The 57,476-nt window shown below is 38.3% G+C and overlaps 1 protein-coding gene and 1 pseudogene across 1 annotated transcript; one reads left to right on the top strand and one right to left on the bottom strand.

Annotated features, from left to right (window-relative positions):
- Positions 1–16,474: 16,474 nt before the first annotated feature.
- Positions 16,475–31,049, bottom strand: LOC140169276 (uncharacterized; annotated as a pseudogene).
- A 15,316-nt stretch (positions 31,050–46,365) lies between these two features.
- LOC140169275 (von Willebrand factor A domain-containing protein 7-like) lies at positions 46,366–54,831 on the top strand. The gene is made up of 3 exons (XM_072192531.1): positions 46,366–46,375; positions 50,681–50,902; positions 54,623–54,831. The coding sequence occupies exons 1-3, from the start codon at positions 46,366–46,368 to the stop codon at positions 54,829–54,831; spliced, it is 441 nt and encodes a 146-aa protein (XP_072048632.1).
- Positions 54,832–57,476: the final 2,645 nt, after the last annotated feature.

The following is a 57,476-nucleotide window of genomic DNA, read 5'->3' as shown; positions in this document are numbered from 1 at the left end:
ATTACTTCAGTCAATAGGGACAGTCTATTTTGTCAAAAGAGTCATCAGCCAGGAAAGGGTGAATAGATTAATTTAGGGTTAGTGTAGGAATATGGTTAGGCTAAGGTTAGAATCAATGATATGTTTAGCAATAGGATTATGTTTAGGGTTATGATAAGTGTTAGTGTGAAATAGGGCTTATAACAACTCTTATTGGATGATTTTTGTACCCTTGGGACTGTCGACCCATGACCAGTCGATATGTGAAGTCATGTATGTTACTTTTACTCAGAATTGTGTATTTGAAGAGCTTTGTTTCAAAACACCTTACATCCACTTGCCCAATTTTGAGAACACATCAGAAAATCATCAAAATAATCACTGATATAAGGTGTTTAAAAAAAAAGCAGTTTATGGCGGGATGCTCATCCTACCTAAGCATCTCGCCAAAAACTGCTTTTGTAGCAAACCCCCATATATCAGTGATTTTTTTGATGATTTTTTGACGTGTTCTCAAAAATGGATGTAAGGGGTTTTGAAACAAAGCTCTTCAATTGTAATCTAGCATGGAAAAAAATGGTTTTGTATTGTTATATCTATCATGTTTTGAAAATCAAGAAAAAAAGTGCAGCACTATTTTATGTTGTCAATTAAGATATCAGCTTAATGTTTAAACAAAAAGATAATATCCCCATAATACTGTGATTTGAAAAAGAACTCGATATTATATATTACTTTTTACTCAGAATTGTATATTTGTAATCTGAAGAAATTTCAATTGGTTTTATATTGTTGTATCTATGCATGGTTGAAATTTAGGAAACAAAACAGTACTTATTTGCTTTCATTTATGTTGCAGTCAAATTAAATTGTGAGCTCAATGTTTACACAAAAATGGTGTTCATCATAATGATATGTTTTACTTTTAACTCAGCATTGTATATTTGTATCCTGCAAAGAAAATAGAGTTGGTTTTATATGGTTGTATCTATTATGTTTTGAAATTTAGGGAAAAGAGTACTTTACACAAAAATATAAGTCTTCATTGCTGACTTGTTTGAAAATGTGAACTGAAAATTATATGTTACTTTTTACTCAGAATTGTGCATTTGTATTTTGTATTTTGAATTGGAAATTGAAATGATTTTATATTGTTGTATTTATGATGTTTTGAAAATCAACAACGTCAGTACTATCTTAGGCCAAAAAAAATAATAAATTGTTTGCTTGTCCATAGACTACTTTCAGAAGTTGGGTTGGCCGGTCGGGATTTTTTTTTCTTTTTCAAATTCAAGGTAGACCCTAGTTTATTTGACATGTACATGCATGTCTGACAGACTGAAAATACTGATTTTTTAAGTTCAACAATGTTTACTTGTGTAGATGATGATGATTTTACGATATATCGGAACCCTCAACCAGTTGTTCAGTTTTTCAGCCAAAAAGTTCATGACCTTTTTTAGCAAAATTGTAGAAAAATATCAAATATTTTCAACCAAAAAAGTTCAACGGTCAGGACTACCGAGACGATCGGTCGGACGAAGGCAAACAAACAATTTTTTTGGCCTTACTTGGAGTCATGATGATACTGTCAAATTAAAGTGGGAGTGCCATGTTTACAAAACAAACTATTCCATATTCCTCTATAATGCTGTGATATGAACGACAACAGTCATTCATATTGTACATGTATATGGTCGAATCCAACCAAAAGTGTCCACGACTAGATTTTCTGGGCCCAGTTTCAAAATGCTTTGATGTCTTATTCATTTTTCCCATTCAAAGTCAACATGTCATCAAACTTGTCTGGGACAAAAGTGCCATCACTAATCTCTCCAATTGACCACGTGGCGGAACGATTAAGTTGAAGGTATATTTCGTAATATTACCTACGAATACCAGTACCATATTTTGTTAAAGTGATGATTATGCCACCTATTTTACATATTTCATTTAATTTTGTGATTTTATTGTATTCAGAAGATACTAAATGCTGATAGAAAGTGAAAACATTTGTCCAGATCCTCTACGTTTTTTACATTTCAGATTCGCACATTTAAAAGCATGTTCAGGCTCTCAAGACTTTGAAACATGGGGGTGTGTCACTTTGTGTACTTTCACTAAGATGACGTTACTGAACAAGAGGGGGAATTACTCTTTCTGGAAAATTTAAAATTTTGAGCATGCGCCCAAAACTTAAGTACATAGTGCATAGTTGGTATTCGGGGGGGGGTTGCTTTTGGGGCGCCAGCCCCCGGGGTAAAAGCAGGGGGCGGCCAAAACGAAAGGGCGGCGGAAGAAGAAGGGCGAAACAAACGAAGGGACGGTGGAAGAAGAAGGGGCGACAAAAAGAATTAGTAAAGAAAAAAGGGCGGGAAGAATTTGAAAAGTATAAAAAATTTTGAAAAAATTGTACTATGTGTGTTGCTTTTAGGGCGCTAGCGCTTATAATCCTTTTTTTTTTTTTTTTTTTTGCTCTTCACTTTTTCAAACCACCGAAAAAAATTGGGTCAACCTTTTAGGGCTGTTGAGGAAGGGGCGGCAAAATTGAATTTTCTTCAGCTCCTCGGAGTAGGAGCGGCCACGGTACGCCACTGTATTCATAGTTCATGTATACGTAGGTAAGAGAAGTATACTGTAATAAATTAATGCTGCACTTGAATTATGTTACATTTTTATGATGAAATGATCATGCAGGGTTGTTAACAATATTTTATTTAAATAAACATGTAAGTTAAATTAAATTGATACTAGAATATTGTGATGTGCCATGAGTGATTTAATTTAATTATTTAACTTTGTTTACAAGTTGAAAGTATTTCATGAGCTGGGAAACCCCTTGTACGTGCAAGATAATGGTGTGGAAAGTCATTTTGGACCCCCCCCCCCAATTAATCTTGTGAAATCCCAAGCTTGCATCATCTGTGAAGATGTGAATGAAGTGATGGTTTATTAATAGATGATGGGTTCTGCAGGAGTACTGGTATAAAAAGCTGGAGGCTTGAGTTTGGACTTTACAGAATATCATGCGAGATTGTGAAACTCCACATGTGTGTGATGGTCTTCGTGCTTCAAAAAAGAAGTACATTTTAACCAGTTTACATAGCCAATTATTGAGCTAATTTAATACAGCAACGAAGGAGATGGCGAGCATACAAATGTGCTCTAATCCTCATCATAAAGGAGTGTTAACATTTTATAGTTTATAGTTGTAGTTGTAGCTTATAGTTGTAGTTATAGTTGTAGTTGTAGCTTATAGTTGTAGTTATAGTTGTAGTTGTAGTTATAGTTGGAATTATAGTTGAGTTTATAGTTGTAGTTGGAATTATAGTTGAGTTTATAGTTGTAGTTGGAATTATAGTTGAGTTTATAGTTGTAGTTGGAATTATAGTTGAGTTTATAGTTGTAGTTGGAATTATAGTTGAGTTTATAGTTGGCTAGATCGAGTATAACTAAAGACATTCTCTGTACCATTGTTGAAATTATGCCATAGCTTCCGATAATGCATTGTTGAAACTATGCTATGTACCTATACTCTGTAGCGGAATGTCTTCCCATAATGTATTGCTGTACATTGTATTGTAATGCTTTTCCCATAATGCATTGTTGGAATTCTTGCCCATAATGCATTTTTAAAACCATGTTATTGTCATGTTTTACATGTACACTATGTATTCTTCCCAGAATGCATCAGCTGTACCTTATATTCCCATACAAAGTATTGATGAAATTATGCCATAGCTTCCCATAATGCATTGTGCATACTACATGTATGCTATACCTGTAGTCAATTGCCGTAGCTTCCCATAATGCCATAGCTTCCCATAAAATTATGAAATTATTTCATTCCCATGAAATTATACCATAGCTTCCCATAATGCATTGTTGATACTATGCTATACCTGTAGTCAAATGCCTTCCCATAATGCATTGATGTACCCTCTATTCGAATCCCTTGTTGAAATGGTAAGTCACAATACATCAATACATCCTGGTAATATAGATTGTGAAATTTGGTGAAAAAAACCAACTTATTGTCATTTTATGGTCATATGGGGTCGAAACGCCATAGATTGTTGCAGAATTTTGGGAAAGACCAAAGAAATGAGACAAAAATCCTGGATTGTACAGGGCAAAATATCCTTCTCCATCAGCATGTTGATCGTGTATGTCAATCAATCATAGGCGTAGATCGGGGGGAGGGGGGTGTCTCCCAATATTTTGGCAGGGGGATGGTCCATACAATGCCCCAATTTCAAAACCCACATATAGAATCTCACACTTCAAAAGTCACCAAGCAGGCACTGAATCTTGGAAGGTTGTCCACAAATAGAATCCCGTGCTTCAGAAGGCACAAATTGGGCACTGAATTTTGTAATTTGTCCACTTTGTCGTCGTCATATACTATCTTGATGTAAATGTGAAGATCCTTACTACAGGACCGCAACTAGAACAATATCAGAACACCAGTAGATGATATGCTAAATTCTTTAAATTGAATTAAACTTTGTGATAGATGGTCTAATCACATGATTATTCTTACCTTTAAATGTATCAAAAATATTTGTCCTGAATATTTATGTAATCAATTTGAATTTGTTCATAATGCTCATGATCACAATACAAGGAGTCATTCTTCTAAAACATTAATCTTGCCAAAATACAATTCTCATAGTGGTAAACGTACATTTATTGTAAGAGCTGCGAACTTATGGAATAACTTATCACCATCATATCGTGTAAACCTTGAAACTCTGTCTTTGCATCAATTCAAGACATGCATCATAATCATTTATTTTTATATTGTATGTATTTTTAGATTTATATTGTTCATGTACTTGGGATGCATTTATTTTCTTTCATACTTATTATTGATGTTTTTGTATACATTTTAAATATCATGTTAGTTTGTAAATATTCTGTAATAATGTTGTAAATATCATTGTATGAGGGCCTGCTTGGAAATCAGTGCTTGCCACTGCAGTAGTTTAAATCCCTCAATAAAGATTTCACAAATCAAAAAATGGTGTCCTTTGATACCTGTATACCATGTATACAGGTCTAACCAACCAATTATAACAATTAGCCTCAAATCCCTTTGGCATTGTTCATAATTCTGCATTTTTTTCAATATGATGAAGCCCTTCCTGGGTTCACTGTGAAATGTTACATGAATCCTTTTTGTCAAGGTAAGCAAAGATACTAAACTGGGGTCCTGGGAGTTCTATAACTTCATGCTTGGAGTTGAGACACACAGTGAGGGATCAATGTGTTGATGATGTTAAGCAGGAAATGAAAGCCTCTGGGTGGTCAAATCATGGCCAAAACTACGGTGTCTGATCTCCGCCAAACTCCCCCTTTTATAATTCATCTCCCCAAATTTTCAGTTTTCCCCCTTTTTGCGAAATGCTTTCCCCTTTTTCAAATATTTCCCCTTTTAACTTTCCCCTTTTCAAATAGTTCCCCCCTTTTCGACTTTCTCCCTTTTCAAATAGTTCCCCCTTTTCGACTTTCCCCCTTTTCAAATAGTTCCCCCTTTTCGAATTTCCCCTTTTCATATAGTTTCCCCCTTTTCAATTTCCCCCTTTTCATATAGTTCCCCTTTTCGAATTTCCCCTTTTCATATAGTTTCCCCCTTTTCGAATTTCCCCCTTTTCATATAGTTCCCCTTTTCGAATTTCCCCCTTTTCATATAGTTTCCCCCCTTTTCGAATTTCCCCCTTTTCATATAGTTTCCCCTTTTCATATAGTTTCCCCCTTTTCATATAGTTTCCCCCTTTTCGAATTCCCCCTTTTCCATATAGTTTCCCCCTTTTCGAATTTCCCCCTTTTCATATAGTTTCCCCCTTTTCATATAGTTTCCCCTTTTCATATAGTTTCCCCCTTTTCGAATTTTCTTTTCACCTTTTACATAATACCATTTTACAGATTTTTCCCCATTAAAACAGTTTCTCCCTTATTTTTTTATTCCTTTTTTTACTCCCTTTTTTTATTCCCTTTTCACGCGTAGGCTTTACCAGTAGGCACGGACCATCTATAGTACCGTGCATTCACGTCCCATGTACTTCGATATTGAAATAGGTCCGGCCTACACGTTGAAAGCACGTGATTGTCTGATACAAATTCTTGAGCTAAATAAAATGAATAAAATGATACTTATTATGTAATTTATGAATTCTATCGGATATAGATCTACATTTAAGAAAAATCATAATCTGAATTATATCATGCAACTAAATAAAGACCCAGGAAAAGGCCAGGAGATTGGAATTCGAATCAATTAGATTGGCTTATTAATCGTTATTATTTTGGACTTGTCTCGACTTTTAAAAATACTAAGCTTAGGGGTACTACACCCTGTCCAATTTTGCGCCTATTTTTGCAATTTTCTCAAAATTATAGCACATTGGTGACAAGTAAGATATGTATATTATAGGGGCAAGGACTACAACTACTGTACTGAAAATACAGCAACACAAAGCAAGTAGTTATTGATTTATTGATCAAATATTGATTTTCCCTCATTTTTGACTGTAACTCCACAACTGTTGGCTGTGCTGAAATAAAATTTCCAGTGCAGTAGTTGTAGTCCTTGCCCCTATATACATATCTTCTTGTCCCCTAATGCGCCATAATTTTGAGAAAATGCAAAAATAAACAAAATGGCGAAGGTGTAGTACCCCTTAATTGCTACTAAATTCTTCATCTAACATACAGGGCCTACTAATTCTTTTTGGATTTTTGAGGCGTGCACCACTGACCGAAGTCCCTGGTTCATTTGTCTGGTCAATTGAATATACGCCATAGAGCCTTTGATTAGAAAGCACATTTTTATTGTTAACGGGATTGTTGACAAACAAAGAATAGCGAAAATTACTTGGAACTGGCTTAAAGGTGAACCTCATTGAAAATAAAGTTATATATCAATGGAAAGCTTATGATGTCAGGAAGCAGAAAAGAATATTTTTTATTTGCATAGCGTACCAGGCTAGACATAAATTCCATGCAAAAATTGGATTTTGACACCCCCCCTAAATTACAAAACGAAATCGTTCAAATTGGGCGCTTTCGTTGATGACGTCAGCCCAGGGACACATAGTTACTTCCGGGTTTGATTGTAAACACAATGTCCGTGTATTACTGTGGCATGCATCGGGCCAATGCACGAATTCAGTCATTGTCAACTTACTTTACATGAAAAATATCTTCAATAAAATAAGAATAATATGAAGGAAATATCATGATCAAATTAAGAATGAAGTTCCTGAATAAAGTGTGTGGATTTAAAAATGGGAAAAGTGCTGGCCGGGGTGATTTGGGATAGGCCAAGCCGGCCACGATATGCATAGGGAATATTACAGTAAAGCACGAAGAGCGAAGATTCGCCGAAGAACCGGAATGAAAACAGATTACAAAAAAATAACTGCTGGTGCTACCAGTTCAGATCGTCACACCAAGTTGAGATGAACTTATCACAATGAGAAAATGAAGGAATAGAATAAGGTACATGTACAGGATTTTTTAATTATTTCTTAGCTTTACAACCGGTCATGTATGATAGGCGAACTCGTATATAGATAGGCCCTACATACGGGATGAGCTCAGTGACTGACTTCTTCTGACTCACCGAGTCTCACTACGCCGAGTGTTCAGTATCCGCGACTGTACTGTACTTGCAGACAAAATGACCAATTTGATATTCACATTCTGATATTTCCAACTTATTGCTACTTCATCAGCAAAATTTATTCCTGTAAATGTTCCAAATATAAGGGAACGATTGATCAAATTTGCTGAAACACCCCATGAAACACAGAGGGCGAAGCCTCGAAGCGAGTCGCTGTGTTTGTGCATATCCGTCCCTGCACTTCAGCAGCAATTTACGCATCGTGTTCGGTAATCCATAAAACATGAATGTTTCACTTTTTCAGTACCGTACACTGATTGTACTATCATTAAAGAATCATGACACAAGTGACAATATTTTAATTTGATTCAGATTTCAGAATTCCATCAAATAACGGTCTACTAAGCCTAAATTGTATTTATTTTATAATAAAGTATCTGCCTGAGTATCTGTTTCTTTCAATCGCGATTGTGTGGAAAGAATGTATTACCGCAATACGCTAAATATGAAAACCTTTATATGGGCTGGATTTGATGAAATCGGCGTTTTTTATTAATTTTGGATTACTGCAAGACGATATTTTTTAATCAGACATTTTACAATGAATCAAGAATATATAGGGAATGTCACAAACAAGTATTTAATTTGTTATTCGATCATGTTTATTCAGTCCATGACATCGGTAGCAGCAAGCATTTGCGCATGGGATTGATCCCAGCGCGAAATTCAAACTCAATTACCCAGTTATACCCAGCCAGTTATGACTAATTTTGTCAAAAATTTACGGAAAATTTATGTGTTGACAATAATTCTATTATTTCTAATATATATAGAAGGAACCAGCAACTTGAAGATTCCTCTAATTTCAAGCTTTATTGTGAAAATCAGACTTGCCGGGCAGCTTGCAAAGTACAGGAAGCAAGTCTTGTTTACACGTTTCCGAGTAAGATCACGTGACTGCGAACCCTGAGCTTACGTCACGAGCATTCCCAAGGTCATAGACGATTGATTTGGGTGCTTTTGGGCGCCTTAAAAAGACCAAAAATTCAATCATTTTTTAATTTTTCAGCTTTATTGGCCATCAAAAAATCGGAAAAATAATTTTAATATGCTGACATCATAAGCTTTCCATTGATATATAACTTTATTTTCAATGAGGTTCACCTTTAAAAATAAAGTTGCATAAAATCACACAGCCACACTTGTCATAAATATGCAATGCCCATTTTGTCCAGGCCCGTTTTATAAATGTATGCTTTTATTGTCATTTCACTGTTAAGACCGCTTGTTTTAAACTTTGGTGCTAACTTTAAAAAAACACTTTTGAATAATTATATAGCACAAACAATTCTTATTATCTAGGCTTCTGTAACAATGGCAGCCAGTTGTGTGTTGTCTCTGACATATCCCTGTTTATAGACAAGTTCTTCACAGACTTTCAAACATCATTGCTATGAATTTGACCAGCATAAATATTTATGCATGCCATTTCACCCGTTTAACATTCTGAACATCATTTGGTTTATCAATCATATCGGATTTGCTCTTTGTTCATGTACAACCCCTCTATAAACGTGCATAAAAGTTGACGGATCCCTAACCCATTGAATTTAGCGGCGCTTGCACAACAGGCTATAAATCTACCTACGTTGGTATCCAAATTCATGTAGAACGCCTTTCCAATAATGGATGTATCGAAATGAGCTCTAGTGAGTGCACGGTACTCTCCAGGGTCCAGGCTTACTGGTAAAGCCTACGCACGGAAAACGGGGAGTACCCAAACAAAAAGGGAGTATTAAAAACAAAAAGGAGTATTATTTAAAAAGGAGAAACTATTTAAAATGGGAACCTATTTGTGAAAAGGGAGGAAAGTTAAAAGGGGATTATTTGTAAAAGGGGAACTATTAATTTTACAAAATGGGTGAAAATAAAAAGGGTATTATTTGTAAAGGGGTAATTCGAAAACGGGGAAACTATTTGAAAAGGGAAATTAAAAAGGGGAAACTATTTGAAAAGGGTGATTCGAAAAGGGGGAAACTATTTGAAAGGGGAAAGTCGAAAAGGAGAAACTATTTGAAAAGGGGCAAGTCGAAAAGGGGGAAACTATTTGAAAAGGGGAAAGTCGAAAAGGGGGACACTATTTGAAAGGGGTAAGTCGAAAAGGGGAAAGTCGAAAAGGGGAAACTATTTGAAAACGGGGAAAGTTAAAAGGGGAAATATTTGAAAAAGGGGAAAGCATTTCGCAAAAGGGGAAAACTAAAAATTTGGGGATATGAATTATAAAAGGGGGAGTTTGGCGGAGATCAGACACCGTACAAAACAGCAACCCATTATGCAATTTATAAATAGCTCATGTCACTTCATGACTTAATTAATTTTTATAGCATGATCCTTAAGGGATCTAAAATGAGCGTTTATTGTGTTTCGACAGTATTTTTTGTGGGACATCAGAGTACCTCAGACCTATCGAATTGCATTCTGAATACGAAGCATGTCTTTCTGATATCAAATAATTTTCATTTTTTGAAAATCACAATATAATACAAATTTTAGGACAAATTATAAAAATTTGATATTTTTCAAATTTTTGATATACAGGCTGAGTCAAAAGAAGTAAACTCTTGTTTGAAGGGCTGTAACTAGAGATCTGTAAAGAATCTGCTGAAAATGAAAATATCATTGGAAAGAGCAAACTCTACACGTCTAAATAAAAAAAACAATTGTTGTAATTGCGAACAGCAAACTAAAGTTATACTCATTTGAATACAACCACCCATTTTTGTAGCTGCACACGGCCGATTGATTTTCATCCATTTCAATTTCGAATCAACAAAGTACTAACAGGATTTATTGTTGAATTGGTAACTTTTGCTTTTAATTAATTACTAACGGCGTCCCCAGGATGAAGTCCATGACGGTACTGTAGTTTGTATGGATACCAATTCAAGTCTTTACGAACGATCTGGCAGAAGCTTGACTGGGGAATGTTGGGTAAAGGATTGTGTCTTGAACTGATCTTTGGGTCTTGCTGTAACGCATGTCTAACTCTAGCAATCTTCACTTGTGATCTAGCAGTTCGTGGTCTGCGTGAAGCTTCCGGATGTCTGTTTTTTAGTGTCCCATGCACATTGTGCTTGTTCACATTCTTATATACTGCTCCCTTACATAGAATCCGATTAGCTGTGGGAGACTGGAGACGAAAAAGACGCTGTACTTCAGTAGGACTCGTAGTTTCATGATATTTCGTCGAGAGAACGTGCGATCCCGTGCGGTAAATTGTAGTGCCATGTTGTCATTTGGCCCGTTTCATAATAATGTAGTGCAATGAGGTAAGATTCATATTGAAAAGAACCCAAACATGAGAGAATTATTGATCGAATCCACACCTGCCACAGAACTTTATTTGCATTTGAATATCGGGCCTTATCAAACAATGTAATAGGTACTTGGGAAGTGAAACCGTGTGCAGCTACAAAAATGGGTGGTTGTATTCAAATGAGTATAACTTGAGTTTGCTGTGAGCAATTCCAACAATTCTTTTTTTAAATTAGATGTATAGAATGTGCTCTTTCCAATGATATTTTCATTTTTAGCAGATTCCTTACAGATCTCTATTTACAGCCCTTCAAACAAGAGTTTACTTCTTTTTGACTCAGCCTGTATAACAGTCCTCGAAGTAAACTATATAAATCTAATGATATATTCTTAAAGTGTATGTAGCAGGGAGGAAAAGCCGACGGTCAATTGAAAATTTTGACCTTTCATATTGAAGATATGGATTTTTTCCCCAAAAGACCTAATTTTATTTGGTGTTTTGGGAAAAAAATCCATATCTTCAATACGAAAGGTCAACATTTTCAATTGATCGTCGGCTTTTCATCCCACCTACATACACTTTTAAGTATAAATCATCAGATTTATAAAGTTTACTTCAAGTACTGTTAAATATCAAAATATCAATTTTAATGATTTGCCATAAAATGTGTATTAAATTGCGAATTTCAAAAATCAAAATTATTTGATATCAGAATGACATTCTTCGTATTCAGAATGCAATTCGATATGTCTGATGTGCTCTAATGTCCCACAATAAATACACGTTCATACCCCAGCCCTTAATCAATTCAAAGACCCAGAAGAGCAGAGGCATACCAGCATCAGCAGTAATGGGGAGTGGGAGAGGCTGGTCCGGGGTGGGGTAGACTTCTCCGTAGTCCACTTGCCAATTGTGCATACCCTGGCTATTACATTTTAGCTTAAAACTCTGATTTAATTAATGCGTGCACAATTGATAGATTTCAGTCACCGTACGCCCTCTGTTTGTTAGCTTCCCAAGTTTTCGGATAATAAACTGGCAGATTCTAAAATTAGAATTGTTCAGTATTGAAGTGTCATTATAATTATGCCATTATGATATGTTGCAAATAAGCCTACATAGGGCCTATACTTTACTTTTACTGTCACAAATATAATTATATAAACTTTTTCATAACCATTTTATACTAGTATTTTGATGTAATAAATAGCAGTATAATTTCGAGTTCAACTGATGTGCGTTCATCATGATTAATAACATTTTTATTTATCAAAAATCGACTATGGCATAGTCTAGGGGGGGGGGGCACTCAACACAAATGACCACGGGTATGCTCCCCGGAGAGACCCCCCTTTTTGGATTTCGCAGCTCCTGAAAGACCCCCTATATTTGACCAAAATAGAACTCCGAAAGACCCTTGATTTTGATAATTTCAGCTCTGAAAGGTTTTTTTCAGGCGATTTTCAACCAGAAAGCCAAGATAGACCCTTGATTTGGACTGTTCTCAGCTCCAAAAGTCCCTATTTTACTTGTTCGCAGCTCCAAAAGATCCCCTTTTATCGGTACGCAGTCAGCTCCCAAAGACCCACCACCTCAAAATTTCGGGGGAGCATAGCCACCAAAATTTTTGATGTGCCCCCCTCCCCCGGACTGGTCGAAGGGGCGGCAAAAAGAATTAGTAAATATCTTCTTTTGTCCTGGTTAGACCACCATTTTTAAACATTCTAATTATGACCCAAAATTTCTCAGTGAATATCAACAATATTTTAGTAGAGGGACAGCAGGAAGATTTGGAAATTTTTCACCTCTTGGCCCCTTCTTAATTCTCCCACTCCTGTAGAAGAGTTTATACGCCCGGTTTATACGCTGTCTTTTGGAGGTGAAAATAAATAGGGTTCTATGTACAGGCCTGTCAGTGGTTTTACTTTTGGCTCCATCACCCAAACACCCCTCATTTTGGACTGTGCACTAATTATGAGCTGTGGGGATTTGGCTCTTTAAAAGAGGGGCAGTACCCCAGGCAGTACAGAAATGTGTGCAAAATGTCATGCTTGCTATGCTCGCAAATAAACTATTTAGGGACCGTTCACAAACACTTGTAAGGGGGGCCTGATGCAAAAAAAGGGGCACCATTATGTATCATTGGCCCCTGTGCACCACAACCCCTGAACTACACCACTAAACACTAATTAAACTAATAGAGTGTAATTTGCACTAATTATGTTATGCTAAATAGTACTAAATGGCACAATTGTTTTTAAGTACCGCATTGTTACTCCCACCCCACTATCATGACTATTTTAGCAGTATAGGCATGGTAGGTGATCAGATCTATACCAAGTCATAGCACAGATCCTGGAATTTATTTCCAGGGTCTGTTTTCACAACTACTAATCATGCTAATAGTCTCCCACAGTGAAAACATTTAATATGGCCATAAAACTAATTTCCCGTTGTTGTGCCCTCAAGTAATTTACCCAGGTCTTCCAGAAAAAAGAGTATCTGATGTTGGAGTATAGTCTAAGAAGATTAGAATCTATAGACCTAGGTTTTGAATTTACTAGGTTTAATACCTGATCATCATGAAAGATTTCTTACTTCTGTGATCATATGTAGCATAAGTGAAATATTCAACCCTAACTCTAAACCTACAACTACTATAAAGTAACTATAAACTCAACTATAACGCTAGACTCAACTATATATAACTCTCTAATTATAACTCTCAATCCAGCTACAATTCTAACTGCAACTATAAATGCAACTATAATCCAACTACAATTATAAATGATTATAAAAATGTGATTACAACTATAACTACAACTATAACTACAATGTCAATGATAAAAATACGTTTAGTCATCATGAAGGATTAAAGTTCTTCTGTCGAATTGCTGGAGTTTGCTGGGTTTATGAAGACCACACATCTGTCAAGTACAGCGGAGCTGTGTTAAAGAAACCTGTTCCCTGGAAAAAGAGTGATTAGTGAAAGAAACACCATTTTTGCAGAAAGCAGCGCAAGGAGATAAATACGTGGAGAAAGCAGCACAAGGAGATATATTTTGTAGAAAGCAGCGCAAAGTGATTGGAGAAAGCAGCATCATTTTCGTGTGAGGATTTCATACGCAAGGATATTTATAAACGCAAGTGTAAATTAGACTTCACTGATTTTTGCAGGACAAGTGAATAAGGATTTAGTACACCAGTCATCCAGAACATTGCAAGAACTCTAGGATCACCAACAAGAAAATCGCTGGTTAAGTACGGATAGAATAAAACTGTGATTGTGTGATTTTAATGTTTTCAATTAAAGCCTTAGATTTTGTTAGCTTAATCAAACAGTGTATTTGTGTTGTGCATTCGTGTGAGTTCGGGTAAAAGGTGATTTTGGCCTTGAGTCAAGTAAGACTCGTAACAATATCAATTTAGTGTTGAAAAAATATACGATATCTAATTGTCAGTTGTAATATTGAATAGGTTTATTCAGAACAAGAGATATCAGGTAACATTTTTAAACATCATCATAAGAGAAAAACATGTTAAAAGTTAAAGCACGCTAGTTAACATTACAATAATCAATGTATCCGTAGGTAACATAGTTGTTCTCAACTTCAACTTCGTCGATTAAGAACGGTCGGAGTCTTTGATTTAACATGTGTTTGAAAGCGATATTGTACTCGACGTAGTTTTTATGCCCTCAGTCGCTTGTGACGGTGAATGTCGAACAGCAAAATAAAAATGGTGTCTTGCTTGACTTAAAGTAGATAACGTGCCCTCAGCAATGCTTTTACAAAACAATTGACCAAATAAACATGAAAGTAATATAGACAGTATAGAACCATGTTCTTATTTCTAAGATATAAAAGAAAATATCCTAAATTTCATATGATCATCTAATTTGGTTAAAAGGCACGTTAACTGAAATTAACTTATGATATTACGTTGGCATAATAAAACATTTTCTGCCGTGTCTGATCATCCTATTTTCTTCAGAGTTTTCGGGCTTGACGTTCAATTATTAACTTCTACAAAACAAAGTTGACATCTGATTACAGGCAAGATGTTGACAAAATAAATTGAGTACCGTGTTAAAACTTCGTAAAGGTACAGTTAAACATAAATTAACTCACAAGTATAATGCAGGTTACTACGGAAGCATATTAGTGCCAAAAAAAAAAAAAAAAAATTGCGAATATTCGCAATAACATTGCGAATATTCGCAATAACATTGCGAATATTCGCAATAATTTTTGCGAATATTCGCATGTTATTGCGAATATTTATTGCGAATATTCGCAATAATTATTGAGTATAAAACTATCGACAGTAGATAGCTGGTGCAAAGTGTGAACATAAAACTATCTAGAGTAGATAGTGTGTGAGTAAAAACCTTTCTAAAGTAGATAGCAAAGTGTGAATAAAACTATCAACAGTAGATATCAGGTTATGAGTATGACAGTAGGCCTATATATAGCAGATATCAGTGTGTGGGAATAAAAGTATCTTCAGTAGATAGTAGGTGTGATTATAAAACTATCTAGAGTAGATAGCAAAGTGTGAGTATAAAAGTATATTCAGAAGATAGCAGGGTATGAGTGTAAAACGAGCTAAAGTAGATGGCAGGGTGTGCGTATAAAAAGAATCTTAAGTAGATGACAAGGTGTCCGTGTAAATATATCTACAGTAGACAGCAAAGCATGAGTATAAAAATATGTAGAGTAGATAGCAGGGTGTGAGTAAAAAACGTTCTAAAGTAGATTTCAAAGGGTGAATAAAACTCCCAAGAAGTAAAAATCGGGGTGTGAGTATTTATAGTAGATATTAGAGTTTGAGAATAAAAGTATCTTCAGTAGTAGGCTGTGAGTATAAAAGTATCTTCAGTAGATTAGAGGGCGTAATTATAAAACTATCTAGAGTAGATAGCAAAGTTTGAGTATAAATGTATCTTCAGTAGATAGCAGGGTATGAGTGTAAAACGAGCTAAAGTAGATGACAGGGTATGCGTATTAAAGAATCTGATGTAGATGACATATCTAGAGTAGATATCAGGGTTTGAGAATAAAAGTATCTTCAGTAGATTGCAACATGCAAGTATAAAACTATCTTCAGTAGGTAATAAAGTGTGAGTATCAAACTATCTATAAAGTTATAGAACCGTGACGCCGAAGCATGAAACACCGATGCATTAATAAGTAGGCCTACATAATCAAACTGGTGGTGTTCGAATATTCAATAATATTGCGAATATTAATAATTATTGCGAATATTCGCAATAATATTGCGAATATTCGCAATAATTATTGCGAATATTCGCAATAACATTGCGAATATTCGCAATACCATTGCGAATATTCGCAATAATTATTGCGAATATTCGCAATAATATTTCTAATTTTTTTTTGGCACTAATATGCTTCCGTAGGTTACTGATGTAAAAACACCAACATAATAAATGCATAGGCATATAGAAACAGTTAATTTATTTAAGATGCATCTGATCATCCAGCCCAGTAATCTCTACTTAAAAAGTTTAGTTGTTCTTGCTATAGTCTTTACAGAAAGAAGTCTCCATTCTCATCATACCCAGTGATCTTTGCTACATACCATCTACTTCCACACACTGCTACTATGTAGTCACCCACGCCCATATTGTCCAAATTATCATCCCAAATGGGAGGTTGGTCTCCGAGTTGTTTCTACGTCTTTGTCCGTGACGGCGTTGTGGATCCAGTTTTGGATGCGGGGTTCTGCTGACACGACGTTGTCTGCCCCGTGTCTGTCGCCGCTGCGTCTGTGTCCTGTAGGGTCTCGATGACTTTAACTTTAGTGCGCGTCCATCATGGACACAAAGGATGATATTTTCCTCCATAACTGTAGCAACAGTCTTCGAAGCATGACGTCTCTCGTATCATAATTCTTCCTACAAGCCACAGAGCGTGCGCGGTTCCTATCCCATCGCAAGATATGATATTGTGGCGGAATTGTATTTGCAATAATCCAACCCTTGTCATCAATAACATATTACCTGATATCAACTATCACGGCTGTTTGTTTACATCTGGCAGTTTGTTGACATTCGACAATCACAGCCCGTGGGCTATCAATTATTTTTGCTCAGACAGCTCGTCGCGGATTTGTTTGTTTTTCGCATTACTGGGAGAGTCTCGTTATGTAGATGTATGCGTACATGAGCAGCGGTCTGTGTTACAGTATTAATGAACCAATGTACCGTGTGAACTTATGCCTAAGGGATCGTGGTTATTTTTACATGCGACTGTGTTGAACTATGTGACCTTCGAGAGGGAATTCCTTCGAGAGATTTAAATTGGGAGATGGCAGGATGAATTCTGGAGGAAGATTTTCTTCGATAAATTGAACATTTTGCGCAGTCATTTAGAGAGATTTGTCGTCTTCGCTGCATTTATATTGGTCATGAAAGTCATCAATCGCTGTGTGTGACCTTTGCCATGGATCTAGACTAGAAGTGGATAGATTTTTGCTGACAAGATTCACAGATTTTCTTCGCTAAATGGAACATTTTGCGCAGTCATTGAGAGAGAGTTGTCGTTCTTCGCTGCAATTATACTGATCACGAAAGTCATCAATCGCTGTGTGTTGTAGGTCATGTTGGTAAAACGCATATTATAAATAAATACATGAAAGATGGGCCCATCTCCTAGTAAGCATACGGAGGGGAAATTATGAAATATGAAACTTGAGTGACAAATTTGTGTCCACTAGATCTAGTGAAAGTTAAGGTGCACCTTCAGGTAAACAGAAACGTAAACTTAATGGCCATATAAAACGCATACATACCCGGGTTTACACACATATTTCCATCTGATACAACATTGGTTCCAAAATATTGTGTATGTTTTTTTAATATTTTATTATGTGCCCCAGTGATTCTATTTTACTGATTTTTCTCTAGGCTGGAACCAATCAAGTCCCCATATTATGAATACTGGTTGATGGATTACAGGTGATCCTTTATACAGTAATAACAGGATGTTGTGAGATATTTATTATGTTTTATTGATATATTTATTGATATTATTGACCATCGGCACACCTGCGGAGTCAAGTTCCCCCTTTCGATGCCTTTTCGGTACCAGTTTACATAAAAGAAACCAGGTTTTCACTTTGAGATTGTGCACATTGCAGAAAATTCATACCAAATCTATTTTTGATCTGAGGCTTGACTCTTTTGTGTCAATGATAACATGTGTGCTGTTATTTATTATGTCTTATTGATATTTTATTATGTAACCCGACCCTTTTATTGGTTTCAGTGATTCATTGGCCCACCTGCTGAGTCAAGGCCCTACCTTTATTTTGGCTTTTCGGTACCACATTGTAAGAAACTCAGTAGGATTTCAATTTGAGATTAATTTCATTACACAATTTACACATACCAAAATTATTTGGATCCAAGGCTTGGCACCCCATCAGTATCAGTGATAACATGTTGTGCATTATTTATTATGTTTTATTGATATTTTATTATGTGACCTTGACCTTTTACGGATTTTATTGATTCACTGACCCACTCATTGAGGCAAGCCATACCTTTCAGTGCATTTGTCAAATAATAAGAACCCAGGCCTTTAAAACCAATCAGTACCATAACATTTGTTCACATTGAAGTTGATTTAATATATTTGCTATCCAAGGTGTAAACAAAATGTGTCTTGTGTGATTTTCTTTCTAAAAAGTAGTATTAATCAGTAATAAGTAAGCAAGCATCCTTTTTCGCATTGTTTCAAGGTGCGTATTGGCCCCGCTTCAATTATTCAAATTAAGTAGCCCAATTTTGGCACATTCACTTTGGTACACGCGCTCGCTTTTGGTACGCCCATCCCGTTTTGATACGCACATGTAAATATTATCCATTCATTGCGCTAGCTCTGCGCACTCACTCTGGATTGGCCAGGTTTCTGTACCTGACCCTAACCCCGCCTGCCAGACCGCATCGGACCAAATTCCGTTACATTGGTGTCAGAAGTGGGATCTTCCGGTGTGAGTCCAGGTCTAGGTTATCGTCATCATATTTGTCTAAGTCAACATGTGGTCTGACGACGAGAACGCTTGTCTGCTGGAAGACCACCAGCCACACCATTCGCCGGCGGACTCTTTTGTCACGAGGTCAAATGTGGAGAGTGAGTCGCCGTCTGCAGTGGATCCATTCGTATTAAGTCATGCTCAATCGTCGCCGTCTGCAGTGGATCCATTCGTATTAAGTCATGCTCAATCGTCGCCGTCTGCAGTGAATCCATTCTTAACACATTCACAATCGGTACCTGCTGCGGTTGTGAACAATCCATTCATGGCAGCGCCAGCGCCAGTAGTCCCCGTTGCCCATAGTCATAGAAAAACAAAGGAACCAGACCGTTTTGACGGCAGCAAACCTTGGAGGGAGTATGAATCGCATTTAAGAGCCTGCTGGCAACTTAATGCCTGGACGGATGACGAGGCGGGAGCTTATTTGGCAGCAAGTCTGCGAGATTCCACATGCAAAGTACTACAGCCAGTCCCTGTTGACTATTACACGGGGCTCAGGAGATCACTTACCGTAGAAGAACTACTACAACGGTTAGAAAAGCGGTACGGCCCTGGAAGATTGGCGGACTCGTTTCTATTGCAGCTTAAGAGCAGGCGGAGACGACCGAAGGAAACACTGAGGGAGCTTGGGGAGGCGGTGTCGGAGTTGGTGGACCAGGCATATATCCGGAGGCGCCACCTCACATGCGAGAAAGACTGGCTAAAGATCAGTTCAAGGAGGCAGTAGATGATGGGGAAATGCGATACGCTATACACCGGGCCCACTGCCAGACATTGGACGACGCAGTGGAGGCGGCCTTAGAGGCCGAATCATTTATCGCCATGGAAGGGCGCCGCAAGCGAAGTGCGGTCCATCAAGTCAGCCAACCTGTACCAATGACCACACCTGCGCCAGAGCCAGAACTGCCACAGGAGCAGCCGCCATGGACACAAGCCCAACCTGTACAGTGTTGCCAGTGTGGCCATGAAAGTCATGAGAGGTCACAAGCTCCACAGCAAGGTCCGCCAAACCAACAGCCACCGTGGATCCGAAGAGCACCGCGACCACCAATGGTGCAGAGTTACCAGTGTGGCCATGAAAGTCATGAGATGTCACCAGCTCCACAGCAAGGTCCGTCAAACCAACAGCCACCGTGGATCCGAAGAGCACCGCGACCACCTATGGTGCAGAGTTACCAGTATGGCCATGAAGGTTATGAGAGATCACAAGCTCCACAGCGAGGTCCACCAAGTCAACAGCCACCGTGGATCCGAAGAGCACCGCGATCGTCTATGGTGCAGTGTTACCAGTGTGGTCAGGACGGCCATATCAGACCAAACTGTCCGCAGCGGCGGTGTCACGTGTGCGGCAAAGAAGGACATGTAGGCCGTCGCTGTCCACAGCGTGGACCATGCTTTTGTGTGGTAATTATGGACATCTGCAGCCTGAATGTAATGAAACACAAATGCAGGGAAACCTGCCACAGCCGAATCAGGAGCCCGGGAGGAGGCTGTAGGGAGTGAAGGGCGAAAGAAACCAATCAAAGTCAATACAACAATAAATTTGGGGGCCGGGATTCTCGTAAAGGGCTTTATTCGGGGGGTGAGTGGGGATTTTCTGGTAGACTCTGGGTCAGAGCGCACAGTGATCACGCCAGAGATGTATCACTCACTCCCCAAATCCTGCAGACCGGAACTCACCACGGACTGGGAGATTGTGCAAGCAGATGGGTCACCTTTGCAACACTTGGGATGTGCCCGGATGGATATACAAATAGGGCCAGTATGGAGGTGTGTCCTGGTAGTGGTGGCCAAACTGGAAGGTCCAGCACTCCTGGGAATGGATTTTCTACGGGCCACCAATGCCGGGATTGATGTCTGCAAAGCACAGCTGATGCTTGATGGTATAAAGATGCAGGGGAGATTCTCCCAGCGTTCTTTCTGTGGCAGAGTGGTCGTAAAGCAAACCACCCAAATACCCCCCGGAAGTGAAGCGATTGTGTGGGGAACATTGATCAAGCAGTCTGAAGAGGAGCCCAAAGGTCCTGCAGTAATAGAACCAAATCCTGTATTAAAGAAAGAAGTACTGGCTGCAGCATCTTTAGTCAACGCTGCTGATGCCACTTGGCCCATCCGAGTTTGTAACCTGAGCACTGAAGTGAGAGTGGTGAAGGAAGGAGTGGTGATAGGGAAGGTTGCAGCCGTGAAGGAAGAAGAGATTGGTCATGCTGATGGTGAAGGGTCTGGTAAGGATGAGTGCAGTAATGCAGTACCAGAGTATTTACAGGATCTTTGGGCAAGAAGTATTGTAGACCTGCCAAGGAAAGATCAGCAGCAGAAAGTGGCAAGACTGCTAAATGAATACCAAGATGTCTTCTCCAAGGACGAATATGATATTGGCCGGAATAAGATGGTGAAGCATCGTATTGACACAAGAGGTGCCCAGCCAATCAGACAACCATTGCGACGATCTTCGCCACAACAAAGAGCAGAGACTGAAAGACAAGTGAAGAAGTTGCTGGACAGGAAGTTGATTCAACCCTCAGACAGCCCATGGAGTAGCCCAGTAGTACTTGTAAAGAAGAAAGATGGCACCCAGCGCCTGTGTTTGGATTATCGTAAATTAAACGAATGCACCGTCAAGGATGCGTATCCACTTCCCCGAATCGATGATTCGCTTGACGCCTTAGGTGGAGCACGATTCTTTTCAACGCTGGATTTAGCAAGTGGCTACTGGCAAGTGGAGTTAGACCCAGACGCTAGAGCAAAGTCAGCCTTCTCTACTCCTAGTGGCTTGTATGAGTGGAACGTCCTTCCATTTGGTTTATGCAACGCACCATCAACATTCGAGAGACTGATGGAGAGAGTCCTTGCAGGACTCAGATGGGAAACATTGCTGGTGTACCTCGATGACATTATTGTGGTGGGCACCACTCTGGACGAATCAGTAGTGCGTCTGGCCACCGTGTTGCAGAGATTACGAGGAGCTAACCTGAAATTAAAACCCTCCAAGTGTCATCTCTTCCAGGAAGAAGTACATTATCTGGGTCATGTGGTCTCCGCAGCAGGAATACATACTGATCCTACAAAGACAGCAGCAATCAGAGAGTGGCCTACACCGGTTACGACTACTGAAGTACGAAGTTTCCTAGGGACAGCGTCATACTATAGACGATTTGTACGTGGGTTTGCAGATATCGCCAGACCATTGCACCGGCTGATAGAGAAGAGTTCAAAGTTTATATGGTCAGAAGATAGTGAGGAAGCATTTCAGAAGCTGAAGCAAGCTCTCATTAGTGCCCCAATCTTAGCGTATCCACGGGACGAAGGACAGATGATACTTGACACCGATGCTAGTGCATTCGCCATTGGTAGTGTGCTTTCGCAGGTCCAGGATGGACAAGAAAAAGTTATAGCATATGCTAGCCAGGCCCTGAAGAAAGAAGAGCAGAACTACTGCGTAACTCGTAAGGAGTTGCTGGCCATCGTGGACTCCGTGAAGAAATTCCGTCATTACTTAGCAGGGCGGAAGGTGAAAGTACGAACTGATCATGGGTCGCTCCGATGGTTACTTCACTTCAAAAACCCAGAAGGACAGCTGGCTAGATGGTTAGAGTTTTTGTCCAACTTTGACATAGAACTAGAGTACAGACCAGGACGTCAACACCAGAATGCAGACGGACTATCAAGACGTCCCTGTCGCCAGTGTGCCAGATGGGAAGCACAGCATGCAGCGGAAGAAGAAGAGGCGAAAAAGATGGAGCTGCAAGATGATGAACAGAAACAAAACCCGTCAACTAGAGAAGCAAAGGTGATGACGAGCGAGATAGGGGTACAGACAGAAGACACTCTGCAAGCAAAGGATGCAGATGAACTTATGTATCTTGGGAGAATAAACATGATAGTAATCGGTCAGGAAGATACAAACCATATCAATGAAGAAGATGATAATGAGTCTATGGGGTTTAGCCCACAGTTAACTGATGAGTGGAGCCTGCAAGATATGCGCAGGGTAGATGCCACAGTGAAGAAAACAAAGGCTTGTGACCGGTCCAAAGCAAACAACAGTAAACCTGCCCAAGAAGCAGTATGTCCAAGAAGTGTCTGCAAAGAAGACAGTATAAATGTAGAGACAGGAAGTGCAAGAGTGAATGTTGTCACCGTGGAAGCAGAAATCAACCCAAATGACATCCGGGAAGCTCAGCTAAGAGATGAAACCATGGCTGATATTCTGAGATGGAAGGAGCAGAACGCACCACGACCAGTATGGGAAGATGTCGCACCAGCTTCACCAGTCCTGAAAACCTACTGGGCACAATGGGACCTGTTAGAGGTCAAAGGCGGCATACTTACCCGTCGATGGGAAGCAGATGATGGTAAATCAGCACAATGGCTGACTGTTCTACCTGTGGGACTCCGACCAACTGTTCTTCAAGAGTTACACATGTCCAACACAGCAGCACACTTCGGAGTGACCAAAACATTAGCCAGAGTAAAGACCAGATTCTACTGGAATGGCATGGCTAAAGATGTAAGATCCTGCATCAGACAATGCAAGACCTGTGCCCAGAAGAAGCAACCTGTGAGGAAAAAGAAGGCACCGTTACAACAGTACCATGTTGGGGGCCCAATGGAACGCATCGCACTTGATATACTAGGTCCACTCCCTGAAACTGACAATGGTAATGTGTACATTTTGGTCGTAGGGGACTACTTTACCAAATTTGTGGAGGCCTATGCGATCCCTGACCAGACAGCGGAGACCGTAGCTGATAAGTTGGTGCAAGAGTTTTGCCTGCGATATGGGTTTCCCATGGAAATTCATAGTGATCAAGGGAGAAACTTCGAAAGTAAGGTCTTTCAGGAAGTGTGCAGATTAGGAGGTATGAAGAAAACTAGAACGACACCGTATAATCCCAAGTCGGATGGCTACATTGAGCGATTTAACCGGACCATGGTGAATGCGTTGGCAATGATGATCCAACCTCTGCAGCGACAAAGAGATTGGGACACCTACCTTCCTTATTTCGGCTTTGCCTACAGATCTTGTGTGCAGGAGACTACTCAGGAATCACCAAATATGATGATGTTTGGTAGGGAGTTGAAGTGCCCACTAGACCTGATGTTTGATGGACCACCACATGAACAAGAATGTCAGACAGACTATGCTGAAGATTTGCGTGAGAAACTGAGAGAAGCCTATGAACGTGTCCGTCATGCCATACAGCTTGGGGCTCGGCGGCAAAAGAGGAATTATGACCGCAGTACGAAGCAACCAGAGTACGAAGTAGGCCAGTTTGTTTGGCTCCATGAACCCCAACGGAAGCCGGGTATCTCCAAGAAGCTTAGCCTGCCATGGCAGGGCCCATACCAGATAGTCAGCGTTCTAGCAGATGTAGTACGGCGAATTCAGAAGACTCCCCGTTCCAAGCCCAAAGTAGTGCATGTGGACAGATTAAAGCCATACCTAGGGCCACCACTCCAGCCTTGGAAATATGAGTCTAAGGAACAGTGGGAGGATCCGAGAAAAACACAACCAGCTGAGGCACAGGAAGAGCGCAGTAAAGAACCAGAAACTAGTGAAGACAGACTAGAAAACCAAGAAAATGAAGTTGTAGATACCCCCAGCAAAGAACCAGATTCTGATGAGCTTATCGGAAGTGCAGATAGCCAAACAGAGCTGAAGAATGCTCAAAGGAGCAAAACCAAGAAGACTAGAAAAGAAAGTCCGTGTCAGAAGGCGTCAAGTAGCAGCCAGCAAGAAGTAGTAAAACTGGCAGAACCAAGTCGCCGCAACCCAGAGAGGACAAGGAAGCCACCAGTTCGGTACCTGTAACCAAACTGTGTATCACCAATCAGATGTAAATATGAAGTAATTCTGATCAAGGAGCATCCACTGTGAACTAGTCGGTACCCCCTCTTGCCTGGTAGATGGGAAGTCATGCACTTTTCAAGGGTACAGAGCAGGGACATACAAGAAGAGAAATCTAGGCACATCTGACATATAACTGCGGGACTGTAGAGTGATGTGAAGAGGACAATGTCTAACCTTGTCTAATGGATCCTTTTGGCCAGCCATTGCAAGATGATCCCAGTTTTATTAGACAAGCACTATCTGACATATTAACTCCTATTGTAATAGCCTCAGCAGAGACAATATAATGTCAACAGTACTATGTGTGCTGGCATTTTCTTACTAGACATAGGAATGTATTACTGTGGATGACTCCAGATGTTTTGTGAACCAATAAGATCATCGTATGCCAGCAGAGTAGGTTGCAACCAGAGCACTATCCAGAAGTCGACAGAGGGAAGTCCAAATGACTATGTGTACAGAGTACCTGTGAAGAAGTAATCTCCCGAAGAGATTGTGACAGAGGTTCAACGAAGGATTCTGATGGATCTGTGTGATGGATATACATATATTACCCTGAAGACTCCCAAGGATGGATACTGTGAGTACTGGACAGAATTTGCAATTACCAGCTGCACTAATTTTGTATATATGTAGTGTAGGAAAACATACATGTAACTGAACCAAGTCAAGAAGAAAAAAATAGCAAGCCAGCCAGTGACAACAAAGCAAGCCAAGATGAGATCACCCTGATAGCCTCCTGTGTGGTGCCAATCTCGGTTGGATCGGAAGACAGGTCTGCTGACTTCGTAGGTAGACCCTGTTTTCTTGTAGGTTGGGACCTTTCCGGGCCGTTGCTACTGCGTGCCACATGGGAGTGTTATTGTGCTGAGAATGAGAAAAAAAAAAACCCTGCAGAAGCGGAGTTTACCATATGTTACAAAGCACTGATGTTAGGATTTTGAGAGAAATTAAAATACATGTATGGGCAGTAATTACAGAGACAGAAATTCAAGAGGCAGTAATTCAAGCGGAAGTAATTCAACAGTTCAAGTAATTTATGACAGGCTCGTGCTGACCAGGAAGGACCATTTTGCTCCCTGGCTCCGGTAGTCCCAGTACGACCCTGGAGAGTGATTATATATAGAGAGAGTAAATCATGTGACTAATATCAAGAGAAGTAGCAGACAAGTATAATCATGAGAGAAATCAGATGTAACAATCAGAAGAAATGGATCAAGTGTGAGTCAGTGAGAAATTTTGATGCCCATGACAGCAGCTGCAGTATGCTAATTTATATACATGTAGAGGAATCAGTCAGTGTGCAATTCAGCAGAAGAGGGTGATGATGATGAATATTGCTGTAGAGAGTCATCAATGAACTAAAGAAAACATGATGTGACTTCCAAAGTTAAGAATGGTGTAGATGCATATATAGACATTTACCTGAAGATTACAAAGACATGAAGAATTTACTTTCACCTATGTTTACAAGTTGTGGATGTGATATTTCTTCGACAGAACTTTCGGTGTGATGATTTGGAAGTGCATTATTCTCAAATTTGCTGTTGACATGAGTTGTATCTACAGTGGAGGATAACTGGTGTCCAACTTGGCTATTTTCAGAGTGCGGTGTGCAGCGCTGGCTTGCGATTGTTATGCTCTGCGTGTTATTCGCGTAATTTCAAGTTTTATTAGTTTCCTTGTTCTATCTTCGCATTCTCATTTAGTTTACACCTTGGATAATCAGTGTTAATGTGTATTTTTGATCTATGCAATAATATTGATTCTTGAGATTGTGCATTCCAGGTCATGTTCATTCATTCATTCATACATTCATTCATTCATCCATTCATCATTCATACATCCGTCCATTCATTCATTCATTCATTCATTCATTCATTCATTTTTCCATTCCACTCGTGCCTTCATTTCATTCATTTCGCCTGACATGAATATGTGCCTTTTGCTGTTATAACTAAAGTATCCAATGAAAAAGATAATAATTTTGTATGCCATTATATACATGTTGTGTGCTATGCAGGTGGAAGGTGCTACATGTAATTATCTACATTCCATGTAATGTTAACCAAATTTGCCAGTGTCGTGATGTATAGAAGGCAAAGGCTGTTCAAGTCTATAATTATGAGTCAAAAGGAAAACTTTTGTGCCAACAGTGAACGTTGTGTGCTGATCTTTACACTGAAAATAAATGCCACTGTTATGGACACATACCAAGGAGCGCTGTAAAGCAGCTATTAATTAATCTATGTACACTTGCATACATGTTACCTTTTTGTGCTTGCAGCGAACATTCAGTCTCCGAACTAACACATGAATATAATGCTACTGCTATGGACACATACAAAAAGAGCAATGTGGAACAGTTATATGTGTACACCCATTATGCCTGACAATTTGTCAGCGCTGGGACAGCGCTTCGAGGGAGACGGGGGTTGTGTGGCGGAATTGTATTTGCAATAATCCAACCCTTGTCATCAATAACATATTACCTGATATCAACTATCACGGCTGTTTGTTTACATCTGGCAGTTTGTTGACATTCGACAATCACAGCCCGTGGGCTATCAATTATTTTTGCTCAGACAGCTCGTCGCGGATTTGTTTGTTTTTCGCATTACTGGGAGAGTCTCGTTATGTAGATGTATGCGTACATGAGCAGCGGTCTGTGTTACAGTATTAATGAACCAATGTACCGTGTGAACTTATGCCTAAGGGATCGTGGTTATTTTTACATGCGGCTGTGTTGAACTATGTGACCTTCGAGAGGAATTCCTTCGAGAGATTTAAATTGGGAGATGGCAGGATGAATTCTGGAGGAAGATTTTCTTCGATAAATTGAACATTTTGCGCAGTCATTTAGAGATTTGTCGTCTTCGCTGCATTTATATTGGTCATGAAAGTCATCAATCGCTGTGTGTGACCTTTGCCATGGATCTAGACTAGAAGTGGATAGATTTTTGCTGACAAGATTCACAGATTTTCTTCGCTAAATGGAACATTTTGCGCAGTCATTGAGAGAGAGTTGTCGTTCTTCGCTGCAATTATACTGATCACGAAAGTCATCAATCGCTGTGTGTTGTAGGTCATGTTGGTAAAACGCATATTATAAATAAATACATGAAAGATGGGCCCATCTCCTAGTAAGCATACGGAGGGGAAATTATGAAATATGAAACTTGAGTGACAAATTTGTGTCCACTAGATCTAGTGAAAGTTAAGGTGCACCTTCATGTAAACAGAAACGTAAACTTAATGGCCATATAAAACGCATACATACCCGGGTTTACACACATATTTCCATCTGATACAACATTGGTTCCAAAATATTGTGTATGTTTTTTTTTAATATTTTATTATGTGCCCCAGTGATTCTATTTTACTGATTTTTCTCTAGGCTGGAACCAATCAAGTCCCCATATTATGAATACTGGTTGATGGATTACAGGTGATCCTTTATACAGTAATAACAGGATGTTGTGAGATATTTATTATGTTTTATTGATATATTTATTGATATTATTGACCATCGGCACACCTGCGGAGTCAAGTTCCCCCTTTCGATGCCTTTTCGGTACCAGTTTACATAAAAGAAACCAGGTTTTCACTTTGAGATTGTGCACATTGCAGAAAATTCATACCAAATCTATTTTTGATCTGAGGCTTGACTCTTTTGTGTCAATGATAACATGTGTGCTGTTATTTATTATGTCTTATTGATATTTTATTATGTAACCCTACCCTTTTATTGGTTGCAGTGATTCATTGGCCCACCTGCTGAGTCAAGGCCCTACCTTTATTTTGGCTTTTCGGTACCACATTGTAAGAAACTCAGTAGGATTTCAATTTGAGATTAATTTCATTACACAATTTACACATACCAAAATTATTTGGATCCAAGGCTTGGCACCCCATCAGTATCAGTGATAACATGTTGTGCATTATTTATTATGTTTTATTGATATTTTATTATGTGACCTTGACCTTTTACGGATTTTATTGATTCACTGACCCACTCATTGAGGCAAGCCATACCTTTCAGTGCATTTGTCAAATAATAAGAACCCAGGCCTTTAAAACCAATCAGTACCATAACATTTGTTCACATTGAAGTTGATTTAATATATTTGCTATCCAAGGTATAAACAAAATGTGTCTTGTGTGATTTTCTTTCTAAAAAGTAGTATTAATCAGTAATAAGTAAGCAAGCATCCTTTTTCGCATTGTTTCAAGGTGCGTATTGGCCCCGCTTCAATTATTCAAATTAAGTAGCCCAATTTTGGCACATTCACTTTGGTACACGCGCTCGCTTTTGGTACGCCCATCCCGTTTTGATACGCACATGTAAATATTATCCATTCATTGCGCTAGCTCTGCGCACTCACTCTGGATTGGCCAGGTTTCTGTACCTGACCCTAACCCCGCCTGCCAGACCGCATCGGACCAAATTCCGTTACAATATCCCAGGAAGCAATCTCGTCTCGGGTCTTCTGTAAATCTTCAGATGATACTCTAATTAAGGTCATTTTGCTTTCTTTCTCGCCAATAACCTGGTGGAATTCTTCCACATTAGTAATGGTTTCACCTTTCTTCACAGCGTTGTCTGCCATTTCTTTATGGCTCCGCCAACTCCATCGCAAGGACCTTTTCCGTGCACACTTTCTAGATAAGTCCACGAGGCTTTAACATTGAACATCACGGAATGGCGTGAGACGACAGTAGCAATCGTCTTGTTTCGGTACTGTGAGCTGGGACTATCTGTAACATAATGCAGGACTTCCCGGTTTGCGAGATGTGTCAGGAGTTTAGGAATAAAAGCCTTGATGATGGTGTATGTTGTTGGAGCACAATGCTTCCCCTCTTCTGTCAGAACTTATGTGTTGGAGTTCACCTACTTCGTCACGGAAGTGGACCACCATTGGATGGAGGGTTATCATGTTTTGGTCGTAGTACACTGCAGATATTTCCAGTTCTCTGCATAATCACATTGAACAGATGCCTCTACCATTGGTTCATCTTGAGTTTAAGAACACGCAACTGGGCGTACTGTGTCTCAACACGATGACAATGATTTCTGTAGTCATGTAGCTAGCTGTTTCATGAAAGCAGCTTTAAAGTAGGGCTCGGATTCGATGGCAATAATACTCTTGGTCTTTGTTATTGCTTTTCCTTTGAAGTCCACTTCTACTTTACGCCACTGTTTGAAAGTAACGTTTGGCTCCATTTCATCAAGTTTGTTCTCTATTTCCACATCAGGCATGTCAGCGACCGCGTTTCCGGACTTCAGTAAGATCTTGGCGGCATCGATGCGCAGAGACATGTTTGCACATATCTGACAAAGGCATTGATTTCTGTTAGTCCACTGAACACGTTTTATATACTTTGGACATGCTGGGTAGAATGTTGACCTTAACAATAACAGATGGGTATCTGGGTATTCGGATCTGAATTTCTTGTAGAGATTTTCTATAGTATCAGTTAGGCCATATCTGGTTTGACCTCTTACCTGGTCTTTGATTCCAGGAAGTTGGCTGCTATTGCCAGGTCGTTTCAAAAAGGACACTACGAGATTTCGCCGAGAATTGGAAATCAGCTTTCTACTACTACTTTGCGACTTTGGCGTTTTGGTAGCGTTTCCGGCGGCTTTTGCAGTGCCTTTTTCGCTTTTATTTGGGCTTGATCCTCTTTGCAGACAATGGGGCATATCTTACGGCACACGTGGTTGATACATATGGCAGAACTATCTTGACAGCAGACCGTGTTGGAGTTTTTCCTATTAGTATCTTCTAATACTTGGTGCGCTTCGCGGGTAGGCGTGCTGGGAGGTTGCTCTGGAGTCACCTTATCAGCTAGCTTTCTTCTGAGTTTGCCCATTGATCGTCTTAGACATTTCTTTTCAGACTCTGACTGATCCAGTTTTCTTTTTAGGGAGCAGCACTCGTACTCAGGCCTAACATGCTGTTTGTCTTTCTAAAGTTTATAGGTGACATAGAAATTACAACGTTATTACAACAAATATTATTGAGCAATCAGCTGAGCAATATTAATATTAAAGCTTTATTTACCAGTATCCATTGGATGAGTTTCGTTTTCCCCCTTGTACGAGCAGGTAGCCTTGGCGTTTCTGGTGTGCGACAACTTGACCGGCCCCGACGTCTGGAACCTGACGGCTGGAAAGCAGCTTCATTCAAGCGGTGCCGCCGCCTAGTCATACCCTCTCTCTTGGATTTTTGTACTTATCCCATTCTTCTTCGGTGCAATACCGCTCCTGAAAAAGAAATTGTTACTGATTTCATGTTACTAATTGCTTGAAAAAGTTCAATTTGGTGACCACTCTCTGGCTAGTAAGGTTTGACGATTGATTCTATGGACCATTTAGAAAAATTATAGCCACCATGTCCCTCGCGAAAATCCCGGCATTTTTCGCTAGAGGCCAAAATCCAAAATGGATATTTTTTTCAAGATGGCGCCGTCGGCCACCATCTTGGATTTCTGGGTAAATATGAGTTCGTAATGTCAAAGTAATGTCAAATTTGAAATCTTTGTGGTCGACTTATCCAAACAAGTGTCTTTGTACACGATTTTAGGTCCTCTTGTTCAAAACTAAATTTTTCAAGATGGTGCCGGCCAACATCTTGGATTTCTGGGTGAAAATGATGCCGTAATGTCAAACTAATGTCAGAATCGGAATCCTTGTACTCGACATATCCGAAAAAGTGTCTTTGTGCATGATTATAGGTGCTCTGGTTCAAAACTTAAATTTTCAAAATGGTGGCGGCGGCCATTTTGGATTTTGGCCTCTAGCGAAAAATGCCGGGATTTTCGCGAGGGACATGGTGGCTATTTTTTTTCTAAATGGTCCATAGAAGTCGAATCAATCATCAAACCTTACTAGCCAGAGAGTGGTCACCAAATTGAACTTTTTCACCTAACTATCTTAAACATTCCTGCTATATACTTACATAATATTTAGTGTGGATGGAAGTGACAAACAGGAAAGGGATTGTACTAAACAAATATAAGTTACTTACGAATACAAAATGGAATATGAAAATATTCATTATGAAACCAAAATTTGATGGATGTTATGGCTAAATGTAACCATTTTATGACGATCACGTATAATCTATAATATAAATTCATTCACTCGAACACCAAGAAGAAATGTGTTCTATGCAAAAACAGTTTGATTACATCATGTTTTTTTTTTCAATTGATACTTCCCATTGTCATTTAATAAGGGAATAGTATTTTTTCCCTCCAAATATAATTATAATAATGTATCCAGTCAGATTTTATGTTTGCACACTGCTTTTATATAAAAAAAATATCATTTAGGGTCTATATGCACCGTGTATGTTATTGAATGTTACCTTCAAATACACGTTGCCTCCGAATACAACATGACGTTATGCACGATATACTGTAGGCCTAACTGATGTTTTATATTAACACTAGTCACCCCTATCGTGATTTAAATCTATTATCAGAGGATGTCTTCGCGTGAATAACATATACACTAAGGCTAGCTTCAGACTCCGTATTGTACGTACAATATTGTATGTACAATACTTTTCGTGACGTCAAAAAGTATTACACGTGCAATAAATATACGTGCCACGACGAGTTGAATCAGATTAAATAACGCGCTACAACCCTGACGGTTCATTGTTTGCTAAATCCAAGCGAGGTCACCAGAAAATCTATGCAAGAGAAATTTCTACTGCTGCTGATGAAAAATCCTAGAGTGCGTTTGGAGGTTTTTTCTGCACTTTACCAGTAGCCCTAATAAATTCATAAAACAATAAAAATCAAATAAAGATTTAGGGCAAATGTTTTTACTCACTGCTCATCTGATCCACTTTCCCAGGAAACTAAATACCGATACTCCTTAGTTTTTCCCTGACTTTCCAGACATAATTATGAGTAAACATCAAATTTAATGTTTACAAAACAATCAAATATATATACATTCTTTTGCATTTTGTACATAAATATTGATATCAATAATGTAGGCCTACAAACATTAAAAAAGGGGGCCTAAGATATACTAATCATATACTAATTCCGCCATGCCCAAACATATCTATTATGAAATCGTGTAATGGAACCCAAATTCGAATCAAAAATAAAAACAAATTTGTTATCAAATACACTAGGCCTATACATTGTATTATAGGAATTTAATAGATGGTTCATTTTAATAAATAAATAGATTAACACGGGTAATGGACAAGAAATATTTGGCAATACCGGATTTACCAGAGAGTCAGTGGATAAAGAAATTAATTAAAATTAAAACAAATTAAATGAGAAAATGAAAGCAAGGACATTTGGCGAAGTATTGTTTTAGAATTCGAAGGAGTCCTAAATGTTATCCTGGCCCCTGGACACTGTTTAATGTAAATTCGACCCATAGTTATTTTATCTACTTTTGCCAGCATTCAACCTGTTCAATGTGATTTATGCCTATTTTTAATAAAATTCCGAAATCTGACGTATCAACGTTGTATCGTGCACAAGTTATGATTCGAGACTATTTTATTTGACACGGTTGTATGGATTTCAGAAGATCAGTCCTATAATAGATATCGATTAGAGAATTACAGCAAGAGGCTTTGAGGATGCCGTAATCCTCTTGACCATCAACCAATCAGAGAGACATATTTCAGAAATATATTCGTAGGATTGAAACTCTTTCAACTCTGAAATATATATTTCAAGTAATCTCGTTTCACACTTTGGCTTGCAATAAAGCCACGAAGGGGCGGTAATGTTAATATACGATTTCAGTCAAATATTGGTGCAAATATATGATTTCGGTCAACTATTTGGCTATCCTTTGCCCAAAATTATGAAATGTTTATTAGTAACAACAACTCTTAGGAGGGTTTTCGAGTAATTTTAGCGAAATATTGAGGTTAAATAAAAGAAAACCCACTTACAATTTTGGACGCTTAACTGTGGTGTTCTAGGGGAATTAAAATATCACAATTAACATGTTTAATTCAAAATCGTTGTCCTACAAGCACATGTTCAGATTGTGTGAACATTACAAATACAAACAATAAGTTGAAAAATAAATAAAAAAATATTTAAAAATGATTTTAAAAGATCGTCTATTTTGTAGCTTTATGACACTGAATAGGCCAAATATCTGCCTCTGACGACAAAAAAATGTTTTCCATGCTGATTTGTATTTGTAACAAGTACCGTATGTCATTTCAAAAAGAAAGAAAACTAGTGGCAAATGGTGGTCATAGACCACAAACCTAGCTGGGGCATGTTGGTGTTTCGGAGGTATCTGACCCCTGCAAAATTTTCCAAAAATGTTCCTCTGGTCATGAGGTTTGTTTTCACTGAGTTTGTACCTCTTACAGATGTCCAGATAACGCAATTCTAAGATTAAGCCCCCGATGACCTTTGACCTGACCCCTTTAAAATGTTCCAAATTGTTCCCCTGGTCACGAGGTTTTTTGTCAACGAGTTTGAGCCGTGTACCTCTTACAGATGTCCAGATAATGAAATTCTAAGATTTGACCTAAGATGACCTTTGACCTGACCCCTGCATATGCTTCACAATTTTCCCTAGGTCATGAAGTTTGTTGTCACAGAGTTTGAGCCCCATACCCCTTACAGATGTCCAGAAAATGCATTTCTAGAATTTGACCTCTGCGTGACCTTTGACCTGACCCCTGCAAAATGTTCCCCTGGTCATGAGATTTTTTGTCAATGAGCTTGAGCCACATACCCCTTACATATGTCCAGATAATGCAATTGTAAGATTTTGCCCCTTTAATGACCTATGACCCCAATTCTGTGTACAAGTTATAGGCACTGGGTATAGCCGATGCATATGTGCAAGTGACGTCATTGTGCTATGTAATTTGTGGTAGGATAAGCATTTTGAAGGTATTTGGTTATATACCAGTAATGCCCCCTTAATGACCTCTGACCCCAATTCTGTTTACACCTTATGGGAACTGGATATAGCCGATACATATGTGCAAGTTACGTAACCGTAGGGTGTAACATGTAGAAGGAGAAGCATTTTGAATTTTATTGCCAGAAAGAAGAAAGAAGAAGACAGAACGGATAGCAAAACAGGACCTAGCTCGGGGGGTTGGAAACCCCCCAGCTAGGTAAAAAGGCGGATATTACTTTTTAAAAACTCAACTCATTACTATTAATACGCCTATAATTAATGAATGAAAAAGTATAGAAGGCGTTGCATCCGGTTCTGATGAGGGGAGGGGCACAAGCCGTTTCGGCAGTTTTCCTATGGGATTTTCTAATATTTCAGATCAATGGGGGCTTCCGTGCCCCTAACGCTACGGTTACTGCATTAACACGTTTATGGATGTATTGTGATGATCATAAGTAGGCCTATCATAACATGCCTCAACGATATCAATATGTAAAAAGGTGTTGCAAATTCATAACACAGCGTGTTATAATGTAACGAATGCTATGCCAAAACTTTAAAAATTAACAAAAATATCAGTATCAATAAAATCAGAACCAGAATAAATACAAAGGCCTACAAATAATACTTTTAAACTTTCTAAATCAATATAGGAATCTCTAAATCAATTAATCAATCAGTTATCAATCAATTAATAAATAAATAAATAAATAAATAAATAAATAAATAAATAAATAGGCCTAAATAGATAAATCTATAAATAAATAAATAAGATCTGAATGTGCCATTTATATTATTATTACAATTTTAATATTATTAATATTAGTATTAATACGACGTATTATTAACTTTAAAAAGGTGCCTATTGATTATATAATAATTCAAGTACAGTTGAATCATGGTAGGTATTATGATACCTACCATGGTTGAATACAAGAAGACATTAAAAGATGTTCATCATTCCGTGCACTCCCTAAATTTAGAACTCTTAGAAATTTGGCAACTCCGTATCAATTAAGCAACCTATGATTGTAGCAAAATATATATTTTCCCGGTACATACTATTTATTGCACGTGAAATACTATTTGACGTCACGAAAAGTATTGCACATACAATATTGTACGTACAATACGGAGTCTGAAGCGCGCTTAATACGAGTGATCAGATTGTGACAGAGGGAGGCTACATGCATACAACTTTTAAGACAACAACAAAATATTGATGTAGTCGTACAGAAAGTACAGAAAACTGTGAAAAGTTACTTACATAAAGCGGAACGATTGTTGCACGACTTCTCCAGATGATGGTGGATGCGATATCGCTATTTCTGACGTCGCCATTGGATTAACACATAATCATGAAATCTTCACAAACAATTCTAAATTTGTTATGTGGTGTCAAAGCAAAATTATCTTACTCTAAAACCGTTGGGGTTCTGCAAAGTACCCCACTGCAAGTATGTTAAGTGTCCATTTATAATCGCTAACCGTGTATTGTGAATGGGGCTGTCAGCCCTGTATCTTCGCCAGCCTCGTACGTCCGTGTTGCGTGTCCTATGCCGCCTGACTTCTCCGTTGCTTGTTGAACGCCGCGCTTGTTTCTGCTTATTTCTAAACGCTTCAGGTAGGTAACAACAGAGGGCAGTACCACAGTATCTTTATTTGTATTCGAAGGTAAAAATTCGTACTTCAAATTTGCCTACGAATACAGCTTTTATTGCTGATATCTCTAAAAATGCTATGTTCAAAATGATAAAACGTGGCACACATATGCATAATTTCCAGTGCAGTAGTTGTAGTCCTTGCCAATATAATATACATATCTTACTTGTCAATTATGCGCTATAATTGGAAAAATGCAAAAATATGCTCAAAATTGGGCAGGGGTGTAGTACCCCCTTAATATTACACAATTTATGTGGCATAATCTGAATCCAAACAGGAGGCACATTTGAAAATTGAGTATGTTAGCCTCGAAACAAATCCTTAATGCGTAAAGGAAATCGCTTAGTCAAGAGACATGGAAAGGAATCTTACGGAATTTGAGAAAAAGTGTTTTGCTCTACGACTTGATACAAATCCTTGACACATTTGCGGACATAACCGAAAAATCCGTTATCGAACCAATTGCCTCTTGAGAGCTTCTTTCGGGAGTTTATTATCTACGACCATCAAGTGCCACTTCAGAGATCACAATGGGTGACTCATTGGGCATGATCGATATTAGGATCGATATTAGGCCAAAAAAGTGTTTGTTTGCCCACACAAGACCACCCCCAAAAAAAAAAAAAAAAAAAAAACCATCAAACACTTCTTTTACACTGATATAAAATAAAAGAAAATTATGTTTTTCCCTATAAATATGCCAAATGATACTTGAAAGTTAATATTCCTGGCAATCACAGCTTTCATTTTTCACATTCAGCCCTCCCCAACAATATTTTCCCATCAATCAGTATCAATATAGAGAACCAAGCAAGGTAAGTATGGTCTGGGATTGTGTACTACAGGCTTCCAGCCCACCACCCTTGCAAGAAGCATGCATTTATACTGAACCCGCCGAATGCATACTGAATCTTTATCAAGATTTTGTTGCCAAAGAGATTTAACTTTATATGGTAAGCTTGTAATACATTAAAGTTTGACACAGGTACAAAATGTAAGGCTGAATGCGATTTTCTCTTACCCCACTTGCTGCAACACGTGTACATATCTAAGGAAAAAAACCCTACCGACCCACTCCTTTCTACCCCATATCTGGGCAAACAAACACTCTTTTTGGGCCTGTTTTACCACAATTTTGACTCTGAAATATTACCCAATGGCCAAAAGTTAATAAGTTAATCTGTACGTATTATTTTATTTCTCTTTAGTGATTTGCTATGGGTTACCCTCTTTCGCAGTAGGGATTTGTTTGGACACTCCGCCTTATCCATGCATCACCAAGTAAGCAGGTGCACTTTTTTGACATCCTACCATTACTAGATAGCATAGTTGGTTGCAAAGTTATGAGCTTTTATAATAATAATAATTCTATGATAATAAATATTTTATTCTTTTTTGCTCACTATTTTTGCCGCCTGTATCTGCATTGTGCAATTGCCACCATTATCTTTGGTGGATGCAAAGAGCCTAGACTTGCCCTACGCTGTCAAGCTCTGTGTTGCTCATAGAGAGCAATAAAATAATTGTGCACCTCCAGATTATTGAGTATATCACTTTGGTTTGATTAGAACCTGCATTGTTTTTCATTGGTAAAAACAATAACCAGATGACCCAGTTTTAGAAAGAAAAAGAACCGGGAAACGTGGTGGTTTCTTATACATAAGCCTTACTAAAGCTAGAATTCGAGCTCGGGACCTCAGATGAATCATGTAGATTAGTAAAGTAAAGAAAGACCACCTCCATCGCAAAATTTGTTTCAAAATTAAACAGCATCACCAGGGGTCGTTGGCATTGACGGCGCTCATTGGGGAGCACCCAGCTGACGGATTTTCTGTACAAGCGCAATTTATAGTGGAACCTATTATACAGTCATGGACAAAAGTTTGGAATATTTTTATTTTTGTATCAGCTGCAGTTTTCAATCATATTAGGAACAGATTTATTGTTCTGGAGTAGTGCTCAGTTGAATTTAATTTAAAGATATGAATGTCCTTTGATGTTTACACCAAACAGTATGTCAATTAAACAAAGAATTACCTGAGGAAGCGCATTACAATGGACAGACCACACAATCGCAACAGTTTTTGGCGGTCTCTTTGTATCACAAAATTAGATTAAAGACACTAGAAAACTTAATTGTTTAAACAAAAAATTAAACTCTCACTGTGATTTGTTCAGATAAGCCTCTTGCTTGAGAAAACACATCTCAATATTTGGTGTGTCCACCCCTTATCAGCTCAAGGTCATTTAGGCGACGTGACATTCCCTCGTCCAGGTTTGCCAAGGTCCCTTGTGGAATATCTCGCGAGCAAGCAATGAGGGCGTGTCTAAGTTCATGCAGGGTGATTGGTTGGTTGTCCATGTTACCTATCCTGGGATATTTCTGCCCATATGTTCTCTATAGGGTTCATATCCGGGCTCAAAGCCGATCAGATCAGGTGTTCTACATTCTCATTTTCAAGGAATTCCCTCACGCATATGTTCTGTGCGCCGTGATGCTGTCATCTTGGATCACGAAATTGTTCCCGAAGTCTCTTCTTGCAAACGGAAGCATAACTGTATCAAGAACATACAGGTATTGGTCCTGGTTCATGTGTCCTTCCAGCATGTAGTGTTGTGATTTCGACCTACTGTAAAATGCTCCCCATACTGTGATTCCACCACCATCTCCTTGGACTCTAGGAAGGATACAACCCTCAAGCAGGGCTTGACCAACCTGTCTTCGGACCTTGAATCGGTCATCTTGGCTGTAGAGGAGGAACCGGGCCTCTTCACTGAAGATCACATTACGTCAGTGGCCTACTGTTAAATCCCTATGTCTCTGTGACGATAGCAAGCGCGCATGCCGATGTCTTTGCAGAAGTATCGGCTTTCTTATTGGTCGTCTTGGGCGAAAACCTGCACTAAGCAGTCTATTGTTCACAAGTTTCCTGGTAACAGGCGCTTTTATGGACCTCAGCCATTCTGTTCGTAGCCGAGATGCAGACTTCCTGCGGCCATTGCGGCAAAGTCTCAGGAGAGATCGGTCTTCCCTGGCGGTTGTTTTTCGGGGCCGACCTGACCTTGGTCTAGGTGTAGTAGTTCCGGTCTCCCGACGTCTCTTCAAAATTTTAGAGACTGCACCTTATGTAATTCGTAAAGCGGCACCTATATCCTTCTGTTTGTAGCCGCGATTACGTAAGTCGATGACGCGGGCGTATAAATATGCGCTCAACTCGTACCCCATGATCAGAAATATCGTATACAACAGACAGATGCAACAAAATAAAGCTGGTTTCTTTACACCGTAATGCAAAAGCCAATGTAACCTTATGAATCATATCGCTAAAATAACTGCAAAAAGGATGCCCGATGGTTCATTGGTCAGGCATAAGAAGCCATTGTCCTACATTAGGTATTGTGTGATATGGAATGGTACCTAAGACCTTGGCAGACACCCTGATCTATTTTGCATGGCTGATGGGTCATTGATGGTAAGAAATCTGCATTTAAAAACAGGGTTATGCAAAAAATAAAAATATTCCAAACTTTTGTCCATGACTGTATTTAGTTCTGAAACAATGTGTTTCGTTTTCGTTTGTATTGACAAAGCTATTATTTTATTCTTTTAAACTTTAGAGCATATAAAACACGCCTACGCCAAACATAGTCATTACCAACTCGTTTTAAGTCTAAAGTGAAATTGGTCCCCACGGTATATGCCCTCCAAATTGCATCGCAATTGGTTGATGTTCTTAATGATTAACTTTAACTAAAAGGTGATACATTTTAACAATGTTCAGGTCCCGGGTTCAGGTGTTTGATTTACTTAAATCAATTGATATGACATTAAAACGTCACCTTAAAGGTTTTAAATATTAGAAAGTCTACTAAAATATTATTATTTGTTCGTAAATAAGAACATCGGGATTGGCAATAGATATAATTTGTAAACTTGCTCTAATCGACTGACCAGCACCACTAACGCCATGCTCCAAATGGAAGTAGACGAGTATTGGGAGCACGAAACGTCATGTTTTAACATCATTTTACCCAATATTCACTTGGATTTGATAAAAAGAAAATTGAAAAATGATGTTATTATTTGTGATGTATTATATCCGGGTACCTCGCAAACGGGGACACCACAAACTACAGGGGGGGGGGAGAAAGAAAAGGCGAACCCCAAATAACATACTATATACTCTATGTACTAGGGTGGTAGTTTAGGGTTTCTTTTTCCTGTAAACAGTCATCTTAATATTTTCTATAAATTTTGTACAGGTATTTGGCACACCCTGCATATTTTCACGTTAGGAAAACCTTAAACAAACTATATTTTTTGAACGCTTCGTCATTATACTAAATATTAATTCAAATATATCATTATTATTGCTAAAATGATTTGAGTGAAAAAAATAGGTAAAGTACATGGACAAGTTTTCTAGCACTTATTTTTTTGTTTCACCCTGTATATATTTTGAGCAACCCTGTATATCAACTTGGAACTCAAAAGGTATTATCCCTGTATCGTATTAAAGCTTTCCGAAAATGTAAACTGTATATAGATTTATGGAAAAATGTTACAGCACTTCATGCTACATCACCTCTGATTTTCAACAATTTGTGACATGTAACACAAGGGTACCCCAGTATATGTCACAGAACCTAAAACGTTTTTTTTTTTTATCTAAACCAGAACCCAAAACTTAACATGTTTAATATGTTTTAAAACATTTGTGTATTTGCTGGGATGGTCAAAAGTTACCAAAGGATATTACTGCGTTGGCTCATTTACTACTTTCCAGAAGAACAATCCTTTACACGTATAAGAGTTAATACCAATTTATGGTATAAACTAAAACCGGAAACTAAACTAGGTTATGGTATTGAAAGAATGATTCAATTAAACCACTAACATCCTAATATCAAATTATGTTAAAATTGTACGTTTTATTTAAAAAACCAACAAAATGAAAAAAAAAAAAAAACCTAAAAACAACAACAACGAAAAAAAAAAAAAAAAACAACAGCAGCAACAAACACATGAAAGAATTTGACTTCTTCTGACTCATAATTAAAATGAATAATATGAGTTTCATTTATTTTTGAGGACAAACATTTTTAAAATAACTGACATTATGCTTGACAAAACCAAGTGAAATTTTAACTCACTACAATATTTCGTCCTACGCATCGGAGGACTTCATCAGGTATGACTGATCTGGTCATCTGATCCACTTGAGACTGGTTTCCGGTGTTGTTTAACCTCTTTTCCAGTCTTCAAAAGTGGGTCGTAAACGTGGCTTAGGAAGTATGTGCCCTCCTCTCTGTTCAAGGTCTTACTCCCCCTTCTTCTTATCTCCATGGCTTCTCGAACCTCTCTAGACCTCATGTCGTGCTCCCGCCCAAGGATCTTTGATTCATCCCAATTTATTACATGGTTGGCCCGTGCAACATGATCAGATATTGCTGATTTAGTCTGTTCCTTTTCTGATAACTTGCGTTCTGAGCGGGTGTATTTTTGTTGGTGGCCTTATTGACTTCAGCTTTGTGTTCTGCCATTCTAGTTCCAAACATGCGCAAAGTTTCGCCAACATAAGACTGATCACAATTTTTGCATCCAATTTCGTAGATGCAATGTCCTGTTTTCTCCTTGTCTCGTTTATCCTTTGGGTGGGTCTAAGATCAGTCCTCCGATGCGTAGGACGAGATATTGTAGTGAGTTAAAATTTCACTTGGTTTTGTCAAGCATAATGTCAGTTATTTTATTTAACCAACAAACCTGATGAACTTATTCAATAAACATTTTGTTTTGGTTCTTGCCACTTTAATACAGGATGTCCATTTAAAAAAAAATTGAAATCGTGTAAGTTGTGTCAACATTGATCTATTATAATACTTCCATCAGGAAGTGATTACTGGAGAACAATCTCGGTTAGTTTTTGCATATAATAGAACATGTGAGTTAGTTCTGACCACGTATGCTCCGAACATAATGAATAATTTTATTGGTCTCTTTGATGTATATAATAGCTCTAGCACCCCGATCTGGTATTAAATTATCAATGGTGGCGAAACCAATGCTTGTCAATGTTCTTTCTGTGCAAGGTTTTGTGATTACACATGCATTTTGCCATTTTGTAATTACAGATATATTTTGCCATGTGCATTTTTACGTGGTACAAAAATGGGTGGAACAGTGTTATTTGGATTTTCTCAGAAAGCATTTTTGTGATGCTTCTTGTTTTCTGTCAACAAGGATACCATACACAAGGTAAGATTTCATGTTGTTTACTTAAAAAAAACTACATCTGAATTTAATGATTTGGTATATATATTTTAGGGTGTGGTGAAAATTTTACTGGAGTACATCATAGTATTGTGCTGAAATATCAGTAAGATCGGAGGATCTTTTTGCTATTTCTTACTGTATTACTTAGAGAGAAATCAGAAGAAACAACCTGGGAAAAGTAGGCATTCAGATAACATCATAGCAAATACTTTGGGTAGTTTGAGTGGACCCTCTAGAACATCACCAAATAACAATTGTCTCCAATTGGATTTGGTTGACTGGAAATGACATTTGACCCCAAATAAAAACAAAAACAAAACTAGTGCACACTGCGTAACATCAATTCATGTGCGAATATATCGTCACTGTGCTATATTTTTCTTGCCTGATAATTTTTATACCGGAAGTGACCCCTTAATGACCTTTGACCCCAAATCTCTGTACGATTCATAGACACTGGGTTATAGCATTGTATGTGTGCAAGTTGCGCCACTGCCCTACGTAATTTATGGGAGAAGTAGCATTTTATTTTATACCGGAAGCGACCCATTTATGACATTTGACCCTAAATAAAAAAAAATATTACATATACGTTGGGTAAACACAATTCATTTGTGAACATACTGTCACTCTCTTATGTTTTGTAGCTAATAAAAATCAATGACGAGTTATAGACACTGTTATCACAATACATGTGTGCAAGTTGCGTCAACCTCCTTCGTAATTTGTGGGAGAAGTAGCATTATGGAGGTATTTTGTTCTATACCGGAAGTGACCCCTTAGTGGCCTTTAGGTCCTAAATAAAAAATATCACATATACATTGGGTAAACACAATTCATATGCGAACACACCGTCACTCTGCTATGTTTTCTTAGCTAATACAATTTTTTGAAGGTATTTGGTTTTATACCGGAAGTGACCATGACCTTTGACCTCAAATCTGTGTATGATTCATAGACACTGCGTTATAGCAATGCATTTTGAAGGTATTTCGTTTTATACCGGAAGTGACTCCTTAATGGCCTTTGGTCCTAAATAAAAAATATCACATATACATTAGGTAAACATAATTCATATGTGAACACACCGTTAGTCTCCTATGTTTTTCTTAGCTAATAAAATGTTTTGAAAGTATTGGGTTGTACACCCGAAGTGACCCCTTAATGACTTGTGACCGCAAATCTTTGTATGATTCATATATATTAGTTTATAGCAATGCATGTGTGAACGTTGCGTCACTGTCCTACGTAATTTGTGGGAGAAGTAGCATTTTGAAAGTATTTCGTTTTATACCGGAAGTGACCCTTTAATGGCCTTTGGACCTAAGGTATTTGGTTTGACACCGAAAATGACCCCTTAAGACATTTGACCTCAAATCTGTGTATGAGTTACAAACATTGAGTAATAACAATGCATGTGCGCAAGTGACTTCTACGTGACCTGTAATTCCACGAATTTCATGTGACATGTAGGGGCATAGTCAGTGATGATTATGACTAAGTTTGGTCAAAATAGGCGTAAGCATGTCAGTGTTAGAGCAAATGTAAAGGTCGACAAAAGAAGAAGAAGAAACTAGCCATAGCTGTGGTCTAAGACCACGAACACAGCCATGTTGTGACCCCTTAATGACCTTTGACCCCTAAATCTATGAAAACCTTATAGGCATTGGCTAATGTCAATGCATGTATGTGCACGTGGCATCAATTTGCCATGTTATTTGTGGCAGAAGGGACATTTTGAAGGTTATTCATCTCAGACCGGAAGTGACCCCTCATTGACATTTTACCCCAAATAAAATAATACCACGTATACACTGAGTAACATCAGTTCATGTGTGAATGTACCGTCACTGTGCTACGTTTTTCTTGGCTGATTAAAAAAAAAAAATTCGTTTTATACCAGAAGTGATCCCTTAATGACCTTTGACCCCAAATAAAAAAAATACCACATATACTTTAGGTAAACATAATTCATGTGTGCACATACCGTTACTCTCCTATATTTTTCTTAGCTAATAAATTTTTTTGAAGGAATTTTGTTTTATACCGAAAGTGACCCCTTAATGACCTTTGAAAAAAAAAAAAAAATACCACATATGAATTGGGTAACCATAATTCATGTGTGAACATACCGTTACTGTCCTATGTTTTTCTTATCAAATAAAATATTTTGAAGGTTTTTCGTTTTATACCGGAAGTGACCCCTTAATGACCTTTGACCTCAAACAAAAAATACCACATATACATAAGGTAAACATAATTCATGTGTGCACATACCGTCACTCTCCTATGTTTTTCTTAGCTTATAAATTTTTTTGAAGGTATATGGTTTTATACCGGAAGTGCCCCCTTAGTGACATTTGACCTCAAATCTGTGTATGATTCATAGACACTGTGTAATAGCAATGCATGTGAGCAAGTTGCATCACCGTCCTACGTAATTTGTGGGAGAAGTAGTATTTTGAAGCTATTTCGTTTTATACCGGAATTGACCCCATAATGACCTTTGACCTCAAATAAAAAAATACCACATATACATGAGGTAAACATAATTCATGTGTGCACATACCGTCACTCTCCTATGTTTTTCTTAGCTAATAAAAGTTTTTGAAGGAATTTGGTTTTATACCGGAAGTGATCCCTTATAGACCTTTGACCTCAAATCTGTGTATGATTTATAGACAATGGGTAATAACAATGCATGTGTGCAAGTGGCGTTACTGTCCTGCGAAATTTGTGGCAAAAGTAGCATTTTGAGTTGAAATCACGTTTTTGACATCTGTGACCCCTACGTGACCTTTGACCCCACAAGTTTCATGTGACATGTAGGGGCTTGGTCAGTGATAATTGTGACCAAGTTAGGTCAAATTCGGTGTATGGATGTCAGTGCTAGAGCAAATGTAAAGGTCGACAGAAGAAAGAAAGAAAGAAGATCCTGTAAGAAAAAATACACAGCCGTATGTTACGGCTGTGTAAAGAAGAAAGAACTAGACTTAGCTGTGGTCTAAGACCACGAACACGGCCGTGTTGTGACCCTTAATGACCTTTGACCCCCAAATCTACGAAAACCCCATAAGCATTGGCTTATGTCAATGCATGTGTGCACATAGTATCACTCTGCTATGTTCTTTTGGCAGAAGGGACATTTTGAATGTTGTTCGTCTTGGACTGGAAGTGACCCCTTAATGACCTTTGACCCCAAATAAAAAAAATGCCACATCTACCTTAGATAAGCATAATTCATGTGTGCACATACCGTCACTCTCCTATGTTTTTCTTAGCTAATAATTTTTTTTGGTTTTATACCGGAAGTGACCCCTTAATGACCTTTGACCTCAAATCTGTGTATGATTCATAGAAACTGGGTAATAGCAATGCATGTGCGCAAGTTGCGTCACCGTCCTATGTAATTTGTTGGAGAAGTAGCATTTTGAAGGTATTTCGTTTTATACCGGAAGTGACCCCTTAATGACCATTGACCCCAAATAAAAAAATATCACATATACATTAGGTTAACATATTCATGTGCGCACATACTGTCACTTCCCTATGTTTTTCGTAGCTAATAAAAATTTTTAAGGAATTTAGTTTTTTTCCGGAAGTGACCCCTCAATGACCTTTGACCTCAAATCTGTGTATGATTTATAGACTCTAGGTAATAACAATGCATGTGCGTAAGTGGCGTTACTGTCATGCGAAATTTGTGTGAGAAGTAGCATTTTGAGTTAAGGTATCTAAAAGATAACAAATAATGTCACAATTCATGTTGTGCTGAATCTATGTTATTCACTATACTATTTGATACTACACTACTGCTAAAATATTTGCCTATTTAAAATTGTATTATGGTAGATTAAGATGGGTTCTTATAATTCATAATTGTGCTGACTCTATGTTATTCACTATACTACTTGATATTATACTACTGCTAAAATATTTGTTTGCTTAAAATTGTATTATGGTAAATTAAGATGGGTTCTTTGTTTTTATTTATGTTTATGTGTATATTCGTTGTTTTGATTAAATTATAATTATTTGTTAGTTAAAAGGTGGTACATCGTTATCAGGCCTCGGCTTTGTGATGTACCTACCTTCATCAAATCTTGTTAATACACAATAATTGTATATAATAATGCTATAATGTTTGTATGAGATTGATGAAAATAAAGATTGATTGATTGATTGATTGAAATCACGTTTTAGACCCCTGTGACATCTACGTGACATTTGACCCCACGAGTTTCATGTGACATGTTGGGGCATGGTCAGTGATGGTTGTGACCAAGTTAGGTCAAAATCAGTGTAAGCATGTCAGTGCTAGAGCAAATGTAATTGTCGACAGAAGAAGAAGAAGAAGAAGAAGAAGAAGAAGAAAGGAGAAGATCCTGTAAGAAAAAAGACACAGCCGTATGTCACGCCTGTGTAAGAAGAAGATCCTGTAAGAAAAAAGACACAGGCGTGACTAACGTCACGGCTGTGTAAGAAAGAAGATCTAGACTTAGCTGTGGTCTAAGACCACGAACACAGCCGTGTTGTGACTCCTTTATGACCTTTGACCCGAAAATCTACGAAAACTCCACGGGCATTGCCTTATGTCAATGCATATGTGCAAATAGTATCACCCTGCCATGTTATTTGTGACAAAAGGGACATTTTGCATGTTTTTTCGTCTTGGACCGGAAGTGACCCCTTAATGACCTTTGACTCCAAATAAAAAACTACCATATATACATTAGGTAAACATAATTCATGTGTGTACATACCGTCACTCTCCTATGTTTTTCTTAGCTAACAACATTTTTTGAAGGATTTTGGTTTTAGACCGGAAGTGACCCCTTAATGACCTTTGACCTCAAATCTGTGTATGATTTATAGACACTGGGTAATAACAATGCATATGTGAAAGTTGCATTACTGTCATGACCTGCAAATTTGTGGGAGAAGTAGCATTTTTAGTTGAAATCACGTGTTTGACCCCTGTGACCCCTACGTGACCTTTGACCTGTGACATGTAGGGGCATGGTCAGTGATGATTTTGACCAAGTTAGGCCAACAAAATCGGTGCATGCATGTGAGTGCTAGAGCAAATGTAATGGTCGGCAGAAGAAAGAAGAAGAACTAGACTTAGCTGTGGTCTAAGACCACAAACACAGCCGTGTTGTGACCCCCTAATGACCTTTGACCCCAAAATCTACGAAAACCCCACAGGCATTGCCTTATGTCAATGCATGTGTGCACATAGTATCACTCTGCCATGTTATTTGTGACAGACGGGACATTTTGAATGTTTTTGTCTTAGACCGGAAGTGATCCCTTAATGACCTTTGACCCAAAATAAAAAAATACCACATGTACATTAGGTAAACATAATTCATGTGTGCACATACCGTCACTCTCCTGTTTTTCTTAGCTAATAAAAATTTTTGAAGGAATTTGGTTTTATACCGAAAGTGACCCCTTAATGACCTTTGACCTAAAATAAAAAAATACCACATATACACAAGGTAAACATAATTCATGTGTGCACATACCGTCACTGTCCTATGTTTTTCTTAGTTTATAAAAAATTTTGAAGGAATTTTATTTTATACCGGAAGTGACCCCTTAATGACCTTTGACCTCAAATCTGTGTATGATTCATAGACACTGGGTAATAGCAATGCATGTGTGCAAGTTGCATCACCGTCCTATGTAATTTGTGGGAGAAGTAGCATTTTGAAGCTATTTCGTTTCATACCGGAAGTGACCCTTAATGACCTTTGACCCCAAATAAAAAATACCACATATACATTAGGAAAACATAATTCATGTGTGCACATAACGTCACTATCCTATGTTTTTCTTAGCTAATAAAATTTTTTGAAGGAATTTCGTTTTATACCTGAAGTGACCCCTTAATGACCTTTGACCTCAAATCTGTGTATGATTTATAGACACTGGGTAATAGCAATGCATGTGCGCAGGTTGCGTCGCCGTCCTTCGTAATTTGCGGGAGAAGTAGCATCTTGAAGTAGCACCCCAAGTAAAAAATACCACATATAGACTAGATAAACATAATTCATGTGTGCACATACCGTCACTCTCCTATGTTTTTATTATCTAATAAAAATTTTTGAAGAAATTTGGTTTTATACCGGAAGTGACCCCTTAATGACCTTTGACCTCAAATCTGTGTATGAAATATAGACACTGGGTAATAACAAAGCATGTGTGCAAGTGGCGTTACTGTCCTGAGAAATTTGTTGGAGAAGTAGCATTTTGAGTTGAAATCACATTTTTGACGTCTGTGACCCCTACGTCACCTTTGACCCCACGAATTTCATGCGACATGTAGGGACATTGTCAGTGATGATAGTGACCAAGTTAGGTCAAAATCGATGCATGCATGTAAATGCTAGAGCAAATGTAATGGTCGGCAGAAGAAGAAAGAAGAAAGAATTAGCTGTGGTCAAAGACCACGAACACAGCCGTGTTGTGAACCCTTAATGACCTTTGACCCCCAAATCTACGAAAACCCCACACGGCCTTATGTCAATGCATGTGTGCACATAGTATCACTCTGCCATGTTATTTGTGACAGAAGGGACATTTTGAATGTTTTTTGTCTTAGACCGGAAGTGATCCTATAATGACCTTTGACCCCCAAATAAAAAAATACCACATATACATTAGGAAAACATAATTAATGTGTGCACATAACGTCACTCTCCTATGTTTTTCTTAGCTAATAAAATTTTTTGAAGGAATTTGGTTTTATACCGGAAGTGACCCCTTAATGACATTTGACCTCAAAACTGTGTATGATTTATAGACGCTGGGTAATAACAGTACAGGTGTGCAAGTGGCGTTACTGTCCTACGTAATTTGTGGGAGAAGTACCATTTTGAGCTGAAATCACGTTTTTGACCTCTGTGACCCCTACGTGACCTTTGACCCCACGAATTTCATGTGACATGTAGGGGCATAGTGAGTGATGATTGTGACCAAGTTAAGTAAAAATTGGTGTACGGATGTCAGTGCTAGAGCAAATGTAAAGGTCGACAAAAGAAGAAAGAAAGAAAGAAGAAGAAGAAGTTCCTGTATGAAAAAAGACACAGCCGTATGTCACGGCTGTGTAAGAAAGAACTAGACTTAGCTGTGGTCTAAGACCACGAACACAGCCGTGTTGCGCCCTTAATGACCTTTGACCCCCAAATCTACGAAAACCCCATAAGCATAAGCATAAGCATGTGTGCACATAGTATCACTCTGCTATGTTATTTGTGGCAGAAGGTACATTTTGAATGTTTTTCGTCTTGGACCGAAAGTGACCCCTAATGCCCTTTGACCCCAAATAAAAAAAATACCACATATACATTAGAAAAGCATAATTCATGTGTACACATTGAATGAATGTGCACACATGAATTACGTTTACCTAATGTATATGTGGAATTTTTTATTTGGGAATCAAATGTCATTAAGGGGTCACTTCGGTCCAAGACGAAAACATTCAAAATGTCCTTCTGTCACAAATAACATGGCTGAGTGATACTATAGCACACATGCATTGACATAAGCCAATGCCTATGGGGTTTTCGTAGATTTTGGGGTCAAAAGGTCATTAAGGGTCACAACACGGCTGTGTTCGTGGTCTTAGACCACAGCTAAGTCTAGTTTCTTCTTCTTCTTCTTCTTCTGTCGACCATCACATTTGCTCTAGCACTGACATGCTAACACCGATTTTGACCTAACTTCGTCACAACCATCACTGACCATGTCCCTACATGTCACCTGAAAGTCGTGGGGTCAATTGTCACGTAGGGGTCACAGAGGTCAAAAACTTGATTTCAACTCAAAATGCTACTTCTCCCACAAATTTTGCAGGACAGTAACATCCAGTACATCAAAACAGCTCAGCACAAAAAGTATAAGCCAAAATGCATAAGCCAAAGAAATATTTACAATATCTCTAAATATATTTGTCCCTGATGTTTTAGCAACGCAAGCATCTTTGGTAACAACAAACTTTCTAGAAAGCACAGGACCAGATATACCAGTTGGAGGAACAACACTGGCATTTGTATTTGATGTGACTGGTTCTATGAGCGATGACTTGGTGCAAGTTATTGAAGGAGCAAGGCGGATTTTGGATACATCGTTAGACAGCAGAGATGCATCGCCTTTGTATAACTTTGTATTGGTGCCTTTCCATGATCCTGGTAAGTACAGCGTGCTATTAAATATACTTCAGCATTGTTCAGTATAAATAATTTTGTTAGATGGGGCGGGGTAGCGCATAGTGACATAGTGACCGATATTTTAACTAATCATCTTCTCCCCCTGACGAAGCGACTTGCGTTTATAGGACGTCATCGAACTTTTGGTTTGTTCCCTACGGATCAGAATCTGATTTGCATGTTTTCCTACCTGTTATCATTGTGCATGCGGTGACCAGCATGCAAAGCGAAGTGTTTTTCACCGTGGGATTTTAGAAATGCTCGAACACTAACATTGAATGAAATGACGTGACACTCAACTGATTTCTGTTTTTGAAACGCGATAATAAAAAAGTCTGATCCTTTGAAATTATGTTTGCCACAAAGTGGCACTAATAAGGAATTTGCTCTTAAAAATAGGCCACCTGGGTGCTATATAAGTGTATTATACCTCAGGTTTTTGGATTACAGACCATGACCTCTTGGCCCCTCTTGCTCCTAGGAAATGATTTGAGCCTTCTTTATTTGAACTTTATATCGAACTTTAATTGTATTTAGAGTATAGTTTGCAGATTCACTGAAATGTTAATTTAAGGTTTTTTTTTATCATGAAGTTTGATTTAAATCACTCAAAAATCGCATCGTAAATTGTTCAGCGTTATAAAGAATGATCATGATTGGCTAAATTACCAATATGTGGATATTTACCTCCAATGGAAATGTACGTTACTCGTGCAACAATTATGAGCCATCGTAAATTATTCCACGGTATTAAGAACGATTATGAGTGGCTAATACTAAGATATGGATATTTCCCTCCAATCAAAATGTTCGCATTTACAAGGAACTGTCCAATAATTAGAAGTTCATAAATTATTCAGCGTTATAAAGAACGAGCATGATTGGTTAAAATACAATCATATGGATATTAACCGCCAATCAAAATGTACGTTACTTCCGCATTTATAATCGGCTGTGATTGATTTGTGGAAGAGCTGATGCATATTTTTGTCGTTCTGTAAACAAATCGAAATGACGAAAAATTACGAACTTTTGGCCGTTTCTTTCCATTACTATCATATTTTGAAAAAAACAACAAGTAGTTGAGGTGTTAGCTCTATATTCTATACCCATCATATGAACGAACAATATTGACTGCAAGGTCTACCTGTGCTATTTATTTACTAATTTATTTTTATATTTATTGACGTATTCGCTATCATGCACTTCATTGACAGTTTATTTATTATTTACTGTTATTCTATGGTACTTGATTGCGCATCCTATTTAGCTGATAATTCGACACAGCAGTATTGATTTATTCAGCCAAGGTTATCAAAGATTAAAATTACAGTTCTAGCAACTCACTATTTGGTACAGAGGTATTAGCAAGGGGGTGACACTAAATTCACGGTCGTTCTATTAGCAACGCAAAACCTATGAAAAATTCCGCTGGTTTACTAGCTAGAAAGTGAGGCCAGTTATCGACCCGTTATGAATAATTCATGTTCGACCCCTTGGATCATGTTAATTGATATTGGCAAATAACAACGTTGTTAGTTTTGCGAACTTTGCCTGTTCAATGAGAGTATAGCGCGCCCCAATACATCTGGGCACAAACCAGGCGAAAACGATCCAGTTTAATGAAATGGCGGACGGGTATTCCCATCAGGCACCAGTGATATGTTTTTTTCAAAGAAAGTCTACTAATTTGATATGAAATGACATTTTTCAATAGCAAAGTCAAAATTAGGACTTGCTGTCAATAATATGAAGGAAATACGTGACAGAGGCAAGGTGTGAAACACAAGTAGTATTTGAAGTTACAATAACCTTTGATACTCGACCTGACCTTCCATAGCTTTCCATCATGGCGCCTTATTAGTCTTCATGTATTTCTATTATGCTCTCAAGTAAAATAAAATACCAATCTGCACTAAGCAGACAGAATGTTACTTGGCTCCCAGCATGAATTATTGATTCTATACGGATGTAAAGAAATACACAGTTGCCTGCAAGCCGTGCACCATACTCCAAATACTTACGGTAAATCTGAATAATGGTCACATGTTGACATATCATGTGTTCGGGAAATCACGTGGCAACATTTTAAGATTTCAGACTTGTTTACTAGCCCGGTTTACTAGTTAAATTGTCATTTGTATTATTGATTATTTATCTTTGTTAATTAATATATCTTTTAAATGCTGATAAAACGTGGTTGTCTGCCCATATTATCTGTTAAATTCAATGTTTTATGAATATAATTCTACCACGCAGAGGGGGTCACACAGCATGATTTCACACTACACGATTTAGCTAGATTTGGAGCTCTGCACTTCAAATTCACGTCAATTTCAAAGTTTATACACTTAATACAGCCTGTCTCAAAAAAAATTGTGCAAGTGAAAAGCGCCCTCTTTGGCAATTAGAAAATACCGTTGTGACATAATGCTTACATCAACGTCAAGGGCATAGACTTAGCTCTCAAATGCCGTTTAGCCTGTTCAATTTGCTCTTTTTAATCTCGAGATATGTTTAGTTAACAACGAAAGGGTAAAATCACAATTGTGCCACTTTTACTAGGGGAATAGGTCTGGTACATGTAAATCAATGATAGCTGATGTTGATGCGTCTAATGCACTCCCCCTTCGCATTAGACGCATCAACACCAGCGTGTGTGCATTATTTTTTTTGAGACAGGCTGTATATTTAATATAATACTTATTTTTTGTTATAACAAACTGGAACACGAAATACACTAGCTTATTACCTATACAGAAAGGGGATTTATACACATTCACTCAGCAATTTGACATGCCTGGTGCATCAAGCCATTCTCTGTCTGGATAATATGACTGTCGCCCTCAATACGTCTGGGCACAAATTTAAATAACAATACGCTATTTACATATGAATGCGGCCTCATGCTAATTTCTATTGCCGCTTCCAGGTATTGTTCTATGGTATTAGTAATTCATAACCTAAAGATCCTGGGTTCGAATCCCATATCTGGCTCATTCTGAATTAAAAACATATTTGGCATTTTTCTAGATATAAAGAGGGAAAATTACTTTATATCAATTTCTGTGATTATTTAGCTTCTTTCACTCTTATTTTTAGGTCATATTTTTTATGGATGTTCCTTAACAACAACATCACTCCCAAATCTAGAGTATTATTTAGTCTACTTTAAAAATGCCGCAACTTTGTGGCAGGAGAAATACATTTCTCACACTATTTGCATTGCGTACTATATTGTTCCTAATAAACGTCCCGCTTACCATAACACGGGCGAAATAGGAAATTTACCATTATGAAAATTGGCCAAAGTAAATAATGTACGCTCACAGTGATTTATCCGTATAATATGGATTCACTTCACTCTGAAACTGCATATTTAAGTACATTTTAAAATAGTTTTTTTAAATGAAAATTCGACAGCAATTTGGCATTGAACAGGATTGAAGCCGAGTTTTGTCCATGCATTTAATTTCGCGATGTCAGACGTGCAGTAAATGCCAGTCTAATGCATATGTCTGCATTTTGGTAACTCTTTCACAATTATGGGGATATTAAGCATGGCTGTTAATTAGGAACAATATCGTATTAGTTTGTAGTGTGCGTCTCAAAAAACTCAAAAAAAAAAAAAAAAAAAAAAAAAAAAAAAAAAAAAACATTAATCATCTTAGGGCCTATTTCTTTCCTTTTTCTTTACTACAGAAATCGGACCAATCACAAAAACAGATAACCCTGATGTTTTTCAGAGGCAGTTACAAGACCTCTATGTTCAAGGAGGAGGCGACTGCCCGGAGATGAGCGTAGGAGCAATACTTATAGCATTGAATATTAGTCTTCCAGGATCATATATCTATGTATTTACTGATGCCACTGCAAAGATTATCATCTTACTGATGATGTACTCAAATTAATTCAAGAAAAAGAATGTCAGGTGAGTGGATTTAAGAATGTTTATTTCCAATCTTGAAAGTTATTATACTTATTTATCTAGGTTGATAGGGTGAATGAATTTTAATCTTTCCCCAGAGCAGCTAGCGCACATAAGCGTTAAAAAAACAGTGCATCTGGTCTAATTTAAATCGGCGATCTTCGTTATCATGGTTATACTAGCACGACGCCCTACACAGTGTCATCGACCCTATATCTTCATGGCAGAAATCGCCATGGTAGGTTGAATCCACAGCCACGATTGGCCATTTGGTTGAAGCTCTTTGAGACGAATAATTAGTCGAGGGACATGACTGAAGGCTACTCACAATAGCCGGGTATTGATCTTGGTTGTGCGTGAATAAGCTTGTATACCCCATTGAGGTCAATGGTCATCGACTTTTATACTGCCTAGTAGTGAGTGCAGCTGTACTACACGCTGTAGCCATACTGGACCAACGCAATATAAAATTAGAGTTTTGGTTAGATTTTGAGTTCAAAGCGCACGGCCAATTTTCAAAGCGCATTCTAGCGACTATCATATCTGTTCAACACGTATTTTCAAGTGTATGAGACCAAATCTGGTTTCTTGAGAAAAAATCATAACGGGAGATATTCATCATTTTCTAACCCGGTATACGAAGATTTTCGCATAGCAATTCACGTGTATCGATCCCGTGTATTCATTTTAGTGTCCCTTCTGCACCAAATAATTAATAGCCAGGCGGTGTCGGTGTGCCCTAGCCAACCGAACCAAAGAGGTACGCTGGAGGAGAGCGAAAGTTGTCAAGCAAAGTAAAGCAAAATATAACCAATAATTAACACAAACATTTTTAATATAAAAACCCCAATTTACGTAGACATTGGGTAAAGTTACAGAGATAATGATTTATAGTTTACATTTAGAAATTGATCTTCTAATCCTACAGATAGATTTACCGATTTTAATCACAGAAAAGTGTCACAACGAAATATAAGACATTTTCAATTTGTAAATTAATTAAGTGTGGGTTGAATTTTAAAGGTTATTCATTTGATATGTTAGATAATGTCACAGTTTGAACTAGATTATATGAATCCAAACATTTTTTGTTTAAAAGCTGAGACTAAATTAAAATTTAAGAGAACTAATCACTAGGAATTGTATACACACACAGATACTATACAGAAATATATTAGATATGGTTATTTTTAAATCAAAAACCAAGATAAATTTTAATAAATAAGCGACTTGCTGAAACCTGACTTGCAAACAACTGCGGCATGCCTGGTTTACACAGCACCAGCCGACAACGAATTCATTGACCCCACCTCGTACGTCACTGTTAGGCCCCCCCCCCCCAAAAAAAAAGGTTTGTCTCAGGACCTTTAGGCTGAAGCTATGTCCTATGTGACTTTTTTCATTAGGTCTGCCTTTACAGAATTGACCACGTGTCACCTCCTTTTGCAACCAAATCGACGGTAATAACTCTTATAGTGAGGGATTAACATTTAACCACAAATTGCCTCAGGCAAAATTCACTTCCTGGGAACTAAATACTACACAATGTCATTTTTATGTAACTCATTGACCGATGTGTGGCAAAAACTGCCTCTCGCTATAATGAGAGCTTGGTGGTGTTGTCAATTCATTGACAGATACTAACCTAAGGAGAGGGAATTCAATTTTTGATCAATTCTCTTCAGGTAGTGAAACGTAATGTTTTGCAATCCTGTCTTAGGTTTTTTTTTATTTAGCAAGAACGTCACACCAAGTTACATGCCTTTACGAAAACATAGTTTAAACTACAGTCATGGACAAAAGTTTGGAATATTTTTATTTTTTTGCGTAGCCCTGTTTTTAAGTGCAGATTTCTTACCATCAATGACCCATCAACCATGCAAAATGGATCACGGGTATCTGGCAAGGTCTTAGGTACCATTCCATATCACACAATACTTAATGTAGGACAATGGGTTCTTATGCCTGACTAATGAACCATCGGGCATCCTTTTTGCAGTTATTTTCGCGATATGATTCATAAGGTTACATTGGCTTTTGTATTACCGTTTGAAGAAACCAGCTTAACTTTGTTGCATCTGCCTGTTGTATACAATATTTCTGATCATGGGGTGCGAGTTTAGCGCAGATTTATACGCCCGCGTCATTGACTTACGTAATCGCGGCTACAAACAGAAGGATATTGGTGCCGCTTTAGGAATTACCTAAGGTGCAGTTTCTAAAATTTTAAAGAGACGTCGAAAGATACTATACCTAGACCAAGGTCAGGTCGGCCCCAAAAGACAACCGCCAGGAAAGACCGATATCTCCTGAGACTTTGCCGCAATGGCCGCACGAAGCCTGCATCTCGGCTACGAACAGAATGACTGAGGTCCATAAACTCGCCTGTGCATGTTTTCGCGCAAGATGACCAAATAACATCGGCATGCGCGCTTGCTTCGGTCACAGAGACAAAGGGATTTGACAGTAGGCTACTGGTGTTATGTGATCTTCAGTGACGACGCCCGGTTCCTCCTCTACAGACAAGATGGCCGATTCAAGGTCCGAAGACAGGTTGGTCAAGCCCTGCTTGATGATTGTCTCCTGCCTAGAGTCCAGGGAGATGGTGGTGGAATCATAGTATGGGGA

The sequence above is a fragment of the Amphiura filiformis genome, chromosome 14, assembly GCF_039555335.1.
Source record: "Amphiura filiformis chromosome 14, Afil_fr2py, whole genome shotgun sequence".
Taxonomy (NCBI): domain Eukaryota; kingdom Metazoa; phylum Echinodermata; class Ophiuroidea; order Amphilepidida; family Amphiuridae; genus Amphiura; species Amphiura filiformis.
This window is presented reverse-complemented; position numbering and strand designations above follow the sequence as displayed.

Excerpts from the sequence above, each read along its gene's own strand:
- LOC140169275 (XM_072192531.1), top strand. Across the intron at positions 50,903-54,622 it reads GGTGCCTTTCCATGATCCTG|AAATCGGACCAATCACAAAA; the intron begins GTAAGTACAGCG and ends TCTTTACTACAG.